General features: G+C 31.3%; 1 protein-coding gene and 2 pseudogenes across 22 annotated transcripts; 1 reads left to right on the plus strand and 2 right to left on the minus strand.

Annotated features, from left to right (window-relative positions):
- The first annotated feature begins 4728 nt into the window (after positions 1–4728).
- On the plus strand, positions 4729–5959 carry LOC112770686 (transcription factor MYB1R1-like; annotated as a pseudogene).
- Positions 5960–11414: 5455 nt separating this feature from the next.
- On the minus strand, positions 11415–33732 carry LOC112770687 (putative ribonuclease H protein At1g65750). 22 transcript variants are annotated; one of them, XR_011875987.1, is made up of 11 exons: positions 33282–33732; positions 33134–33193; positions 29857–30851; positions 29573–29631; positions 29422–29454; positions 20776–20819; positions 20602–20692; positions 13798–14050; positions 12042–12159; positions 11811–11951; positions 11415–11726 (listed from the first exon to the last, which is right to left on the minus strand). XR_011875987.1 is itself a non-coding variant. In XM_025815027.3 (9 exons), the coding sequence occupies exons 3-9, from the start codon at positions 29865–29867 to the stop codon at positions 11563–11565; spliced, it is 483 nt and encodes a 160-aa protein (XP_025670812.1). In that variant the 5' UTR covers positions 29868–30851; positions 33134–33193; positions 33282–33732; the 3' UTR covers positions 11415–11562. The 22 variants fall into 22 exon arrangements, 13 of the variants coding, with proteins under 13 accessions (XP_025670812.1, XP_072080542.1, XP_072080543.1 ...); XR_011875985.1 differs by having other exon boundaries at positions 12042–12246; XR_011875988.1 differs by lacking the exon at positions 13798–14050 and having other exon boundaries at positions 12042–12246; positions 20602–20642; positions 29573–29621.
- Positions 33733–37963: 4231 nt separating this feature from the next.
- On the minus strand, positions 37964–47629 carry LOC112770684 (probable E3 ubiquitin-protein ligase RZFP34; annotated as a pseudogene).
- Positions 47630–53237: the final 5608 nt, after the last annotated feature.

Consider the following 53237-nt stretch of genomic DNA (forward strand, 5'->3'; position numbering starts at 1 on the left):
TCTACCAATTCATTCTCAAATATTTTTGTCAAATAATTCTTGATTGAACAATGAATTTTATCGTATTGTAAAACATATTAAATATAAAAACTATTAGCATTTACAAAGCTATTAAAAAGAATTGTCTTTGACTTTATTGAATAATGAATTTTATCGTATTACAAAATAAATTAAATATAAAAGCTATTAGCATTTGCAAAGCTATTAAAAAGAATTGTCTTTGACTTGTGAAATAGTGTACTTATAAAATTAACTTAAAATATGAACTACAAATATTTATAAGAATTTAATTTTGATGCACTGACAGTGTAAAGTAGTTTTACACGTGTATCCAATTACGTAATGACACATCAATAAAAATAAATACATTTCACATTGACCGCGTGAATAGTCATCCAAAAGAACGAATATGATTGCACGACTATGTAAAACGCTTTACACTGTCAGTGCATCAAAATTAAACTCTATTTATAAATTGAACTTAGCATTACTTGAAAAAATTTAGTAAATGAATCAATTAATCTTATCATCTATTAGAACTATTTCTATGTAAATCGTCTTACTCTTGTAAAACTTGAATGGAACTTTTTATAGCCTTATAATTCTTGTCTTTATTTTTCATACTTTCTCTTCGTATAATCTACTATAGGTGATACTATTAATAGGATCGTAGTCAATAGTCATTAACTATGGAAAAAAATAGAATAAAGGCTATGTGAAAATTATAAATTTTTTAAATAATAAACATGAAAAAAAATTTACTACTTATTATATATACTAATAATATGTCAATAATTTTAAAAATTTACTAATAATACTAATAGTTTAAAAATAATTTTACTATAGTTATAATAAATTTAGTTATTACTCTAAATAAATAAAATAAATAATATATTTGAAAACTAAAGAAAAAAGATTAGCGGTAATCATATTTAAAATGTTCCCATGTTTTTTTTTATTTTTTTTGCTTGCTATTCTTTCACTAACAAATAAAAATAATTTCAAATTTAAAATATAATAATAAATATGTCATATAATGAAAAAATAACAAACTATATATATATATATATATATATATATATATATATATATATATATATATATATTATTGCTATATAGAGAGTCAATGCACAAAGATATGTTATCGTAATAAAATATCACACTATAAATAATTATATTTGTCAAGTAAATTTATTTATACTCTATATCTATTATATTATTTTATGTAAAATTAAAATCTACTCTTCTAATTTAATATTATATATATTTACTTCTTACATTGACTAAAATTAAAATGGGATTATGTCTAAAGGCTTAACATGGTAAACAGAATATAATTAATATCTAATATTTTAATAATTAAAAACCTAAAATAAGTTAATAGATAATAATAATTAATACCTAAAATATCATATATATATATATTTATTTATTTATTTATTTATTTTTGATATTGTCCAAAATTAAATTGAAATTATGTTCAAAGTCTTAATACCGTAATTGAGGTATAATTAATACCTAAAATTTTAATAAGTAAATACCTAAAATAAGTTAATTAAATAACAACAATTAATACCTAAATTATTGAAAAGGAATTTTTAATAAATGTGAGGAATAAAAATAAAAAAAATTAATAAATAATATTAGTGTTTAAATGAAAGAGTTGATAAAGAATAATAATTATAAGTAAAAATAGTATTTTTATTTTGGAAAAAAAAAATACATGAGAAATTATTTAATAATCTGTGCCATGTACATGATAATAAATTGTTCAATAATTCGTATTATGCACGTGATAAATTTGAAATTATAATTTTAAATTATTTTATTAAAATTAATTTAAAATGTAGTAATTAGGTTTATTTTTTCTTAACCTAGTGTTATGTGTATCAACTCTAATATAGTTATTAATCATTTTTGTTAATCTACTTTTTTTCTCTAAATTTATGATTTAAAATAACAATTATAAATACTAATAATTAAACAAATTATTATATTATAATTATTTACATTTTATTCCCAAAATTGAAAACATACTATTTCTTTTTTATTTAATGGTTTTTTATTTATACTACCAGTATATATTAATCGATTAGTCAATGATTTTTTTATTTATAAGATATATTTATTTATTTTGTTTAAATAATTTTAAATCTTTTCTTATTTAAGTACACATATATTAAGTCACATATTTAATTATTTTTTGATTTTTTTATTATAAATAATTTTTTTAGCCTACAATAATTATACTGATTTTGTTATTCCATTAATACCATCATATACGTAATAATATTCATAAATCATACTAATTTTCTTATATATATATATATATATATATATATATATATATATATATTAATTGTATATAAATATATTTAAATCATATATATTAATTAATTTTTTATCATAATTAATTTATTTTGAGTCTACAATTATTCAATAATTTTTTTATTCTTTATTATTAATGTTATCGTATGTGTAATTTTTATAAATTATAATAATTTCTTTATTTATCTATACATATATATATTAATTGTACATATAAAAATTTAAGTCATATGTGTTAATTATTTTTTTATTATGATTATTTTTTTATATATATATGATTATTTTTTATTCTACAATCGAGTAATAATTTTTTATTTTTTATATCCATGCATATTTCCCAATTCCTTTTCATATATATGATTAACAATTTTTTTTGAATGATGATATTTTAATTTTTTTTCACATATTTTTATATATTAGCAAGAAAACAAAACCACGTATTGTGACTCTTTTTCCTTTTTCACGCCTTAATCTTAATTAATCAATCTTGTGTCCAAAACAGATGTTAGTTAATCTTAATTAAACTTTTAATCATTCTAATTTATTGATGAATTATATTTCTCTTAATAATTGCATTACTAATCTGAAATACAAAAAAAAGTGATACATATATAAAAAAGAAAACAAACTTTAAAAAATCATATTAAAAAGTTTAAAAATAACATATCCATAAAGAATAGTCATAATATATAAATTGAGACAACAATTTAAATTTCTCTAAAACTAATTTAATCAACTACCAATATTAGAACTAAATTATTTAAATAATATTTAATCTATTCTAATCCTTAGATACATATAGATTAGAGTCATTCTTGTAACAACCAACCAAAATAACATCATAAGATCGAATACTTAGAATTGGTACAAATTCAGACTATCTTCTTGTTAAAATTGTCAAATTAAATTGACTTTTATTCCCTTCAATGGCATTGCATTAATGCACCAAAAGACTGATAGTTTCTGAAAAAAATACAATATGTTATAAAATTATTTTTAATACAAAAAGCTTAAGAGAAAAAAAATTTAAATATAGTACCAATCTTTGAATTGCATCTTTAAAGTTGGCACGAATTTTTCAAAATTGAACCTAAATTGAGAAAATTCGATCTCATTATATGCTCCACTTCGAATATTTTTGGACAAACGTAGAAAACGTAGAAGGGAAGTGACTTGAATTTGACCTACAAAACTCCTTAGAAACAATTGCCCAATCAAAAAAAAATAACAAATTAGAAAAAAATGTTTTGATTCTTAGATTTAGACTCACTAACCACAAAAAAACACTATATATAGCCTTTAGTAGTACAAAAATAATTATAGAAATTAATTATTGCAATATCAATTTACCACTATGAACGTTAGTATCATATTTATAGCAATTAGAATTATAAATTTATGTTTAACTTTTTATATAATTATAATTAAGATATTTTTTAAATCAGTATAATTATGTATTATTCATTAAATGCTAATTGTAATATAATTCTAATAAAGATATTTTTTTTAAAAATAAATTTAGAAGAGAGAATAGTGCCTTTATTTTGAAAAGAAAATAAATTCATGAGAAATTGACACCTTACTTTCATTAGTTGAGGGGAAAATTCAATTTTAGTATATTAAGTAGATTATTTTATATAATTATAATAAAGATATTTTCATAAATTGGTATAATCATGCATTATTCATTAAATGCTAATTGTAATATAATTATAATAAAGATATTTTTCTAAAAATAATTTTAGAAGAGAGAAGAGTGCTTTATTTATATTAAAATAGTACTTTTTAAAAATAAATATATGTTCCTAAATTAGTATAATTATGTATTATTCATTAAATATTAATTATAATATAATTATAATAAATATATTTTTTATAAAATAATTTAGAATAGAGAATAGAAAAGTTCATTTTGGAGGGAAAATGGAGTCATGAGAGATCGACACGTTACCTTCATTAGTCGGGAGAAAACCCAGTTTTAGTATATTAAGTAGATATTAAAAGTATAGATTAAATGCATATAGGGTATGCGTATGAATAATTTAACATATATATTAATATTCTTAATTGTTTAAAATTTTATAGTCATTTTTTATATATAATTTTGATGTATGACATAAATAAAAAATTTATAATTTATAGATAGATAATATATTAAATTTATTTTTTTAATATATATTGTTAGAATATAATTAGGATCAATTAGAATTATTTAATATATCTGAATATTTTTTATAAAATATTACGTCTTTATTATTACGATTCTCTTAACCCCTATAAATACCCTTCTATATTATATCATTCTACATAACTTAAATATACTCAATAATATACAAATTCTTTTTCCAAAAAAAATAATTGTAATTGATCCTATTTATATTCTCTCTCCACCGAGTCACTGACTCGTCAAGTACCGAAGCTCCGATTCCACCTCGAGTCCAACTCAATTAGCTCGATCGAAGAAGATGTGTAGCACCTTTGCCGCCGCCGCAGACTCTTCCATCTCCGGCGACGGTGACTCCCCCACTGCCGTCAAGATTATGCTATTCGGCATTAGGGTGGTGGTGGACTCCATGAGGAAAAGCTTCAGTATGAACAATCTGTCGCAGTACGTGCATCCTCAAGATGACTCCAACAACAACAAAGACGCTCCTCACAACTTCGGCAAGAACCGCGAGCGCGAGCGCAAGCGAGGTGTTCAGTGGACGGAGGAAGAGCACAAGTTGTTCCTGGTGGGATTGCAGAAGGTAGGGAAAGGTGATTGGAGAGGGATCTCTAGGAACTACGTCAAGACTCGGACGCCCACGCAGGTCGCCAGCCATGCTCAGAAGTACTTCCTCCGCCGGAGCAATCTCAACCGCTGTCGCCGTAGATCCAGCCTCTTTGACATCACCACCGATTCGGTCCCTTCGATTCCAATGGAGGAAGAACAGATCCAGAACGGAGACAGTGTGCCTCATTCACAGCCTCTGTGCCCTGCAGCTCCTGAGAATAGCAACACCAATGGATTTCCGATGGTGCCGGTGTATCCGTTGGGGGTTGGTCCAGGTGTGATCAGTCGAAGCTGGGAATCCAATGGATGAACTAACTCTAAGACAGGCAAACATGGAGCTTAATGTGCAAACCAAGCTACTCCATCCGATTCCTGTTGCTTCAAATCCTAAAACATGCACCGTGTCTGATGTTCCCTCCGGCTCTAATTCGCCCCTCAACTTGCCAACATTGTCCCTGGGACTATCCTTCACATCTGATCAAAGACAGACTCCATCAAGACATTCGGCTTTCCATTCGATTCCGAGTTTAAATAACGGAGATAGCATCATAAGTGTTGCTTGATAGACATTATGTCTCTCATGGTTATTATAAAGTCCATGTCTAGAGCATCTTGGATTCACATATAGAAGATGTTTTATTATTGGGATAAGTTAAGAGAAAGATGTTGAAGGAAAAGGGCGATGGATCAGAGAAGGCAAAATGCAAAAGCTTAGGTTAATGAACTAAATTTAATCCTTCAGTTCCTTGTACAGAGTACAGACCCCGAGGTCCGGTTCCTTCTTTGTTTGCTCATGTTAATGTTTATGACCTTATTAAAAATATATATATAATTCTAATCGATCCTAATTAATCATAATTATATTCTAACATATATAAGTTATAATTTATTGAAATAGAATTATAGATTATGTTTTTATTATTTGAGCCAGTTCGTGAACTCGAGCCCGCTCATGAGTTTTTGTTGAGTCAAACTTGAGCTTACGAAATATGCTCAATTGTTGATGAGTCGAACCGTGAACTAAGCTTAATTTTCGTGAGCCGAGCTTGAACTTGGTCTAACTGGACTCACTTCCAGCCTAAGTGTACAAATCTGATACAATCACATTGTATTTTGTCTTATCTCGTTTATAGAACATTGTAAATAAAATACTTATATTCTTATTTTTTTTATACTATAAACGAGATAACAGATAAGATGAATTTTCATAAAAATATTATAAATTATATATTTTATAAATAAAAGATTTTTATTTATTTAAAAAAATCTATTTTTTTTACCAAAGATAGGAGACTCGAACCCGCAACCTCTTAATTGAGTATAGGGAGACTATGTCATTTGAGCTATATCTCAATGAGTTATAACTCAAATGGCATAATCTCTCTATACTCAATTAAGAGGTTACGAGTTCGAGTATCTTATCTTTGATAAAAAAAAATCTGTTAATTGAAATGATGTATGATATTTTATATATTTTTAATTTATATCTTATATTTTAACCTATACTATTTACATAAATAATTGATTTAATAACTAATTTTTTATATACACATAACATAATTGATAACTACGCATTTATTTATAAATGTATCTAATTTAAATAGTAATAATCTAAAACTTCTATAAGTTACAAGTTGTAACAAAATAAAAAACGTGTAACCAATTGGATACATATGTTATACAGTTATAGAGTAGGAAAATTTTGGAATATGAAAATTGGACAACAAATAGAAAAATTTTCACTATACAAATTGACAAACATGTGGACCATTTTGACTATAACCAATAGGAGCACGTTTTAGAATTAATGGACAAAATTTCGCCTCAAAACAACATAGGACAAGTGATGTTTTGCCTTCTCCACACAAGCGTGACTACTTTTCAGCAGAGAGTTGAGTTGGAAGAAAAAAAATGTTGTTAGAATGATAGTTGGTAAAGAAGCTTAAGGGTCAAGAATTAAGACAACAATGTTGCTACTTTAAGGAAAAGCAAAAAAATGTAAAACAATTGACTTGCCACACTTGTCGGCCGCAGTGAAAGAAATGTAGCTCAACTATTGTTCCAAGATTTCTTCTTCTATATATTATTGTTGTCTCTTCCATTACAACATATGCAAATAAAAAGGCTCAAAGTATATTATTGGACTATGCATACTGATGATGGATATGACGTAACAACTGACTGTACAGAGATAGAGATTGGAATTTGACACACCCACAGATACCTGCTTCTTCTGACACGTGCTCTTGTAGGACACGTCATTCTTTATGAAATAATAAAGATATTTTTGAAGCACAGTAGGTATTTTGAAATATGAAATATGCGTAAAAATATCTCATATTGATACATAATTTTACATGTCAAGTGCTATTTCTCATGAAATTCTAGAAGTATTTTTGAAGCACAACAGAATTTGGAATTTTGGATTATGCAGTATGCACAGGGGCATTGATATTAACACATAGTTTTACATGCCCATTTGATTTATGATGGTTTTCAGTGACTAAGAGAAGGCTGAAGACTTTTTGCCTTTTTATCTCATACCCGGTCACGAGACTTTTTCTTTTGTCTCGTATCCAGCCATAAGACTATTCTTTTTGTCTCGTCGACCAGCACGAGATATTTTTCAATTTTATCTCTTGGGCAGCAGAAACAGAAATGTAGTAGAAGAGAGGAAGAATTACACCAAGATATATCTTGGTTCAGCTGCTAAGTACAGTGCAGCCTACATCCAGTCTCCATCACAACAATGATGAAATTTCACTATAATCATCTTTGATTACAAACACCAATTCTCCCTAGGAACTACCCTTCCTATCCGGGACAAGTCCAGAATCTAAAACCCCAATCCTGAACTTGACTTGGTTACTGCCAAGCTTTCAACTGCTAAGTGCTAACCCAACTCGCAAGGAGATTCTCACAGATTCATGAAACATAATATAGATGTACAAAGGACCTCTAAGGACATCTATGGCTTTTTCTTTTAATTTTGCACTCTCTGCCTTTTTCCGCTCTATGGCTTTTTCTTTACAAACCTCATTGTTTGCCTTTTTTCCATGAGACTCAAGACAGACAAAATTAAACAGAAAAATACAAAACAAAAAATATTGAAGGAGAAGAAATTCTGTTAGCTTAGGTAACTATGAGAACACTGTGCCTTGCATTCTCACTCCTTTATCCTTGAATCAAACCCTGACTGTTCACCCTTACTTATAGGGAGAAGCCTCAAAGGTTGAAAACCAAACAAACCAAGCTAATCTTCTTCTTTTTCAAAACAGAACCAGTTCAGCCAGAAAGAGAGAAGAGATAACACATGCAAAACCCAACATGCAATTACCTCTAGTCATTCCTTGGTCACTAACAATCATCAATCTGAGCCTTCCATCTTGTCTTGCTCTCCAAGATGAACTTCTAGCCCTTGATGCATGCTTGATGATAACTTCATCTGCTCCAATCACTGCCCCTTCCATCACGTAGCCACTGTAGCTACCTTCTGTGGTGGTTGAGCAGAATCAGAGACAAGTCATCCTTCCAATGATCTTCTTCTCTGACCAAAATCTTCTCTTCCATTTTTGGTATGGAGAAGGCAAGATCTCTTCACCAAATCTTACCATAAGTGATGAGAATCTTAGCCACAGCATACTTTTAGTTTTGTTTTTCTTGTCATCATTGTGATGGTCTTGTAGCGTGCTTCTTCTTCTTTTCGGTGGCTAGCTTTAGCTTCCATGGTTGCTGCTGTGGTATGACCGAAAAAAAAGAAAGAGTAGAGAGAGAAGAAAGAAAAGACAAAGCTATGAGTAATGAGTGTTATCACAAATAAATTAATTAAGATCAACTCCCCATGCTTTTGTGTAGTAGCGTGTAAGCTACATTAAAGCCATCACATCACTTTCTCTCTCTCATTTATGTTTCCAATGCTAGCAAATTAAATTTTGAAATCCATCTCAAAGTAAGAAATGGGATCCGTTGGAAGCATTGAAACAAAACATTTGCTTTCTTTCTTAATTTGATTCGGACCATGCAAGCTTGCCTTCAAGCAATTTAATTTTGGGCTTAGTCCAACATGGTTCTCGTCCAATTAATCACAAATTGCGTCTACCACTTAATATACCATACTTTAAACAGAGCTAGATACTTAAAAGCACATTGGGCTTGCAGTAATAAGTCAAACTGGCCCAATAAAATAATTCAGCCAACATAATCATATTTAACATCAAGGCTGAAGGTAAGATGCATATATGGGTTTGCAACAGTTTTCCTTTATTTTCGGCCTAAACAGAACCTGCATAGCAAAAATTAATTTAATCAACATATATGAATTAATATTTTTGCAATTAATAATGTTTAGTTATCACAAATGTTAATTTAGAGTTTTCCAAACTCATCAATCTCCCCCTTCATGACAAACATTATTAAAATTGAAATAGAAAGAAATTAAAGATTAGAGTATAGAATACTCCCTTTGCAGATTAGTATTTCTTCCCTTTTCAAATGTTACAAGGCTCCCCCTTAATGTATACTATTTTACCAAGGGAAGCTTTATACCTGTAACTTTAGAAATCAAGCTTAGGCAACTATGTTATTCAATATATTAATTTTTGAGATGTTGAATGCTTAATTTATGAGCAGATTTGGATGACAAACAAAACTCTTTTGTTATCATAAAAGTGATTTTTCTGCTCAAGCGCATACAAAAACAATTTGGTACAAACAAAGATTGATGTTTCCTAAAACTGCTTTTCAAGCTATTTTGAAACTATTTTTCAATTAACAAATCAGAGCAAATTAATCATAGCAAGAAAAATATTTCTAATCAAGCATGATCATCTCAAACCATAGCAACTATTCAGATTTTTCATGTCACAGCTTAAAGGAACTGCCAAAAATAAATTCAAAACAGCAAACATTTTATCAAGGTAAATTAAATGCATTACAAACGCAGCAAACAAACATTTTACCAAGATAAGTCAAAATAAATTACAAACATCAAGCAGCAGCAATCAAGATAGAACAGCTGCATCATCAAACATATCATCACAACAAGATATTGAAACTTGAAACAAGTAAGATCATGAATCCACAAAGGATTTCATCCCCTGTTATATTATGTTAATTTCAATTTTCCAGCATTTCTCTCCCTTTTGGTATCAAGGGGCACCTGCAAAAGATGACATATAGAACAAAATATCCAAAATATACCCAAAGTGTCAAGAGTGTTTCACAGTGACAAATATCTATAGTACCAAAATAAACTACTACAATTTCAGATTGAGCCGTCATAAGCCAAATATCAATAAACAGAAAAGAAACAGGGATTAATCATCAGATAAATGAAACTCAGGTTCCTCAGCCTCTTCTTCATTAGCAGCACCCAACTCTTCCTCAAAGCTTTGTAACATCAGACTCACTCTATCCTTGCACCTCATCCAAGCCCTCTCATTCTCATAGGCTAGCTTGCGGGCCGCCTTATGGGATTGTACCATCAGCTCCGACATGTTTGAGAATTCAGTGAGGATTTCTTTGATTGATTTTGTTGCCTTGGAAGACTTAGGCCGACTCTCAAAGTCACTATTCGAGGCTACAGATTTCTTCCCTTTTGTTCCCTTCACAGCTCCTCCTCCTTTGATCATAGATACCTTATTTTCTACAGCTTCATTTAGGAGATCAATTTTAAAATATTTAAAAATACTTGTTAAAAACAAGCCATAAGGTAGATTCTCCTTTTTGGTGCTCTTAACTGATTCCCACATGTGTCTGATCATAAGGTAACCAAATGATATAGGAGTAGATGTAACAAGAGCAAAATGTATGAGAGAGTCAGAAAAGGTTACTCTGTTATGGGAACCACTTTGAGGGGTCAGAATGGTGCCGTCCAAGCCAGATAAATTTTTACAAATATGTTGCAGGACGATTTTGTACGTGACCCCAACCTGGGAGTCCAACTTCTCAGCCATATAAGCTCTTGGCCCCGCATCCGTATAGCCCAGGACAGTTCCAATTACCTCAGTGTTCAGAGTTATGTAAACCTTCTTGACATAGGAGTGGATGGTGCCATCAATCAGCCGCATGTTGGCATAGAACTCACATACCAAACCGGGATAGACCGATTTCGAAATATGAAGCAGTGGTGTCCATTGAAGAAGTTCAAACCAAGGTTCTGAAAACCGAACCGGTCATCGAATCGCTCTAGCTACTGGTTCACTGGTTTATAGATTTAACCGGTTCAACCGTGGTTGAACCGAAAAAACTGTTTTATAATAAAATAATAAATAAAATATAAATAAGCACATAAAAATATAAATATAGTCTAATCTAAACTTTAAAATATCATTCAAATTAAAAGTACTACATAAACCAAAACGTTATAATCTCATTCAAATACAAATTCAAAATCAAAAGTCAACAAACAAAACAACCAATCAAACATAAAATAGCAGCATCAAAATGATCCAAGTTTGTCATCAATCATCAAAATCCTCCATAACTTGCTGCAGATTTGCGTCATTGATTTCATCACCTTCATTTTCACTACTTGAACCAGAAAAACCAAGTGGTGCAGCATAAAATGTACTAGTACTCCCACCACCACCACCACCACCTTGATCTAAATCAGCATCAATATCATCTAAGAAAATATAACACATTATCAATAAATTAAAGATCAAAGCTATTGTAATTTATTGTCTGATCAATAAACTATAATACTCACCAAGCAAGTCTTCAATATTACTTGGAAGATCATGCTCTTTTTCAACAACCTCTTCCGTCACCCAAAAATCAACCTTATCAATAGTTTCAATATCGATTGGATCATATTGCAACTTTTGCTTTCTTTTTTTTTCTTTCCTTCCTAACAAATTAAATACAATATATGATAAGCCTGGTATATTAACTATACAAAATCTAATGATATGAAATGAAAGGATGAAATATATATTACCTGGATTTAAGACTCAAATTATATGTAACATACACAATATCACTTAGCCTATCATACTCCAATCTATTCCTTCTTGTTGTATGAATTTGATCAAAAAGACTCCAATTCCTTTCACACCCTGAAGAAGCAGATGCTTGGCTAAGAATGTGAACTACCATTTTTTGTAAACATGGAACAGAACTACCAAACAACATCCACCATTCATCTACAAATTACAATTCCATATCTCAAGTATTAGTTATCAAATTAAGAAAACCAAAACATAAAATAAGTAAATAACTAAAACTTATTATCAAACAGATATTATTACTAGATTGAAGTTTTTTTGCAGCTGGAACAGCTTCAAGCCTATCAAAGCTTTCCTTTTAATCTCTATATAAATGTATTTTTTTCATTGCCTCAACTGAATCTAAATTATTAACCTTGCAATGCAATGTAACAAGATCAAGTAAAGCTCGCATGATCTCAGGTGCTTCTCTATAATTTTCAGAAAAAAAGCAAGTAGGATTCAAGTAATAGGCTACTGCATGGAGATTTTTTTTCAAATGTTTGTCCCATCTTGAGTTGATAATCTCTGTGTAAGGTTGATATGCATTCTTCCTATGCTTGAACATTTCTTTGATTCCATTTTTTGACCTCAACATACCTTCATAAACAATTCCCAATGATGGTTTATCATCGGCATCTACCAACCTCAGCAATTTAATCAACAGACTCACAATTTGGCATGCAGTAAAACAATCATCCCAAAATTTATTGTCTAGGATAATTGCACTCACAGCTCTACAATTAGCACTCCTTCCTAATTTGTGTCCGGTAAAGTGTGGATCTACAACCAATGATTGTAAATGCGATTTGCGCTAAAAAATACTCATCAATGTGAGGAAGACAGTGGCAAAACGAGTTGCACCTGGACGAACAATCTCCCTCTAATCAGTTCTTTGTCTTAGCCAAGACAAGAACACCGAATAATTATACACAAACACGGTAATCTTCGAAGCACGAGTTGCAAGGCTAGAAATATGTGGCATGCTGCTTATATCTTTTAGGATAAGATTCAAGCAATGACCAGCACAAGGTAACCAGTGAATATTTTCAAATTTCTTATTAATAAGCCTACTAGCAGCAACATAATTCGCAGCATTATCGGTCACTACATGAATAATATTATCAGGTCCAATCCATTCAATCACCTCTGAAAACAAGTCACACAAGCTTGAAGCATTTTTAACCATACTTGAGGCATCTACAGATTTCACAAAGCACAACCCTTTCTTACAATAAACCAAAAAATTAATCATACTAGAAGTTTGTGACTGATTTTCGTTACTCGCGGGAGGAAGAGAACGTTCATTCAAAGCAAAATTATTTTCAGCATTATTATTCCTAGGTAGTTCTTGGTTGATACTTTCATCCATACCTAAACATTACCAGAAATCCAACCCAATAATCTCAACTCTAAAGTTCACAAGAAATGAACAAACAACATCCAAAATTGAAAATTCAAAGTTTAGCAGTTCATCATGTCTCAAAATCAGAGTTCACAAAATCATGTCACAAAATCAAAGTTCACAAAATCATGTCACAAAATCAGAGTCCATCATGTCACAAAATCAAAGAGCTACTCAATGAACAGAGTTCACAATATCAGATTTCATCACAGTATTAGAGACTCAGAGTTCATCATGCAACAGTTATTCAGTCATTCAGTGATTCAATCAAACAATCATAACTTCATAACTAAAATAAAAATTACCTGGAACTCGAAGGCTTTCTCTCAGAGCTCGAAGGCACCTTGAGGCTTCAGGCTTCAACGCTTCAACCGAACATGCAGTAGGCCAGTAGGGAGAGTGGGAGACAGACAGCGACGACGAGTGGTGACTGGTCGAAGGAAGTGATTGCTCGACGGAGCTAACTGCGCGACGGCGAACCCGTGTGGTCGTGCGAGCCGGTGAGATCGCGATGGCGTTCTCTACTTCTCTCTGAACCTTGATGAGAATGAAGCTGAACTGTGAAAGGAAAAGTGAGAAGGGAGAAGGGATTAGGGATTCAGACTCAGCGTTCATCATTTAGGGTTTCAGAGCTCCAAACGACAGCGTTTTGCTGCACAGCTCAAAAATCGGTTGGGTCACGGTTCGGTTCGACCGACCGATTACCAGCCGGTTCACCGGTTCAACTCCGGTTTCTAGATTTTATGGTTTTCCTTATTGTTCGAACCGTTTTACTGCCCAATTCACGGTTCGACCAGCCGGTTCAAACAGAGGAGCAACGCTGATACCTTTGTTTGTGAGTAAGTCGAGATTGACTAGATAGGTGGCACAAAGATGGAGTTTTTTCAAAACCTCCTTATGGAATTCATAAGAGGCACAAGAGTTGAACATGGCTGGATCAAAGTGAGAATGTGGTTTGTTGAACTTGTTTTTGAAATCTAATCATGGTTCTGAAAATCGGTTCGAACCGGCCGATCGAACCGGTCAAACCATGAACCGGGCAGTAAAACGATTCGAACATTGAGAAAAACCGTAAAATCTGGAAACCGGAGTTGAACTGGTGAACCGGCCGATAACCGGTCGTTCGAACCGAACCGTGACCCGGCCGATTTTTGAGCTATGCAGCAAAACACTGCCGTTTGGAGCTCTGAAACCCTAAATGATGAACGCTGAGTCTGAATCCCTAATTCCTACGCCCTTCTCACTTTCCCTTTCACAGTTCAGCTTCACCATTCTCATCAAGGTTCAAAGAGAAGTAGAGAACGCCATCACGATCTCACCGGCTCACACGGCCACACGGGTTCGCCGTCGCGCAGTCATGTCCGTCGCGCAGTCAGCTCCGTCGAGCAATCACTTCCTTCGACCAGTCACCACTCGGCGTCGCTGTCTGTCTCCTACTCTCCCTACTGGCCTACTGCATGTTTGATTGAAGCGTTGAAGCCTCAAGCCTCAAGGTGCCTTCGAGCTCTGAGAGAAAGCCTTCGAGTTCCAGGTAATTTTTATTTTAGTTATGAAGTTATGATTGTTTGATTGAATCACTGAATAACTGTTGCATGATGAACTCTGAGTCTCTGATACTGTGATGAAATCTGATACTGTGAACTCTGTTCATTGAGTAGCTCTTTGATTTTGTGACATGATGAACTCTGAATTCTGAAACTGTGAACTCTGATTTTGTGACATGATTTTGTGAACTCTGATTTTGTCAACTCTGATTTTGAGACATAATGAACTGCTAAACTTTGAATTTTCAATTTTGGATGTTGTTTGTTCATTTGTTGTGAACTTGAGAGTTGAGATTATTAGGTTGGATTGTTGGTAATGTTTAGGTATGGATGAAAGTATCAACCAAGAACTACCTAGGAATAATAATGCTGAAAATAATTCTGCTTCGAATGAATGTTCTCTTCCTCCCGTGAGTAACGAAAATCAGCCACAAACTTCTAGTGTTCGGGAAAAATCTGATCTTGCTTGGAGATACGTTGCTTTACAAAATATAAATGAAAAACCGTATTACCAATCCTTATTTTGTCTGAGTACTTTTGGGGGCGGGGGAATTAATAGAATGAAAAAGCATTTGGCGAAAATAGGTGGAGACATTAAGAAATGTTCTAAGGTCCCGTATGATGTAGAAAAACAAATGGAAGGATTATTGAAAGAGATTCAGAAAAGTAAAACTAGTAAAAGGAAAGTAAGTTTCAACGAAGAGGGTACCGATGAGTGTGAGGATGCAATTGATGAAGCAATAGCGCAAGAAGAACAACAAACTCCAAGTCAGTTACCAACTAAGGAGGTTATTGGAGGCGATCTAAAAAAAGAAAGTAAAAACCATTATTCCTCCTATGTTTGCACCAAGAACAACTCCGAGAAGTCAACAAGTCTGAAAAGCGTGTTTCAAAACGAAGAGGCGCTTCATGAAGTTGATAAGCGAGTGGCTAGATGGCTAATGGATTGTAGGATTCCTTTCAATGCGGTTATGTCACCCCTTTTTCAAGATACGCTGGATGGTGTAGCTGGCTTTGGGCCTGGTCATAAAGGTCCTTCTTACGACTCTTTGAGGGTTAACTTATTAGCCGATCTCAAAAGGGAGTGTCAAATGGTTGTTGAAAGCTATAGGTCTGCTTTGAAAGAAACTGGATGTACTCTCATGGCTGATGGTTGGATAGATCAAAGGCAAAGAACGTTGATTAATTTTTTGGTTTATTGTAAGAAAGGGTTGTGCTTTGTGAAATCTGTAGATGCCTCAAGTATGGTTAAAAATGCTTCAAGCTTGTGTGACTTGTTTTCAGAGGTAATTGAATGGATTGGACCTGATAATATTGTTCATGTAGTGACCGATAATGCTGCAAATTATGTTGCTGTTGGTAGGCTTATTAATAAGAAATTTAAAAATATTCACTGGTCACCTTGTGCTGCTCATTGCTTGAATCTTATCCTAAAAGATATAAGCAGCATGCCACATATTTCTAGCCTTGCAACTCGTGCTTCGAAGATTATCGTGTTTGTGTATAATCATTCGGTGTTCTTGTCTTGGCTAAGACAAAGAACTGATTGGAGGGAGATTGTTCGTCCAGGTGCAACTCGTTTTGCCACTGTCTTCCTCACATTGATGAGTATCTTTGAGCGCAAATCGCATTTACAATCATTGGTTGTTGATCCACACTTTACCGGACACAAATTAGGAAGGACTGCTAATGGTAGAGCTGTGAGTGCAATTATCCTAGACAATAAATTTTGGGATGATTGTTTTACATGCCAAATTGTGAGTCTGTTGATTAAATTGCTGAGGTTGGTAGATGCCGATGATAAACTATCATTGGGATTTGTTTATGAAGGTATGCTGAGGTCAGAAAATGGAATCAAAGAAATGTTCAAGCATAGGAAGAATGCATATCAACCTTACACAGAGATTATCAACTCAAGATAGGACAAACATTTGAAAAAAAAAATCTCCATGCATCAGCTTATTACTTGAATCCTGCTTGCTTTTTTTCTGAAAATTATAGAGAAGCACCTGAGGTCATCCGAGCTTTACTTGATCTTGTTACATTGCATTGCAAGGTTAATAATTTAGATTCAGTTGTAATGAAAGAAATACACTTATATAGAAATCGAAAGGAAAGTTTTGATAGGCCTGAAGCTGTTCCAGCTGCAAAAAAACTTCAACCTGGTAATAATATCTGTTTGATAATAAGCTTTAGTTATTTACTTATTTTATGTTTTGGTTTCCTTAATTTGATAACTAATACTTGAGATATGGAATTGTAACTTGTAGATGAATGGTGGAGGTTGTTTTGTAGTTCTGCTCCATATTTACAAAAAATGGCAGTTCGCGTTCTTAGCCAAGCATCTGCTTCTTCAGGGTGTGAAAGGAATTGGAATCTTTTTTATCAAATTCATACAACAAGAAGGAATAGATTGGAGCATGATAGGCTAAGTGATATTGTGTATGTTACATATAATTTGCGTCTTAAATCCAGGTAATATATATTTCATCCTTTCATTTCATATCATTAGATTTTGTATAGTTAATATACTAGGCTTATTATATATTGTATTTAATTTGTTAGGAAGGAAAGAAAAAAAGGAAAGCAAAAGTTGCAATATGATCCAATCGATATTGAAACTATTGATAAGGTTGATTTTTGGATGACGGAAGAGGTTGTTAAAAAAGAGCATGATCTTCCAAGTAATATTGAAGACTTGCTTGGTGAGTATTATAGTTTATTGATCAGATAATAAATTACAATAGCTTTGATCTTTAATTTATTGATAATGTGTTATATTTTCTTAGATGAGATTGATGCTGATTTAGATCAAGGTGGTGATGGTGGTGGTGGAAGTACTAGTACATTTTATGCTTTTTCTGGTCCAAGTAGTGAAAATGAAGGTGATGAAATCAATGACGCAAATCTGCAGCAAGTTATGGAGAATTTTGATGATTGATGACAAACTTGGATCATTTTGATGCTGCTATGTTATGTTTGATTGGTTGTTTTGTTTGTTGACTTTTGATTTTGAATTTGTATTTGAATGAGATTATAACGTTTTGGTTTATGTAGTACTTTTAATTTGAATGCATAACACCAGGGAGCCAACAAATATGGAGTCATTAGATTTCAAAAACAAGTTCAACAAACCACATTCTCACTTTGATCCGGCCAGGTTCAACTCTTGTGCCTCTTATGAATTCCATAAGGAGGTTTTGGAAAAACGTCATCTTTGTGCCACCTATCTAGTCAATCTCGACTCACTCACAAACAAAGGTATCCATAAGGAGGTTTTGGAAAAACGCCATTTTTGTGCCACCTATCTAGTCAATCTCGACTCACTCACAAAGGTATCTGCGTTGCTCCTCTGTTTGAACTTCTTCAATAGACACTGCTACTTCATATTCAGAAACCGGTCTATCCCGGTTTGGTACGTGAGTTCTATGCCAACATGCGTCTGATTAATGGCACCATCCACTCCTATGTCAAGAATGTTTACATAACACCGAGGCAATTGGAACTGCCCTGGGCTATACGGATGCAGGGCCAAGAGCTTATATGGCTGAGAAGTGGGACTTCCAAGTTGGGGTCACATACAAAATCGTCCTGCAACATATTTGTAAAAATTTATCTGGCTTGGATGGCACCATTCCGACCCACAAAGCCCTCGGCCCTACAAACTCTCTGCTTCACAGGATCATCACTCACATCCTGACCCCTTAAAGTGGTTCCCATAACAGAGTAACATTTTCTGACTCTCTCATACTTTTTGCTCGTTACATCTACTCCTATTTCATTTGGTTACCTTATGATCAGACACATGTGGGAATCAGTTAAGAGCACCAAAAAGGCAAATCTGTCTTATGCCATGTTTTTAACAAGTATTTTTGAATATTTTAAAATTGATCTCCTAAATGAAGCGGTAGAAAATAAGATATCTATGATCAAAGGAGGAGGAGCTGTGAAGGGAACAAAAGAGAAGAAATCTGTAGCCTCAGATAGTGACTTTGAGAGTCGGCCTGAGTCCTCCAACGCAACAGAATCAATCAAAGAAATCCTCACTGAATTCTCAAACATGTCGAAGCTGATTATCTAATCATTTTTAAAAAATTATTTTTTTCCTAATAAATATTAAAATAAACAATTTAAAATATTTCAAATTTAGACAAAAAAAAAAAAACAAAAGAAAATACACGCATTTCTTTTTTAATGTATTCATCTTCTTTTTACAATAAAATACTCTCTTTTCTATAATCAAATCATAGTACTCATTTTTTTCATGATAAATTAAATTACTTTACTTATATTTTTTTGTTTATCCTAAATCAACCAAATCAAATCTTATATCAGAATAAAAAATATTAAATACGAGATAATTTTTATAAGACAGATATAAAATTATGTTTGAAAAAAATTTTATGATTCATAAGTAATTTATTAAAATTGGTTTTTGAAAAATAATTTTCTAAAGAGAGTAATACCTTTATTTTCTAAATTAACTGAAAATGGTTTTAAATAAATAATCATAAACGTGTTAGTAAAATAAGTTTTAAAATTTAAAATAATTATAATATAAATAAATAGATAAAGAATTTTGATTCTGAATGAAATTTAGTATTAAAAATTTAATTAAGAATAAATTTGAATATTTATAATACATGAGATTATATTAAATTTTTTAATTAACAAATTAACTTTAAAAATGTCTCTTTAAATGCTAGTTATCTTTAAGTTAACTTCACTATAAGATCCATAAACCTATGAAGCACGGATTCTTCTATGGTGCCGGCGTATCCGTGTCGGACACGAATCCGACACCGATACTCGACGGATACTTCAAACGAGCGTATCGGTGGTGTGTCTTCTTACGGTGCAGAATTTTGGTGAAGCTGTCACGAATCCGAACGAGTCCGATCCGATTTTGTGGTTTTATGGTCCAATTAACCGATTTTTTTCTAATTTTAAAATATTTTAAAATTAAAACAAATCAAAATTTAAATTAAAAAAAAATTGGTATATGTTCATACTAATCTCCGACTTTTATCTAGAATGGGTGAAGATTATAAAAAAGGAGATACCAGTATGTGGGACGTCAGAGTTGATGACAACAGTCCAGATCTGAGTGAGGTTTCGTATTTATCTTTAGATGAACCAAACATAGAAGCTGTGGTATTTGCGGATGATGGACTTGGAGGTGAAAAAATTGATACATTTTCTATTAGCGAGATGGCAAGAGTAGATTAAAATTTTTTATTTTTTTAATAATTGCATAATTTTTAGACTTTTTTATACAACTATATTTTCTCTTATATTTACAATATGCTATTTTATTAATTTAATATATTATTTAAATTTTAATTCACAACGTATCCTAAACGTGTCGTATCCAATTTTTTATAAAAAGAACGTGTCGGCGTATCCGTGTCGTGTCGTGTCCGTATCGCGTGTCGTATCGGTGCTTCCTAGCCATAAACACTATTATTTTAAAAGTTTGACGCTATAATGATATAAAATATGAAGTTAAGACAAAAGTGTTGCTACTTTAAAGGAAAGCATGAAAATGTAATACCATTGACTTACCACACTTGTCGCGGTGGAAGCAATTTTCAGATCCTCCAGTTCTGTATTGAAACATTTCAGAATCATTCAATAACTAACGAAGAAAAGTACCCTAAACCAAATGCAACAACATTAGAAGTGCATACAATGCTTTTTGAAGAACAGGCACAAGGAAAATGTTCTACTAATTCATACCTGCAAATTCCACAGCCGCCGCAATGGTATTGTTTCTTAGATACCTGCAGCAAATAAATTAAATAATATAATAGTATCATCTCGTACATTCTATGTGTCGATTTTTCAAAAGAGCCATTAAGAAAGAAATTGAGTGAATTTTTATTTTCTTTAGATGTGTTTGGATGAAAGAAAAATAAGAAGGAAAGAAATAGTATAAAAAAACAATTTTACTCTTATGTTATAAAATATATTAAAAAAAATAAAAGGATAATATTAGAAGTAAAGAGAGAGAATTATTTTTCTCTCCATTTTTTCTCCATTGTTGGAGGAAAAGAAAATTGGTGGGTCCCACCAATATTTTTCTATCCCATTTTCTTTTCTCTCCCATTTCCCCTTCAACCAAACAAAGGAAATAACTATTTTCCTTTCAATTTCTTTCTCTTCCTTTTCCTTTCTCCCATTTTCACCTCAAACAAACACACCAAGGGATCGTCAGCTCAAGAACGAAATACTCACATCGTCATCAAAAAGCTTGCATGTCCCGCAAAAGTACTTCCCCATACAAATGTCATATAAATTATAATAATACACAATAATAGTTTGAAGCTGCAGCGATTATTAGTCTTATTTGAATTTAAGTTTATGTGTTGAGTCGCTCTCCTAGAATTTCCTCACCTGTTAGTTAAGATTTTATTTTATACAGAGGGATAGGAGTTGTATCTGAGTTTTATTTGAATCCTTTTGTATGATATTTATTAATCTTACTAACTATGTGACTAGTATTGCTTGGAAATCTTTGATATATGATTTTAATTAATAGAAACAAAATTTTTCGGCTTTTCTTAAAAATTGAAATACGAAATCGAACTAAAAGCTCGGTATTAAATAGTAAATACGGAAAACAGGTCAATAACACCTCATTTTTAGTACGATTATGACGTGCTGAAAGTTAGGGTGTTACAATTAGCTTCAGAATTCCTTTTAACTATGCAACTTTTTCTTTCTTCTATGTCTATGAACACTTGTGCTTACTCGCATGCAGATCAAGGGGGGAGGTAAGCATAGGCCTTCACCCCCAACTTTTTTTTAACAAAGTTAACAATTCATATATAAAGTTATTATATATTATATAATTTTATTTGAAAAATAAGTCAAATAATTATCTTAGATAAATAATTAAATTATTAAACTCAAAAACAAGTAACAATTCTTAAATTGAGAAAAATATTATTGCCAATTACTTTTCGGTTAAATAAATTTCCAGATCTTTAAATATTTAAACATTTTTTTCTTTTTTTAAATATTTTTCTCTTAATTTTCACATCTATTATCCTATAAAAATACTTTAATATTTATAATAACTAAAAAAATCTTTATATATTATAGTACATACATGACAGTAAATTATTTTAAAATTTATTATTTTTCTCATGATATTAAAATTATAATCTATTAAGTAAATTCATTAAAACAATTATATTTTATATATTTTATTCATGAATATGTTTTAAATGCATATAACAAAGTTATTAAAACAACTTATTTATAATATGAAGCATAAAAATATAACTTCCTATCACAATAATCCTCAACAAAGTAAACTAATAAAAAAATAGATAATTTTTATATTTTATTGAATCCAAAATATAAAAAAAAATTATAAGAATTAAGATAGTTTTTTTATATAACAAACCCTTATTAATATTTTTTAATAAAAAAAATATCTAATCTAATATTATTCTTCTAATAGAGAGTTTCAAGTTAGTGGAATTCCAACATGTCATGAAGCAGAACTATGGATGCACTGTTCATTTACATGACATACATTCATGGCTCACCATGGTTATGCCATTGCCATTATATCTTCTTAATATATTTTTTTTAACCATTATTTTTATGGACAGATTTTATCGTTTCTTATTGCATTTTTCAGTAAGTTGTTAGTGGAATTCTAGCATGTCATGAAGCAGAACTATGGATGCCCTGTTCATTTACATGACATACATTCATGGCTCACCATGGTTATGCCATTGCCATTATATCTTCTTAATATTTTTTTTTAACTATTATTTTTATGGACAGATTTTATCGTTTCTTATTGCATTTTTCAGTAAGTTGTTTTTTTCTGATTGTTTTATACCGCTAACTTTCATTTTTGAAATTTGAATTCAAAATAAAGATTCATTTACCCCTTACAGAATTATCAAAGATGGCCTTTTCTCAATTTTTTTTTCAGTTCTTCTCACTCTTGCTCTTTCCCATTCCATCCAATCATCTGATCTGTTTTTCAAATTTGTCCTTCAAAATTTAAATTTACTCAGCATCATTTTTCCATACGTAGCATCATTTTTCCATACGTTATTACCATTCTGTCATAAGTTATCCTCTCACCTTTACCCAATTATTTCTTCTCCTTACTCTTGCTCTCCCTATCATTTGTGTGGATTGATTGATGAAGCGGAGCAGATCGGTGGAAAAAAACTGACCGGCGGCCGCAGAAAACACATGTAGCGAGACTAGGCAAGCAGAGAGCACAGCAGCGGCACAAGAACACAACGATAAGATCTAACCGGTGGCAAGAACAGATTTGATGTTCAGGGGATGTACATGGCCACTGAGCTTTCAACGTCGGCAGCAGCAGAGACTAAAAGAGGTCACTGCAAAATGTCGCTGGTCGATTACTCTTCTTCCTTTCTTTTTGAAGTCAGCATTTGATTGATAGGTTAATAGCTTTCTTTTTATTTTATTTTTTTGTAATAGTAATTTTATATTCTTTTAACTTGAGAGTGGCGTTACTATTTCTAAAATATTTCTTAACTCTGTCCGGCTGAAAAAAAAAATTGAAACATCATTACATTGTTATATTCCTTGCAATTGAAACATTTTTTTGTAATATTGTTTGTTGGAGTTAAATGATAAATTAGTAGCTTTTTTTTTCTCTGTATTTATGTTGAGGCATACTTTTTTAGATAAGCAAAGGAGTAATCAAGAAGCCAATTGGAGAGAGGCACACAGAAGAGATGGAGATTTTCTGCTACATTTCTTTTTCTTCATGGCATGCTCCTGACAACCAGGGCCCATTATACTTTCCCTTTACTCTTATTTTAATCTATAATGTTAGCTATGAAGTTAGGTTGTTCAAAGTTTAGAATCTTTAAATGTTGTTTACCTTCCAACTTCATTTAAAAGTTTTAAATTTTGTGATCTTTGCCATGGTTTATTTTTTTATAAATAAATTGGTTTCGGGTGCAAGATGAAGGAGCAACCTGACTCCGCTGATTTCAAAGCAAAAACATGATAGTAGTCTTTATTTAGCATCTTATTAAATTCATTTTTACTTTGAAAAATGACGGTCTATATTTAGTTATTTACATAGATTTGTATTCAAATTTTATGTTTTCGTAGAGTTTAGGGACAGATATGGGATGCACCATACATGTACTCAACTTACATGTTAACCAAGCATTGAATATCAATTTATAAAGTGTTAATGATGATAGAGTTGAAGACTTAAATTCAGCTTAGTATGGTTTTTATTTTAGTTACTTCCTTTTATTTTGGGAAAACTTTTTCTATACTAGCATTATTCAACTTTGCTTACTCATAGTAAGTTCAATAGTAAGTTCAATGGTATTATAATTTGTAAACTGCTACTTGAGAATGACAAAACCCACAATGAGATGCTATGGACTCTCTAAAAATCTATGGAATTTTTTGGTCCAAATCAAACACATTTTATTGAAAGTATTATCATTCCTTAGGATATAAAATTATTGAAGTGGGTCTCATGCATTATTATTATCTTTTTCTATGAGATCATTGTTTGAATGTATAATGGAAATGGACATGAAGTTTGCTAGCAAGGGATGGGTGAGTAGTGATTAGATAATTTTGAGACTTCAACTCCGTGATTGTTTGTGGTCAGGGTCTTAATATCATGCCAGATAGTTATCAGTTGTATCAATAGTTTCTTTAGATATGCTGATGTAATAGTCTTTTATTTGTTATTTTAGTTTATGTTATTTTCTGTATCAGTTTATTTTTGGGTGTACTTTGTGAAACTAACTCATTATCTTTTTGGGTGTACTCTGTGATTGTTCTATGTGTATTTTTCTTTTCTTCACGTTCCTTATGATTGTCGTTGATTTTATTTATTAAGATTTTCAATTTATCACATTTAGTTATCTTCCTCCTTAACTTTCCCGAGCTATATTGAGATATAATATTGAAACAAGTTAAATTTATAACTCATCAGAGTTATCTGTGTTAATTTATTTCTTCATGCATAAATCTGCATTCGGTTTCATTACGAATGGCAGAAGGAGACTGCATAGTAATTTTGATATTTTATATATTGTCCAAATAATATATCCATGAATGCTATGTTTTTAATGTACAGAAGCTCCAGATAGAGGTATTTTACCATTCAAGAGACCTTCTGTCAATAGAAATGGATCTATGATATCCCAAAATGAAAACATTCTACAAATGAGTAATGTATATGCCAATGCATCAAGTTCAAATTTTCAGAATGCAACATCTCATGATCTTGCGGTTTCTGATCAGTACTATAGAACACCACTATTTTGATATATTAAATGGTAAGCTTCTTTAACTTTCCATTTAAGTGGTTTTAATTAAGGTCTCATTTTATTTTAGCTATGTTGGACAAGATTGTTGTTTCCAATAATAGAGAAAAGAGGAAGCTTATTTCAGATCCATCTAGCGGTGGTCCAGTTTCAGAGATATATTGTTTTAAATCTTTTTGAACCAATGTAGAACCATCTGATAGGTATTTTGATGAATCTGTTTTGTTTTTTTTTTAGTTCTTTTATGCTTTTACTGCCATATTCTTTTTTAAATTTGTATTTTTTTTGTCACATTTGATTCACAACGTTATTCATTTATGATTCATGTTTCTATTCATGCTTTAATTTATTACTTTAATTTATTAGGAACAAGCGTCCTTTGAATCTCTCGACAAAAACTTTGAACTTTCTTGCACATAATATATGCAACATGTTTGATGAATCTCAATTAAACATTCATCATTCATCATCTAATTCAGTGGATATTGCTTCTATTCAATAATATTCTAACGGTGAAGAATATGAAGGTCATATATATTGTTTTATTTAATTTCTTTATTTACTTATATGATACTTCTTTTTGGACATTTTAAATATTAGTGAAAATTCTTTTTCTATATAATGCAGTAATTGATGGTTATAATGATATTGCCTTAGATGAGGATTTCGCCACAGAATCAGAAGAGATGGATGTCATTGGTAAGTGATGGTTGGTCTCATTAGTGGCATTTTTTTTGGTGACTAAACAAGGAAAGAAACAAAGCAAAAACTATTCTAAATCCGAGCGGATGATTCGTTGGAGATCAACACTAGGCTCAGACCAAATAACATGATTAGAGTTACTCTTGGCACCATATTTAGCCATCCAATCCGCAGCTCTATTTGCTTCTCGGGACACCCATTCAACGTGAACAAGCCAAGGACGAGATAAAAGCTCCTGAATCTTGTGAACCAAATCTGTTACTTCAGATGGATACCCACTTGTAAGCTCATGCATGATGGGCAGAATGTCAAGGCAATCTGTTTCACATATAATATCCCTCAAACCGCAATCCCAAGCTAAAACCAGCCCCCTCCAAGCAGCAAATAATTCACATCTGATTATAGACCAAGGGGGAATGCTTCCAGAGCAGCCCGAGATCCAATCTCCCTTAGAATCTCTAATAATACACCCAAATCCCGCTAAATTTGAATCCATATACAAGCTTGCATCACAATTAACTTTAAAACTATTGCCTACCGGTGGTTCCCAACACAGGCAATTTCGGAGAGACCTAAAGGCATTGCTTCGATTCCTGTAAACCTGTAAGTCCTTGGCGGTAATTCTGGCCAAGGCAACAACCTTATGGTCTGTCCAAGGGTTGTCAGTGTTGAATATGTCATTGCACCTATGTCTCCATACCCACCAAAGCCCTGCACCAAAGGACGCCTCATTGTTAGCCAAGGCCTTCCGAAACCACTCTTCAAGAGCAGTACCAGCCGTCGAGTCCAGGATACTAGGATCCAACATATACCAGATTGCCTTTGATCGTTCACAGTCTCTAAGGCAATGCTCCATAGTCTCCTGCGCCTTGTTACATCTCTTACACATATCTGAAGAAGCTAAATGCCGCTTGAATCGAAAGGTCTCAGTTGGTAGAGCATCATGTAAGCTAAGCCACATAGTAAATTTGAACTTCTCTGGAATGTTTGTGTTCCACAACCAGTTCCAATTACTGTTGGCATTCCAATTTAATGTTTTCTTTAATAACCATCTGTAACCCTCCCTTGCACTATACTTTTTTGTTGCTGCAGGCCACCACTCCCACTGTGGCTCCAACTCAGTCAAACTAGGATATCTCAGACCATAAATAAACTGCTTAATCTCATGCGGAATAGGCGTGGTAAGACTATCAACCTCCCAAGACACCCCTTTTCACAAGTCAGCCACCATGAAATCTGATTCAGAAATATGTACATAAGGAACAAGGTTGCAAAGCTTACCAAAAGGAGTCCACTCATCATACCAAACTGATTTGTGGACATCTCCAATATTCCAATGAAGCCCTTCCTTGAGATGCTCATAGGCACTAACAATGTTCTTCCAGGTAGCCGATGAAGAATTTCTACTGTTTCCGTTCATACCAGATTGATTCCTGAGATATTTATGCTTCAGAACCTGCACCCATAACTTCTCACTATTATTTAGACAATCCCATACCAACTTTCCCAGAAGCGCCATGTTAGCACAGGAAGTATCCCTAATACCCAATCCTCCTGCCTTTTTAGGAGTTATGGCGACCTCCCACCTGACCAGAGGCAGTCCTTTTCCAGTCGCTTGGCCTTTCCACAAGAATTGTCTCATCAAGGAATCAATTTTATTACATGCATACTTCGGGAGAAGAGAAATTTGCATTTCATAAACTGGGATAGAGGCCATAACCGATTTAACAAGACAAAGCCTCCCTGCTTTATTCAGTAGGCGTCCTTTCCAACTGGAGAGCTTTCTCGAAATTTTTTCAATAATCTCCTGAGCCGTCTTCCTGGAAGCTCTGGCATGACCGATGTTAATTCCCAGGTATTTACCCAAATCATTGCAGAACCGGATGTTAGAGACCCCTGAGAGAACCTCTTTTCTCCTCTCCGACACCCTCTTGGAACACTGGGCCTTTGACTTATGAAGATTTACCTTTAAACCTGACGCTCTAGAAAACAAGTCCAAACAATGCATGACCTCTATTACTTGAGCTTTTGATGCCTTACAGAAAAGCAAAAGATCATCTGCAAACATCAAATGAGAGAGTCGTGGTCCATTCCTAGAAACCGCAACTGGGTTCTACAAACCTTGGGAAACTCTATGAGAGATAAAGCAGGCAAGCATTTCCATACAGAGTACAAATAGATAAGGAGACATAGGATCTCCTTGCCTCAACCCTCTCTTCGGATTGAAATTTTGGAGCCTGTTCCCATTCCACAAAACTGCCAACGAAGAGGAAGTCACACAATTCAATATAAGATTAATGGTAGCCTTTGGAAACCCAAACCGGACCAAAGTAGCTTCCAGAAAACGCCAGTCTACCCTGTCATAAGCTTTTTCCAAATCAATCTTGAATGCCATGGTCCCTTTTCGAGACTTGGTATTCCTCATGAAGTGCATAATCTCTTGAGCAATGATAATATTCTCTGTGGTTCCTCTTCCTGGAATGAACCCTCCTTGCAAAGGACCAATGATCTCCGACAGGAAAGGTCTGAACCTGTTAACTAGAACCTTTGTGACAATTTTATAAATTACATTACATAAGCTAATAGGTCGAAACTCCCGTAAAGAAGAGGGAACTTCCACTTTAGTGGCATTTATTATTATATTATATATTTCAATTTAATTTCATTTTTATATAGTTTAATCTATCTACCTATTTATTTTTCAAACCATTTTTACCAACATTTTGAGCATGTTGCCATTCATGAGGAAGGTATGAATATTAACCTTTAGAATTTTTTAGCAGTTATGCGTGACACCTTTTACATTTTTTTAGTATTAATTTGTATTTTTTGTTGTGAAATTTCTATTCTATGTTGGTATAGAATATTGGGATGTTGGTGATCCTATTTATATGTGTATTTTGCAATGACAACATGAGATAAAGAGAGGTTTAGCAGGACTAATGGCCATGTTAGACTGCATTTTCGTCTCTGTTGTATGGATGGAAACGTTGAATTGTTTGTTCTAAAGTAAGCACTTGAGATTTTACAATATAACTTGAATGGTATATCATATCTAGCGGGAATATTCTGATTGCTTCATGCAATGATTTTAGTGAAAGTGCTATATTTGATGTAAAAAAATTCGCATCTCTCCGACATTTGTTTTCTTCTTCAGCTTCTTATGTTGATCTATTTCCGTGCGTAGCACGGGTCCTTCCCTAGTTATGATTATATAATATTTTAATTTTCGGCCACTCCTCTGCCAAATTCCTGGAGGCTGGATCCCTCCATGCTCGCATACATAAAGGTATTTCTCTTACTAGACAAAAATAAAGCTTTATCAAAATCTGTGTTAATAGTTTGATTTTCGCTTATAATTAACAAGACTTACCTCTTGTTCGGTCCCACAAAGTGAACATATCACCTGGAAAACAATCCAAAAATATTCAATGAATTGATTAACATGTGAAATAACATAAGGGAAAAGGAGCACAAAATTTTGGTGATACTCAAATTATCGGTGTTCAAATAAATAAGCATACCTGTTTAACTTGATGACGGGGAATGTCATATCTAAGCTTCGGAACAATCCTGATATCATCTTGCAGAGAAACATGATAGTAAAATAAGTTCCAATTAAAGAGAAAAAAAATGGAATGCCACAACATAATGAATTAAAAATAATGATTTGATTTGAAAGTCCTAAGTATTGCAATCTGCTACTAAAAGGAAATGGACTGTTTCTCAAAAATTGTAGACTTGAGGAATAGGAAAGAAATATAAATGTCTCATAACTAAAACTTGAAAAAAAGGAAGATGAACTGACCTTTGCCTCATTATGCAGGAGCATCGAGCATCTGATATTGACACAGTTTTTTACATGCCCATTTGATTTATTAACTGATCATTTTTAAAAATTATTTTTTTTTCCTAATAGATATTAAAAAAACAATTTAAAATATTTCAAATTCAGACAAAAAAAAAATAGAAAATACACGCATTTCTTTTTTAATGTATTCATCTTTTTACAATAAAATACTCTCTTTTCTATAATCAAATCATACATACTCATATTTTTTTGTATGATAAATTAAAATTACTTTACTTATATTTTTCTGTTTATCCTAAATCAACCAAATCAAATCTTATATCAGAATAAAAAATATTAAATACGAGATAATTTTTATTAGACAAATATAAAATTAGGTTTGAAAAAAAATTTATGATTCATAAGTAATTTATTAAAATTGGTTTTTGAAAAATAATTTTCTAAAGAGAGTAATATCTTTATTTTTTAAATTAACTGAAAATGGTTTCAAATAATCATAAACGTTGTTAGTAAAATAAGTTTTAAAATTTAAAATAATTATAATATAAATAAATAGATAAAGAATTTTGATTCTGAATAAAATTTAGTATTAATAATTTAATTAAGAATAAATTTGAATATTTATAATACATGAGATTATATTAGATTTTTTAATTAACAAATTAAGTTTAAAAAATATCTCTTTAAATGCATTTAGAAAAAACTTCTAATTTGTTAAAATGATAAGTGATCTTTTTATTTGCCAAACTTAAAATAAATATATAGTTTGTTCTTTTGAAAAAAAAATAAATATATCTTTCCCACAAATAAATTTACCAAATCAGACCTTATCTTGCAAAAACTTTCAATTTTTCTCCATGCATGCACTCTACAATTGATGACAGATTGTATCTTCTCCCTGAGTTATATGCCTCATGTTACTACACTCAAACTGCAAAGGCTCAGAGTGCATTATTATCTCCTCTCCCATGATGCTAGCTATCCTCTATGAACTACATGGAAGCAGAAATAAACTTATGGACTTGCACATATGAAAATAGTAAGAAATAATCCTACAACTTCAAAAAGCGTAGTTTATCATACTTTCAAGTCAAGCAAACACTGAACGCATTGTTGCTTTCTTTTACACTGTCACAGACCAACAGATAATATCCCAACAAAACCGAAATTACCGAAAAAAGGAAGCACATCAAATAAGTGCATAAACTAAAAATTGATCCTATCACATTTATACAATTTTGAAGCACAAACTATAATAGGGAGAAACATGACCAAACTCAGCCATACCTCTTCATGGTCCATTTTTAGAACTCAAATCTTTGCCTAGTGTAATAGCAAGAAACATGACAAAATCAAACTCGGTCAACCCAAGATTTATAAACAATACATGAATTTTACATTATACATATTGAAATTTAAGAAGTTAAAAATAAATTTAATTGAAGGTTTACATTACATACAGAAGCTACCAATCTGTCTTGGAGATAGAGAAGTCTTATTGAAGGCAGGAAAGTTATTGAAAAGAATTACACTGGAGAATTGAAAGGGGTAATCATCAGGTGAGAATAGTTGAGGATATGTGGTTGGCAAACAATTCTCTTATAGCAAATATGGATAATCTGAACATCAATGTCTTTTATTGTGTTTAGGTATAATAATGCAAAAAGACAGCAGCACTAATGGCAACTCCATGCTCTATTTCTACCAATTCATTCCATTATAGCTTATCACCCATAAAGAATCTCATCATTCTTTCAATCAGCCTATCTTTGGAATACTTTTTCATTAAAATTATGAAGAATGGCAATCAAACAAGGATGTAACTTCAGAATTATGTTCTATTCATTTTGGTATAAAAGAGCCATGCAAAGGAAAGAAAGGGGGGAGAGGAGGAGAGAAGAGAGGAACCAAAGAAACACAATATTTGAAAGTTAACTCAGAATTTCTCCAAGCATTGGAAATATCACAATAACAACTTAGAGCCAAATTCTTGTCAACTAAAATCATGTACTTCTTTCTCTCACCTTCAATTTCAATCTCCATTTCATTTTACTTCATTATGAACTAAATTTATTGGCTAGGACATTGATGTAACCCATAATGTGAATTGATGTTATAAATTTATGTTATTCAATGATTTATGCTATAAATCATGTGTTTATAATCGAACTTAATGCTTTTAAATGCTTGATCACCATTTAAATATGTTGATTTATGATGCACTTGAAAAAGATGTAATGAAGCTACTGAATTATAAACACCATAAATTGAACGAAAACAAGAGATAGACAAACGCCGATTTATGTGGTTATTATAAAGTTTCACAAAAATATAATCCTTTACTCACATAAATTTTAGCTAAGAGATTAATACATCTATATAAGTTAAGAGAGTTTTTTTATCTTGAGAAAGACTAGAAACTACATTAGAAAACTTAACCAATTTGAATTCATAACAAATACACTGAATAACACTAAAACTAAATCAATTCCAGAATGTAGTAAAATCAAATGTCCTAGCAACTGATTTATTGCATACAAGTAGTTTTTCCATTACCTGCTTTTATTACTATTTCTATTTTTCCTGTATTCTCTACATGCATACAATCAAATTCGGCAATACAATTAAAATCTGTCAATCCAAATAATAGTTGAAAAAGCAAACTCAATGATTGACAATTCCTCGCGAAAACAATACTTTACTCATTACTTTTTTTACTTGAAACTGCTAGTGCACTTGCTATTCAGTTTTATACTCAAAGCACGTCAAGAGTTTCACAATGCAACTAGAGATCTTTTAAATCTTGTCCTTTATTCAGCCTGTAGAGAAGAGAGAAGATAAAAAACAAATAACTTTTCTGGATTTTTGAACAACTGGTAGGTGAGGGTGGATATTTAAATTAATTAAATAATAATAAATCCTTAAAAATGCTGATTAAAAACTGTATTTTAAATGACAAGTAGCATTTTTCATTAACTATTAATTTGAATTTTTTTTTATTTTAGTTTTGTACTTAGATATATTTAATTTGTACAACAAAAAAAAATTCTTTCACTGGTTTGTTTTACTGTTGTTAAAAAAAAAATCTGCATCATCATCGGCATCGTTTACAGTCCATACGCGAACCAAAACCAATCAAACAGCAAAACCACCCAAAACATAAAAAGTTTCAGATCCACACACCCAAATTGAAATCCACAACTTCAGCCAAACACAACCATGTACATCATACACCAATTGACATCCGGCCATCACTAATACAGAAACAAAATACCTGAAACTGTTCACCACTACCTTGTACCAAACAGCCATCAACCATCATCTCTTTCTCTTTCTGAAAAAAATAATAAATAATAAATAAAAAAATTTACTGAGTTAAAAAAATAATAATAATAAAATGTACTCTGTGACCAGAAGCTTGCATGCACAGACGGCGTTGTCTCTGATTTCTTGTTCTTCATCTCTGCTGTTCGCCAGAAACAGAGCAGAAAATCTGCCTTCTTCTTCGTCACCTCTTCTTTCTTCTCACCGTCGTCCTCTGGGTCGTCACTGTCACCATCACCGGCGAGCTCCTCCTTGCTCCTCGCCAGTGATCTGAGACTCTGCCGCCATCTCTGTCTCCTTCACCGGCGAAGTCTTCTTCTTAATCGCCGGTGACATCTCTCTTCTTCTTACCCAAACCCCTCTGTTTTTCCAACCCCTCATTTCTAGCTTTTCTCTTACTCCTCCGATCCCCTCTCTCTCTCTCTCTCCGTGTATTTTCTTTTTAGTTTTTATCACGTGTGAGTTGTGAGTTGTGAATTGTGAATTGTGTACTACACATACCTTCACCTATTATTCTGTTCTTCCAAAATATGTAGTAACTAAAAAATCAGCCAAAAACAATAAATATTTTTACACACCAAGTGCACGTGTAGAGTGAATTAAGTCGGTTCATTAGCAGGCTCGAGTTAGGCCCATTAATAGTTCAATAAACTAAATTTGTTAGCTAGTGAGTCGAACTTGAATTTGAATTTGAGCTCATAAATTAAATGAGTCGAGATTGAACTTGAATAAACTCAGCTCGTTAACTCGTGAGCGTGAGCTGGCTCAATTATATATATAATATTAAAAATATAGATTAAATGCATATAGGATATGCGTATGAATAATTTAATATAATTATATATAATAGTAATATATAATTTTACATATATATTAATATTGTTAATTGTTTAAAATTTTATAATCATTTTTTATATATAATTTTGATGTAGGACATAAATAAAAAATTTTTAATTGATAGATAGATAATATATTAAATTTATTTCTTTAACATATATAAATTATAATTTATTGATATAAAATTATAGATTATGTTCTTATTATTTGAGTCAGCTCATGAGCTCGAGTCTGCTCATAAGCTTTTGTTGAGCCGAACTTGAACTTATGAAATAGGATCGATTGTTAATGAGTCGAGTCGTGAGCTAAGCTTAATTTTCGTGAGTCGAACTTGAGTTTGGTTTAGCTCGACTCAACTCGACTCACTTCCATCCCTAACTAAATGTACAAATCTCATACAATCACATCGTCTTTTGTCTTATCTCATTTATAGTACACTGTAAATAAAATACGTACATTTTTATTTTTTTTATACTATAAATGAAATAAGAGATAAGATAAATTTTCATAAAAATATTATAAATTATATATTTTGATAAATAAAAGATTTTTTATTTATTTAAAAAAATCTGTTAATTCAGACTATGTATGATATTTTATATATTTTTAATTTATATCTTATATTTTAACCTATACTATTTACATAAATAATTGATTTAATAACTAATTTTTTATATACACATAACATCATTGATAACTACGCATTTATTTATAAATGTATCTAATTTAAATAGTAATAATCTAAAACTTCTATCAGTTACAAGTTGTAACAAAATAAAAAACGTGGATCCATTTGGATACATATGTAATATGTTATACAGTTATAGAGTAGGAAAATTTTGGAATATGAAAATTGGACAACAAATAGAAAAATTTTCATTATATATATATAACTAAAAAATATCACTAATAACCAAATTAATTTGAACTGAATTAAGTATTCAATTTGTTTGTTCACTTAAATAAATGTGAGAAAATCAAACTCTACTTTATATATGAAAAAAATTATTTATTAGCACTTTAAAACACTTTGTTAAAATTATTTTTAATTGGTACTATTCAAATTACTGATTTATACTTCATTATTTTTTTTAATTATAAAAGATGCAAAGTAAATTTATATGTTTTAATAGTACCTCTCTTTTTAAGTATAAACAAATTTGACGAACAATTTATGATTTTGTTGTTAATTTATGTTTCCTCTTATGACTATGTACATCTATTGAATTCAATTAAAGAACCAAAATTGTGATATCCAATTTTAACTAATATTTTTTAATTTATTTTTGTTTTTATATTTTACTCTCTTTTTTAATTTGACAAACATGTGGACCATTTTGATTATAAACCAATAGGAACACATTACAGAATTAACAGATAAAATTTCACCTCAAAACAACATAGGACAATCATGATGTTTTGCCTTCTCCACACAAGCGTAACTATTTTTCAGCAGAGAGTTGAGTAGCAACAACCTTGGAAGAAAAAAAATGTTGTTAGAATGATAGTTGGTAAAGAAGCTTAAGGGTCAAGAATTAAGACATCAGTGTTGCTACTTTAAGGAAAAACAAGAAAATGTAAAACAATTGACTTGCCACACTTGTCGGCCGCAGTCGAAGAAATGTAGCTCAACTATTGCTCCAAGATTTCTTTTTCTATATATAATTTTTTCTCTTAAAAAATTATTGTTTAGGATAAATTTTGTAACTGTAAAACCGTTAGTATATATAAACATGTAATAAATCCAAAATAGTTTGCAGGGGTTTGCTCCATGTACACAGAATAATAGACCAAAAAACTTTGTAGATTTTCATGCAAAAATTCAAGCTGTCCAACAAAAGTTATAAAAAAAATCAGCAGCATTTAATCAAAAGAATATATAGGAAGCCACGTAATCAACTACGAATTTGAAAATAAAAAGATAAAAAAAAGTGTAAACAACAGAAAATCTTGTTACTTGATGAATATGGTGATATAGAAAATAATGGATCAAAATCCCAATCACTACAGCCAGTGCCCAAGGGAATATTGGAGAGGAAAAAGACATACCAAAGAACTAAATGCATGGTGGGTTGATCTTACCAAAGACATAATGAAAGTCTCATTGCATTTTGTGCCTCCTGAGTCCTGACCCTTTTGTTCCTTCCCTTCTAATTTTTCTTGGCACCCTAGAGTTCTTTCTCTTATCTTAAAGATGTGTAAAAGATTTTGACACATACAATTTTACATGTCATATGCCATTTTTTATGAAACTCTAGAGATATTGGTAAAGCTGACAGAATTTCATATAAAACTCTCAAGATATTCGTGAAACACAACATATATAGAATCCAAACTACACAGACTTTTTATTGATCTTTTCATGTTCTTTTGATTGACTCAATTCTTTTCCATACATGCACTCTACATTTGATGACAGATTGTACAATTCTCTTTCAGATTGTACTCTATATTTCATATTACTGCATTCAAACTGTTGCGAAGCCGCCTCTTCCATCACAACATATGCAAACCACTGTATAAAAAGCCTCAGAGTACATTATTGGACTATACATACTGATGATGGATGTGACGCAACAATCGACTGTACAGAGATAGAGATGGAGATTGGAATGTGACACACTCACAAATACCTTTTTCTGGCACTGATACTGGTACGTGCTCTTATAGAACACGTCATTCTTCGTGAAATTGTAAAGGTATTTCTGAAGTACAGTAGGTATTTTGAATTATGCAATATGCACAACAATATTTGATATTTTGGATTATGCAATATGCACGGGAGCATTTGACACAGTTTTACATACCTATTTGATTTATTATTAACTGGTCATTTTTTAAAAATTATTTTTTTCCTAATAAATATTAAAAAAACAATTTAAAATATTTCAAATTCAGACAAAAGAAAATACAGGAATTTCTTTTTTAATGTATTCATCTTCTTTTTACAATAAAATACTCTCTTTTCTATAATCAAATCATACTTACTCATATTTTTTTGTATGATAAATTAAAATTACTTTACTTATATTCTTTTGTTTATCTTAAATCAACCAAATCAAATCTTATATCAGAATAAAAAATATTAAATACGAGATAATTTTTATAAGACAAATACAAAATTAGGTTTGAAAAAAATTTTATGATTCATAAGTAATTTATTAAAATTGGTTTTTGAAAAATAATTTTCTAAAGAGAGTAATATCTTTATTTTTTAAATTAACTGAAAATGGATTTAAATAAATAATCATAAACGTTGTTAGTAAAATAAGTTTTAAAATTTTAAATAATTATAATATAAACAAATAGATAAAGAATTTTGATTCTGAATGAAATTTGGTATTAAAAATTTAATTAAGAATAAATTTGAATATCTATAATACATGAGATTATATTATATTTTTTAATTAACAAATTAACTTTAAAAAATGTCTCTTTAAATGCTAGTTATCTTTAAGTTAACTTCACTATAAGATCCATAAACACTATCATTTTAAAAGTTTGACGCTATAATGATAACAAATATGAAGTTAGTCCATAAATCAGTGAATATTTTAACACAAAACGTAACAAAACTTCAAATATGAAGTTAGTCCATAAATCAGTGAATATTTTAACACAAAACGTAACAAAACTTCAAACGTTCTACAACCAACACGGCAGAAAACACAACCAAAAGAACAAAATGGCACAGAAAAATAAGTAGAGAGAAGAAAAGATGGCAACAAAAACGAAAAAGTTGGTGAGCGAAGGCACAAACAAAATGCATGGTTGGTTGATCTTACCAAAGACATTAAAGTCTCATGCCTCCTGACCTTTTGTTCCTTCCCTTCTAATTTTTCTTGGCACCCCAGAGTTCTTTCTCTTGTCTTAAGGATGTGTAAAATTTTGACACATACAATTTTACATGCCACATACCATTTCTCATGAAACTCTAGAGATATTGGTAAAACACAGCAGAATTTCATATGAAACTCTCAATATATTCGTGAAACACAACGTGTATATAAGATAAGATAGTTCCTAGTAACATTCCACAACCATAAAGCTAATTATAAAAGTTTACATTATTTCACATATGACACCTAAAAACACAGTTAAAAGGGTAATTGCAATTGGTTAACCCAACACGACAAAGTTGAACATGTGCCGACCCAACCAGGCTTTATCGCCATGTTCAAGTTGTTCCAATTAAAGATGGGTCGCCACTACTTCCTTCACAAAGCACAAGAGTAATGCATTTTCTCAATGAATGAAATGAAATGTAACAATGCCCACTTTTCTCTTCAGCCTCAAGTTTGTCGTGTGTTGTAGGATTTGCAATTCAAGCACTTTTGAGCAATAAGATGGTACTTTACGTTACTAGTTCTGCCACAATCATTGCAAAGGATCCAAACCTGTTTGAAAGAAGAAAAATAAAAGGACAGAAAAAACGATGATTAGTTGTCCCTCATAATCAGAAGGGAAATACACACAAAATCTTAACTACTAAATTCACATACTCATGGAACTATAACAAAATCTTAACTACTAAATTCACATACTCATGGAACTATAACGAAATTCTAAGTATTTATTAAATGTTATAAATACTTATGGAATCGTAAGAACTTTTAGAAATATTATAAATAGTTTTATATGATCTTTTGTAATATGATTAATCCTAATCCTAATGCGAGACACATCACATCCTCTTGTTATCTATGTCATCTGTATCAAAGTTTTTTTGTTGAAAATTTCTCCACAATTTCAAAAACATGCATAAAGGTTTTGGCGAGTTTTAAAATTGATCTAGTTTTTTTTTCTTAAATAGAGCAAACTACCAAAAATGCCCTCCAAAAACTTTCACCAAAAAATATATCCCAAAAAATAAGAACAGCAAAAATACACTCAAGATTTAAAAAGGTGTGGCCCATTACGAAGTAAACACAACCGAATTTACTTCATGTCAATGTACTTATATTTTTAAATCTTCTTCTGTTTTTAAATCTTTTGAGGGTATTTTGTCATTTAAATTTTTCAAAGATATTTTGCCCGTTATTAAATCTTTAGTGGGTATTTTTGTTAGTTTACTTTTTAAAAAACTAATAATAAAAATACATGAAATAGGGGTGTCACAATTGCTCCTCACAATCTTTCCCATTAGATTGCAATGATCAGTTGAGCACAATTACCATACCCGTTGACTTTAGAGAAGCATCAGAGAACAAAAAATTGGAGAAATTGTGTTAGTTTACTTTAGAGGATCATCGCAAAACATCAAATTTCTCCAATTCCCTCATTAGAGGCATAGAAAATACAGAGAAAACTAACCATTTTATTTTGATATAGTTCAGGCATTGGTGTAGCAGCAATCTCCAAGTCAAACTTCTCCCAAACCTTTGACATATCAAAAACTGACTTTGAGCAAAGAGGGCATGCATACCTGAGATGTTTAAAACAATAAATAAATAAATAAACGCAAGTATCAGAACCAATGTTTTTCGATAATAAGACTTAAGAGAGCAGATACTAATAAACGAGTTCCAACTTTCAATACAATACTCACTGTAAATGCTGTCTCATTTCATTCAGACAGTTGATATGGATTGTATGTCCACATGGCAAGACAGCGATTTCATGCATCGATTCGAACAAATACTGCAAAACCATCACATTTTGTTGGTAAACATGTTAGCACCCAGCGGGGGAATAAATGTATATTGATCGACTTCCGGGAAGAAAATATCAAATTTTAATAGTCAGGTTAATAGTCAAAATAGTTCCTGAGAGGTGTGCGTCAAAATTTAGTGATTGAAAGATCAAATGTCTCCTTGGTTCATGAAAGATATAATTGTGAATATGATTGAGCCTTCCATCAATTAGATGATGACATGTGGCATAATATTTCGACAAAAATCTAATTAGCAAAGGACTAATTCGAGACATTTGATCTTTTGAGGACCAAATTGACAAGCATGTGGACCATTTTGACTATTAACCCTTTTAATAGACCAATAGGAGCACATTACAAAATTAACAAAGACAAAATTTAACCTCAAAACAAACAGGACAATCATGATGCATTGCCTTCTCCACACAAGCGTGACTATTTTTCAGCAGAGTTGAGTGGCAACAACCTTGGAAGAAAAGAAGTGTTGTTAGAATGATAGTTGGTAAAGAAGCTTACGGGTCAAGAATTAAGACAATAGTGTTGCTACTTTAAAGGAAAGCATGAAAATGTAAAACAATTGACTTACCACACTTGTCGCAGTGGAAGTAATTTTCAGATCCTCCGGTTCTGTATTGAAACATTTCAGAATCATTCAATAACTAACGAAGAAAAGTACCCTAAACCAAATGCAACAACACTAGAAGTGCATACAATGCTTTTTGAAGAACAGGCAAAAGGAAAATGTTCTACTAATTCATACCTGCAAATTCCACAGCCGCCGCAATGGTATTGTTTCTTAGATACCTGCAGCAGATAAAATAAATAATATTATCATCTCGTATATTCTATGTGTTGATTTTTCGAAAGAGTCATTAACTTGGATGTTTAAGGGATTGTCAGCTCCGGAACGAAATACTCACATCGTCATCAAAAAGCTTGCATATCCCGCAAAAGTACTTGCCCATACAAACTCCACAATTAATGCAGTTTTGCTGAACCTGGAATCAGCAGGAGTCAACACAAGAATAAACTTAGTTCATGGCAGGATTCCAACTTACAAAAGGCAAGAACTTTTAATAGATGATTGCCTGTGAATAAATGAATAATTGAATAGTTTCAAACACCTCAAAAAGAATACTAACAACTCTGCACAAAACATGTTAAAGGGCCTTCATGAAGTGATTAGCTTCAGGATTCCTTTTAACTATGCAGCTTTTTCTTTCTTCTATGGCTATGAACACTTGTGCTTACTCGCATGCAAGAACGGATCAAAAGGGGGGGGCAAGTATAGGCCTTGGCCTCCCAACTTTTTTTAACAAAGTTAATTTTTATAGGGTAAATACCCTTTCCGGCCCTTGAGCATTTTAAGTTGGGACATGTCGCACCTTTATCATTCAGAAACCTCAACCAGGTCCTCAACCATCAACATTAGTGGACATATCGACCCCTGTGACCGGTTGTCAACAGGTTGCCTGGATGACGTGTCAGGTGGAGGCTGAGTTGTCTAAATGCAGGTGCCACGTGTCACTAGAAGTTGTTGCAGGGACTAAACCCCCTCCCTACCCAAACTGTTCTCAGCCCCACCGCCAACACCCTCCACTCACCACCCCTCCCCAGCACTCCTCCACAATTACACTGCCCTCATCTCTGCCACTAACCCCAACCATGCCCTTTGCCTTTTCTCCAAAATGCGCTCCCTCCCCCTCCCCCTTGACCCCGTCTCCGTACTCTGCGTCCTCACTAAGTGCTCCCATCTCGGCTGTGTCAAAATGGGCTCGCAGCTTCATGCACTTGTGGTGAAGCTTGGGGTTTCTGGGTGTGTTAGAGTCTGCAATGCTTTGATGGATGTTTATGTGAAGTGTGGGCTTGTGGGTGGGGTTAGAAGAGTTTTTGAGGATATGGGGTTGAAGACTGTGGTGTCTTGGACTGTGGTCTTGGAAGGTGTGGTGAAAGGGGAGGGTTTGGAGAATGGGCGGAAGGTGTTCGATGAAATGCCAGAGAGGAATGAGGTTGCTTGGACTGTGATGATTGTGGGGTATGTTGAGAATGGGATGACTAGGGAGGCTTTTGAGCTTTTGAGGAAAATGATTTTTGGGTGTGGGTTTGTGTTGAATGATGTGAGCCTTTGTTCGATTCTTTCGGCTTGTTCGCGGTCTGGGGATGTGAGCTTGGGGAGGTGGGTTCATGGGTATGCTGTGAAGGAAATTGGGTGGGATGTGGGTGTCATGGTGGGGACTGGGTTGGTTGACATGTATGCAAAGTGTGGGAGGATTGGCGCTGCCTTGGTTGTGTTCAGGAACATGCCAAGGAGAAATGTAGTGGCGTGGAATGCCATGATTGGTGGGTTGGCCATGCATGGGAAGGGAAAGGATGTGGTGGATATGTTTGATTCCATGATCGGAGAAGGAGTGAGCCTTGATGCAAATAGTTTGGGAAGGGAAAGGATGTGGTGGAGGAGTGCTGGGGAGGGGTGGTGAGTGGAGGGTGTTGCTGGTGGGACTGAGAATAGTTTGGGCAGGAAAGGGGTTTTTAGTCCCTGCAACAACTTCTAGTGACACGTGGCACCTGCATTTGGACAACTCAGCCTCCACCTGACACGTCATCCAGGCAACCTGTTGGCAACCGATCATAGGGGTTGATATGTCCACTAATGTTGATGGTTGAGAACCTAGTTGAGGTTTTTGGATGATAAAGGTGCGACATGTCCCAATTTAAAATGCTCAGGGGCCGGAAAGGGTATTTACCCATTTTTATATAAAGTTATTATATATTATATAATTTTATTTGAAGAATAGAGTAAGTAATTATCTTACATAATTAAATTATTAAACTCAAAAATAAGTAACAATCCTTAAATTGAGAAATATATTATTGTCAGTCACTTTTTGATTAAATAAATTTCCAAATCTTTAAATATTTAAATTTTTTTCTCTTTTTAAATATTTTTTCTCTTAATTTTCACACCTATTATCATATAAAAATACTTTAATATTTATAATAACAAAAAAAATTTTAATATATTATACTACATACATGAAAGTAAATTATTTTAAAATTTATTTATTTTTCTCATGATATTAAAATTATAACATATTAAGTAAATTCATTAAAACAATTATATTTTATATATTTTATTCATGAATATGTTTTAAATGTATATAACAAAGTTATTAGAACAACTTATTTATATTATTTTATAGTATTTTTTTATAATATGAAGCATAAAAATATAACTTACTATCGCAATAATACTCAACAATGTAGACTAAAAAAAATAGATCATTTTTATATTTTGTCGAATCCAAAATAAAAATAAATTATAAGAACTAAGATAACTTTTTTATATAACAAGTCCTTATTAGTATTTTCTTAATAAAATAAATATTATGATTATATATTAATAAATATATAATATAATATTATATTTGATTATATAATATTTTAATTTTTGACCCCTCATCTACCAAATTCCTAGTTCCGTCCATGCTCGCATGCACAAAGGTATTCGTATTTCTCTTACTAGGAAAAAATAAAGCTTTATCACAATCTATGTTAATAGCATGATCTTCCCTTATAATTAACAAGACTTACCTCTTGTTCAGTCCCACAGTGAACATATCACCTGGAAAACAATCCAAAAATATTCAATTTAATTGATTAACATGTGAAATAACAGAAGGGAGAAGGAGCACAAAATTTTTGTGATACTCAAATGATCGTTGTTCAAATAAATAAGCATACCTGTTTAACTTGATGACGGGGAATGTCATGTCTAAGACTCGGATCAATCTTGATATCATCCTGCGGAGAAATATAGATGGTAAAATAAGTTCCAATTAAAGAGAAAAAAAAATGGATTGCCACAACATAAGAATTAAAAATAATGATTTGAAAGTCCTAAGTATTGCAATCTGCTACTAAAAGGAAATTGACTGTTCCTCAAAGTTGTAGTTTGAATCAATGGATATTCACTTTTATACTTTCTCCACAAATATACTTCTCAAATTAGTCTAACGAATACCACCTAAATTTTTCAGATACAAGCAGGCCAACTTGAGGAACAGGAAAGAAATATAAATGTCTCATAACTAAAACTTGAAAAAAAGGAAGATGGACTGACCTTTGCCTCATTATGACAATGGCGACAGTGGAAAATCTCGTTGCAGCAGGGGGCTCTAATACGGCATCTTCTCCGGTAATGTTGACATCTGCAAGAAGACCTAAAGTGTCAACAAAAGAACTGAGACAAAAATATGCAAACTAAGTGAACATGAGATTTTACCCGTGTTCCATATATCCTCTCTCTCGCAAGTCTTTGATCTTTACATGTTCTTTTGATTGATCCAATTTTTCTCCATGCATGCCACTTTGCATTTGATGACAGATTGTACAGTTCTCCCTCATATTGTACTCTATATTTGATGTTACTGCACTCAAACTGTTGGAAAGGCTCAGAGTACATTATTGTCGCCTCTTCCATGACAATATATGCAAACCACTATATAAAAAGGCTCAGAGTACATTATTGGACTACGCATTCTGATGATGGATGTGACACAACCACCGACTGCGCAGAGATAGGGATACCTGAGATGTGATACATTCACAAATACCTATGCATACTGATGATGGATGTGACACAACCACCGACTGCGCAGAGATAGGGATACCTAGGATGTGACACATTCACAAGTACCTGCACCTGACACTGACACGTGCTCTTATAAGAGACACGTCATTTTTCATTAAATTGTAGAGGTATTTCTGAAGCAAAGTAGGTATTATGAATTATGCCATATGCACAAAAATATCGGATATTGATACATAATTTTACATACCAAGTGCTATTTTTCATGAAATTCTAAAGGTATTTATGAAGCACAAAAGAATTTGGTATTTTGGATTATGCAGTATGCACAAGGGCATCTAATATTGACACATAATTTTACATGCCCATTTGATTTATTATTAACAGATCATTTTTAAAAAATAATTTTTTTTCTAATAAATATTTAAAAAAAGATTTAAAATATTTCAAATTCAGACAAAAAAAAAACAAAAGAAAATACACACGTTTCTTTTTTAATATTCATCTTCTTTTTACAACAAAATACTCTCTCTTCTATAATCAAATCATACGTACTCATATTTTTTTTATGATAAATTAAAATCACTTTACTTATATTTTTTGTTTATCTTAAATCAACCAAATCAAATCTTATATCAAAATAAAAAATATTAAATACAAGATAATTTTTATAAGACAAATATAAAATTAGGTTTGAAAATTTTTTTATGGTTCATAAGTAATTTATTAAAATTGGATTTTGAAAAATAATTTTCTAAAGAGAGTAATACCTTTATTTTTTAAATTAACTGAAAATGGTTTTAAATAATCATAAACGTTGTTAGTAAAATAAGTTTTAAAATTTAAAATAATTATAATATAAATAAATAGAAAAAGAATTTTGATTCTGAATGAAATTTAGTATTAATAATTTAATTAAGAATAAATTTGAATATCTATAATACATGAGATTATATTAGAATTTTTAATTAACAAATTAACTTTAAAAAATGTCTCTTTAAATGCATTTAGAAAAAACTTCTAATTTGTTAAAATGATAAGTGATCTTTTTATTTGCCAAACTTAAAATAAATATATAGTTTGTTCTTTTGAAAAAAAATAAATATATCTTTCCCACAAATAAATTTACCAAATCAGACCTTATCTTGCAAAAACTTTCAATTTTTCTCCATGCATGCACTCTACAATTGATGACAGATTGTATCTTCTCCCTGAGTTATATGCCTCATGTTACTGCACTCAAACTGCAAAGGCTCAGAGTGCATTATTATCTCCTCTCCCGTGAATCGTGATGCTAGCTATCCTCTATGAACTACATGGAAGCAGAAATAAACTTATGGACTTGCACATATGAAAATATTAAGAAATAATCCTACAACTTCAAAAAGCATAGTTTATCATACTTTCAAGTCAAGCAAACACTGAACGCATTGTTGCTTTCTTTTACATTACATGCAGAAGCTACCAATCTGTCTTGGAGATAGAGAAGTCTTATTGAAGGCAGGAAAGTTACTGAAAAAGGATTACACGGGAGAATTGAATGGGGTAATCAGGTGAAAATAACTGAAGATATGTGGTTGGCAAACAATTCTCTTATAGCAAATATGGATAATCTGAACACCAATCCACAACTACAATGGGTCTCATAGCTTATTACACAAGACAGACAATGGAATTATCAAGTAATATCAGAAAATTTCAGCCCACTAACAGCACTAACTCATATTGCAAACTGAAATTGGAGAAGATGTTCTAACAATTTAAATTTTACTCATTTTAGTTTCTCATATCAATTGTGTTGCATTTATGAAAATGAAGTTCATGCATACTACTCAAATCCCTTATTCAATTCCTTAGTTTATACATAAGATGAAGATGCTTACTACTATTATAAAATTGTCTTTTACAAAGATATATTATAACATTGTTCTTTACAGAAATACAATTGAAAATCGTTAAATAATTTAATTTAATATAATATATATTTTACTAAAAATATAATACTAGTTTATCTTTTAAGTTAACTTCACTATAAGATTCATAAACACTATCATTTTAAAAGTTTGACGCTATAATGATAACAAATATGAAGTTAGTCCATAAATCAGTGAATATTTTAACACAAAACGTAACAAAAATTTGAACGTTCTACAACCAACACGGCAGAAGACACGAGCAAAAGAACAAAATGGCACAGACAAATAAGGAGAGAGAAGAAAAGATGGCAACAAAAACGAAAAAGTTCGTGAGCGAAGGCACAAACAAACACGGCAGAGGGCACAAGCAAATGAACAAAATGGCACCAAAAAAAAAAGAAGAGAGAAGAAAAGATGTGATAACTCTTCAATAAGAGTTAATTTTCTGCATCATCATCGGCGGCATCGTTCACAGTCCATACGCGAACCAAAACCAATCAAAGAGCAAAACCACCCAAACCATAAAAAGTTTCAGATCCACGCACCCAATTTGAAATCCACAACTTCAGCCAAACACAACCATATACATCATACACCAATTGACATCCGGCCATCACTAATACAGAAACAAAATACCTGAAACTGCAGACATCAACCATCACTCAAACACCAACAGATCCTCAACCTTCATCCAAAAACAGAAGCAGATTTGAAAAAAAAAATAGAACAGTTGTTTTTGTAGTAAATAAATCAATTTTTGATAAAAAAAATTAAGAAAAAAATATGTGTTGACAAAAAAAAAAATAACCTTTATCTTCACTGAGACAGAACTTCCATCAGCGGCATCGTCTGTCTTTCTGCTCCGATCTGTCTTTACCGAACGCTTTTTCTGCATGCAGCAGCACCACGGCCCTATTCTCACTTCTCTGCGCCGCTCCTCTGACTTTTTGCTCTTAGCACCACTCACCGCTGCCATTCTTCTTCTTCTTAGCCGCTTCAACGACCATCACCATCATCTCTTTCTCTTTCTGAAAAAAAAAATAAATAATAAATAAAAAATTTACTGAGTTTAAAAAAAAAACAAAATAAAATTTACTCTGTGACCAGAAGCTTGCATGCACAGCCGGCGTTGTCTCTGATTTCTTGTTCTTCATCTCTTCTGTTCGCCAGAAACAGAGCAGAAAATCTGCCTTCTTCTTCGTCACCTCTTCTTTCTTCTCACCGTCGTCCTCTGGGTCGTCACTGTCACCATCACCGGCGAGCTCCTCCTTACTCCTCGCCAGTGATCTGAGACTCTGCCGCCATCTCTTTCTCCTTCACCGGCGAAGTCTTTTTCTTAATCGCCGGGGACATCTCTTTTCTTCTTACCCAACCCCTCTGTTTTTGCCGCTCTGATCTCTCTCTCTCTCTCCGTTTATTTCTTTTAGTTTTTATGACGTGTGAGTTGTGAGTTGTGAATTGCGATTGTGTACTATTACTATACGGAAAAGTCTAGGGACCAGCAGATTTATTAAAATTTGGCCAACATTTAGCTAGCAAAAGAAAAATGAGTGATTCTCTATCATTAGATGAAATCTCACACCATTAAATATACTATTGATGACTAATTAATTACTACAACTTACAAAATCTGCTAGCCCCCTAAGAGCACCTCCAATGGTGAGTTCCTCTTTGACTTTTTTCTGACATATAGGAACTCTAACCATTGAAGGAGAGAAGGAGTGAGTTCCCGCACAAGGATCAAGGTAAGGGAGTCCCTCTAAGCAGGGACTCAAATTAACCAATAACAACTTGCCATTTGGCAAGTTATTATAAAAAAATAATAATATAAAATCTGAAATAATTAAATAATTAAATAATAATTAAATTAGTAATAATTATAATAAAAATTATATTAAATAATTATATTTTTATTTAATTAATAATTTATATTAATTATTTAAATAATAATTAATTAAATAATTAATTAGATTAAATAATTAAGTTTTTATTAATTAATTATTTATATTATAATTAATATTGAATATTATTTATATTATTATATTAAATTATAATTAATTAAATTTACTTACATTAAAAAATAAATTTAATTTTTATACCTTATAAAATAATTTTTAGTTGAGTTGGTTATTTTTATTTTTAAAATTTAAAATGCTAATAATATTATTAAAATTAGCAGTTGTAAACACAAAACTATAAATTAGTATAATCTCGAATTATATATTGTGTATTATTATTATATATGAATTTATTTAATATTAATATCTTTTAATAATGAATTATTTTTAAATTTATAAATTTAAATAATATTATTGAAAAAAATTAATTATATTAATTTTAAGTATTTTAATTAATTAATTAAGTGGGACCACAATAGGGACTAAAGTTAGTTCCTCCTAATGGAGAAGAGAGAGATGCTTTGAGTTCCTATTTATTGTTTATGATGCAAAAGCTGATGTGGAGTTACTTTTTATGACAGTGGGCCATAAACAGGAACTGGGATGAGTTCCCTACTGGAGATGGTCTAACACTCCTCTTACTGACCTTTACCTATTATTCGGTTCTTCCAAAATATGTAGTAACTAAAAAGGAAAAGGGTAAGTTACTTAAATAAAAGAGTCACGTTTTCAATAAATTCTAAAGTTAACATTCTATTTAAGTCTTTAATGTTGGCTTAATATTATTCTGACATTATAACTGTTAATAGAATTAAAACGGAATAAAAATGAGACTATTTTTAAATGTTAGGCACGTAAATAAGATAAAAATATTGAGAATAAAAATAATATATAAAAATATTTTTTAATTTTATTTATTAATAATATCAACTTTTTATCGTAAGTAGTTATTCAATTATTTTAAATTATATTTAATTATATTATTTTTATTTTAAATAAATTTATTTTTTTATAATTTTACTTTTAAAGTTTTTTATTCTGAAACATTAAAAAATTTCGATACATTAAAGATAAAATGTACAATTTATATTTTATTATATATGTATTATTTTTTCTTTTTTGTAAATTTATTTATTAGTCATTCTACAAATATTTTATGATGAATAAAAATCTTTAGGAGTAAAATTATAAAAAAAATAAATTTATTTAGAATAAAAGTAATGTGATTAAGTTTAATTTACTTATATATGGTTAAAAGATAATTGAATAACTATGTATCCTAAAAAATTGATATTACCGAAAGATAAAATTAAAATTTATTTTTATGTATCATTTTTGTCCCCATTGTTTTCGTCCTATTTAAGTCCCTAACGTTTCAAAATCATATCAATTTTGTCCCGCCATTAATTCTGTTAACAGATCTCTAACGGCATGACAACATTGAGCCAATTTTGAAATTTTAGGGACTTAAATAGGACGATTTAAATGTTACGAACAATTTTGGGACTTACCCCAAACCTTGTAGACAAAAATGATACTTTACTCTAAATAAAATAATTGGAAACCAAATTTATCACATTACAATTTTCTGAAACTTCGTACTTATTTACAACTTTTTTATAATTATATAAACCAAGGTTCTGAAAATCGAACCGATCATCGAACTGCTCTAACTACTAATTTACTGGTTCATAGATTCAACCAATTCGACCGTGGTTGAAGCAAAAAATCGTTTTATAATAAAATAATAAATAAAATATAAATAAACATATTAAAACATAATTATAGTCTAATATAAACTTTAAAATATCATCCAAATTAAAAGTACTACATAAATCAGAATGTTATAATCTCATTCAAATACAAACTCAAAAGTCAAATAACAAAAACAACCAACCAAACATAAAATGCCAACATCCAACTGATCCAAGTCTGCCATCAATCATCGAAATCCGCCATAACTTGCTGTAGATTTGCGTCGTTGATATCATCACCTTCATTTCCACTATTACTTCGTCAATTGCATCCTCAATCTCATCACTACCCTCCTCGTTAAAACTTACTTTTCTTTTACTAGTTTTACTTTTCTGAATCTCTCTCAATAAACCTTCCATTTGTTTTTCTATGTCATAAGGGATCTTAGAACACTTCTTAATATCTCCCCCTATCCTTTCCAAATATTTTTTCATTCTATTAATTCTCCCGCCCGCAAAAGTATTCAGACAAAATAAGCTTGGTAATGCTATTTTTCGTTTATATTTTGTAAAGCAACATATCTCCAAACAGAATCAGTTTTTTCCCGAACATTAGAAGTTTGTGATTGACTATCATTGGATCTAGAAGGAAGAGAAAGTTCATTCGAAGCCGAATTGTTCTCAGCATTATTATTCCTAGGTAATTCTTGATTACTACTATCGCCATACCTAAAAATTATCCGCAATCCAATAACAATACAACCCAACAACTAATCAACTAATCAATGCCTCAAAAGCAAGATTTATCGCCTAACAACTAATCAATTATCAAAGGTTTTAACAATAAACTATAACAATTAATCATGATTCAAGCAATCAGCTTCAACAATTAATTATTTAATAATACTTCAAGCAATCAACACTAAAAAATTAATTGTTTAATCATGCTTCAAGCAATCAACTTCAATAATTAATTATTTAATAATACTTCAAGCAAACAGCACCAAAAAATTAATCAACAACAATTATTCATGCTTCAAGCAATCAACAGCAAGGTTTAGAACCAACAATTAATCCTGCTTCAACAGTTATTATTACAACAAATTAGATTTATACCTAGCTTAGTGGAAGATAGGGAAGAATGCAGAGTTGGTGGCGACAGGGACAGTGGCTGGTCAGAGGCAAGACAGTACGGTGGAAAGGTCGAATAGAACTGGCGCCGGCGGGAAGACACTACGCGACGAGAAGTGGCACTGGCGGTGGCTGCGATTTCGATGGCTGACTTCGTGACCGAAAGTGGCTGCGCAAACGGAAAGCTGGCTGAAAGGAACTTGCGATGGTGAGTGACTTCCACGGAACTTGCGACGGCGGCGGTGGCTGGACGGAGGTTGCGCCGGAAGCTCGAGGTGGAGACTAGAGACGTGGGAACTGAGCGGTGAGAGTGGAGGGTTGGAGGCTCGACAGTGGGTCTGTGGGTATCTGGGTGAACTGTTGAAGACTAGGGTTCCTCTCAGAAAGGCAAAACGCAGCGTTTTTGGCAAATTTTCAAAAACTGGTCGGATCACGGTTCGATTTGACCGACCGATTTTTGGTCGGTTCAGCGGCCTAGCTAACTCCCGTTTTTTAATTTGGCGGTTTTTCTTTCTGTCCGAACCGTGTTTATCAACAGTTTTTGGTTCGACCGACCGGTTTGAACTAATTTTTAGAACATTGATATAAACCGTTATAGGCATCAGCCGATTTGAAACTAAACGTAATACGCTACTGGTAACGTTAAAATGGAGTTGGGCAGAAACTGCTATAGGCCGTAGCGGTTTTTGAAGGAGGTGCAATATACATAAACCGCTGCTGGCTATAGCAGTTTATGTACAAATTAATAGGGGTAGGTAAATCCGTAGTATACTGTAGCATAGTGGTTTATGCATAGATGAATTCTATCAATATTTATTTTGGCGCAATTAAATATAGTTATAATATAATTAACATTTGAGAGCTGAAATGATAATATGATTATTTATCAAATAAGAAAAAAATACTATTAAACTAGGAATTTAAGGTGATATTGCGTGGTAGCAACAATAAGTTTAATCTTACATATTTTTAATAAATGAAAATTTAAGATTTTTACTATCATTCAATTAAATTTATCCATTTTTAATATTTTTAGAAAATAATTTTAAAAATATACTCTTTATTCTTCAAGTAAATAGTAATCAACTTTATTTACTTAAAAAATAAAAAGTACAATATTCTTTTATTTTAGACAATAATAAGAGTATAATATTTAACTGTTTATTTTAAAAAAGTTTAATTCATTTTTAAAAATTGTCTTTGAAAATATATCATTTTAAAATTTAATTTATCCAAATAATTTATTCTTACAAAATATTATTATGGTAAAATTTAAAAATGTTATTTTTATTCTAGAAGCAACATTAAATATGTATAAAAAAACATATTTAACATTATTTTCTAAAAATATTAAAAATTATTTTTATTATTTTTTGAGAGTGTTTAAAAAAAGAATTTAACTTTTTATGTTCTATGAAAATAAAAAAAATTTACAACTATAATCAATCATACATAGTCTTGTAAAAAAATGGATAAGTTTAATTGAATGATGGTCAAAATCTTAAATTTTTATTTATTAAAAAGTATGTTAGATTAAACTTATTGTTGCTACTATGCAACATCGCATTCGATTCTTAGTTTAATGATATTTTTTTTATTAGATAAATAATCATATTATTATTTCATCTGTCAAATGTTAATTATATTATAACTATCTTTAATCTTGCCCAAAAAATATTGATACATGTATAACTTTCTTGATATTATTAGTGAATAATATTTTGATAATCAAAGTACTCATTCATGATTTTGAATATTTTTTAACACTTAACTTAAAAAATAAATATTTCTTTATATCTAATAAAAAAGTTTTTTTTTTATTTTTTACAAGAATATTTATTTTATGAAAATTATTATTTATATTCATGAAATTTGTCTTCAGAAGTACAATTACCAGTGTCTCAGTTAATTTCTTAGTGTACCTCTGTCTAAACAAACATAAAAAAAAAAGAAAAAGAAAAAAGAGGGATAAACAAGGGGTATCTAAAATGAGCTCAACAATTATGTGCTTATTGAATGAATCACACTTATATAGACCATTAGATTTTATTAGATGAAAATCAAAGGCTAATATAAAAGAAGAGTATTGATAGATTCTAACAAATATAAAATATTCTAATACATAAATAAATGCTTTAAATTATAATATCTTAATTAATACATAATACTTTAAATGACAACAGAATCTTGCATTCTTAAATAATTAAATATAAAATATATAAATACAAAATATATGAGTATTTTTTATTTATTAAAATTAACTATTATGCAAAAAAAAATTTATTATATTAAAAAATATATTAAAATAATATTTTAAATTATTTAACTATAACAGAT

Source organism: Arachis hypogaea, chromosome 18 (assembly GCF_003086295.3).
Source record: "Arachis hypogaea cultivar Tifrunner chromosome 18, arahy.Tifrunner.gnm2.J5K5, whole genome shotgun sequence".
Classification (NCBI taxonomy): Eukaryota; Viridiplantae; Streptophyta; class Magnoliopsida; order Fabales; family Fabaceae; genus Arachis; species Arachis hypogaea.

Bases quoted from the DNA above. Each gene is read 5' to 3' on its own strand.
- LOC112770687 (XM_072224432.1), bottom strand. From the start codon at position 27,009: ATGTGGCTTAGCTTACATGATGCTCTACCAACTGAGACCTTTCGATTC.